The 71,886-nt window shown below is 45.8% G+C and overlaps 2 protein-coding genes, 1 long non-coding RNA gene and 1 other non-coding gene across 8 annotated transcripts in view; 3 read left to right on the top strand and 1 right to left on the bottom strand.

Annotated features, from left to right (window-relative positions):
* Nucleotides 1-27,154: 27,154 nt before the first annotated feature.
* Rnaset2 (ribonuclease T2) lies at nt 27,155-49,772 on the bottom strand. 4 transcript variants are annotated; one of them, XM_008835104.3, is made up of 9 exons: nt 49,487-49,769; nt 47,614-47,671; nt 44,549-44,601; nt 43,124-43,181; nt 40,183-40,253; nt 35,538-35,651; nt 31,585-31,630; nt 28,711-28,785; nt 27,155-27,834 (listed from the first exon to the last, which is right to left on the bottom strand). In XM_008835104.3, exons 1-9 carry the CDS (start codon nt 49,585-49,587, stop codon nt 27,634-27,636), a joined length of 777 nt encoding a protein of 258 aa, XP_008833326.1. In that variant the 5' UTR covers nt 49,588-49,769; the 3' UTR covers nt 27,155-27,633. The 4 variants fall into 4 exon arrangements, with proteins under 4 accessions (XP_008833326.1, XP_008833325.1, XP_029420379.1 ...); XM_008835103.3 differs by having other exon boundaries at nt 47,614-47,674; nt 49,487-49,766; XM_029564519.1 differs by lacking the exons at nt 40,183-40,253; nt 43,124-43,181 and having other exon boundaries at nt 49,487-49,772.
* LOC115070682 lies at nt 41,785-41,924 on the top strand. The gene has a single exon (XR_003849835.1). It is a non-coding gene; the product is annotated as a U4 spliceosomal RNA (small nuclear RNA).
* A 304-nt stretch (nt 49,773-50,076) lies between the features above and the next one.
* LOC108490961 lies at nt 50,077-55,769 on the top strand. The gene is made up of 3 exons (XR_001872482.2): nt 50,077-50,202; nt 51,113-51,240; nt 55,727-55,769. It is a non-coding gene; the product is annotated as an uncharacterized LOC108490961 (long non-coding RNA).
* A 15,996-nt stretch (nt 55,770-71,765) lies between these two features.
* The window catches only part of Fgfr1op (FGFR1 oncogene partner), a 36,050-nt gene continuing 35,929 nt past the window's right edge, over nt 71,766-71,886 (top strand). For both annotated transcript variants that reach the window (XM_008835102.3, XM_008835100.3), the window contains exon 1: nt 71,766-71,886. This exon is cut by the window's right edge and continues 238 nt beyond it. The gene's annotated coding sequence lies outside the window, so the exon portion shown is untranslated.

Below are 71,886 nucleotides of genomic sequence, written 5' to 3'. Positions count from 1 at the left end.
CTAACAAAAAGCAACTTTAGCCAGGCATGGTGGGGCACACCTTTAATCCCAGCACTTGGGAAGCAGAGGCAGGCAGAGCTCTGTGAGTTTGAAGTCAGCCTGGTCTACATAACAAGTTCCAGGTCAGCTTGGACTTCAGGGAGACCCTGTCTCGGCAAAAAAAAAAAACAAAAAAAACAAAAAACCTCTAAGGGAGAAAGGGCTCACCTGACTTAGAGTTCCAGGTTAAAGTCCATCACTATGAGAAGTCAAAGCAAAAACTTGAAGAACTAGTCACATCATATCCATAGCCAATAGCAGAAAAAAAATGCATGCACACTCAGCCCCTCTCTACACTTATACAGTCCAGGACCCAGCACAAGAAATGGTGCTCTCATATTCAGGGTGGGCCTTCCCATCTCAACTCACCCAACAACCCCTCACAGGCATGGCCATAGGCCTACTCAATCCAAATAACTCCTCACTGAGACTCTTTTCCCAAGTCACTCTAGGTTGTGTCAAACTAGCTGATTAGTTTTTCTTGCCAACTTGACACAACCTAGAGTCACTTCAGAAGAGGGAACCTCAGTTGAGGAATTTTCCAGATCAGATTGGCCCATGGCCAAATCTAGAAATACTGTTTTCATTGATGATTGATGTGGGAGGCTCTATATCTAGGTAGGTGGATCTGGACTGTATAAGAAAGCTAGCTAGAGGCTGCAGAGATGGCTCAGCAATTAAGAGCACTGGCTGCTCTTGCAGAGGACCCGGGTTCGATTCCCAGTGCCCACATGGCAGCTAACAACCATCCCTAATTCTAGTTCCAGGTGATCCCACACTCTTTTCTCATCTCTGTGGGCATTGCACGACACAGGTGCACTTACATACAATCATACACACAAAAATAAAAAGTCAATAAAATATTATTTAAAAAAACAAAAGAAAGTTAGTTAAGCAAATCAGAGAGCAAGCCTGTGCACAGTGTTCCTTCATGGTTTCTGCCTGAGTTTGCCTCAGGGATGGACTGTGACTTGGATGTGTGAGCTGAAATACATACTCACCCCAGGTTGCTTTTGTTCATGTTTCTCAGAGCAACAGTGAGCAAATTAGAACAATTTACAAAGTAACCATCGCAGTGGCCAAGTCAAGGAAGCCATCAATTTTTACATCCATTCATGACTAATGATCTTATGGGACTGAGCCTTTAACCAGTAGAGTCTGTGCTAGTTCCCAGAGGTTAGTGTCAGATTAAGTTGTTGAATACCCAATGGTATCTAGAGAATCAAAAAATTAGTTGGTGTGAGAAAAAAAATTACACGTTTAGTGTCAGAACGTTATAAGTAAAAACACCTCAGTGGGATTCCAATGTTCCCACACACCAAGTATTAATAAAGTTTGTGTCATTTCCCTATTTTTTAGTAAAACCCAGTGGAAAGTTATTATATGCTTCCCTTCAGATCAAGAGAAAGGATGCTCTGCATCCCGTGCCTGCTTGAAGATGTGAGAGCTTAGCTTCCGCTCCTCCTCCAGACACCTCTGCCTCCACACCTCCCCGCCATGATGGACTCTTGCCCCTTTGGAACCATAAGCTAAACTCTTCCTTCTATAAGTTCCCTTGGTTATGGAGTTTCAATCACAGCAACAGAATGGTAACCAGAACACAAGGTTAATAGTATTAGAACATTTTTTATGAATATATTGTTTTATACCCTAAAACTCTGATAGAAATGATTTCATTTGCTCACTACAACAGCCAGCTCTGAAAAAGAACCCTGGACTCTAGGCCTCTTTGTCAGCCCTCCATCTTGCTATTACTTGGTACTCAGTAGGTGCTTCATGAACCTACTTCATGAACCCATGGAATGCAGGTGTTGATTAGGCATGCTTGAGACCCAGCCTAGGAGCCCTGACCTAGGAGCTCTTGGAGTTTCCTGGGGACTGGCTGCTCTGACACATGAAAGCCACTGCAGATGGGCTCTGAATTGGTCCTGTCCCCTCAGGTTCACATCTTTGTAATCCTCTGCCTCTGAGTGTGAGGGAGACCTGTGAGCTGCTTCTACCAATAGAAATGCAAATAGATATGTAAATAAAAATATGCAAAGGTGACAGGAAAAAAAGGATGTTTTATTTCATTATAGGTGAGTTTTTATTTATTCCTGCTTTTTTTCATTATTTGTTGTTTGTATTAATATTCTTTAATGAAGAACCAGAATGCTCTGACTCCATTTTGGCTAGCTTCTTCAGACAAGCCCAGACAAGCTCAGGCATATTGTAAATTTTTCCAGTTGCTACCCTCCCCCCAGAAGCTATATATTAAGGAAGCCCTGGACATGTAAATGCCTTATAAGGCATGAACAAAAACTCCTGGCTCTAAAAGATATCATTCAGCACATTCCAATGCCCTGAAGACTGCCCCTACCAATCAAGACTTCCTCCATTGCGTGATAAAAGCCCCTGCCTGCTCTTGTTCAGTGCCAGACTCCATCTTTGGCTCATGTAGTCTGTGCCCGGCTAGCCGCCATTTGTTTGTTTTTACTTTAAATTCCTGAATAAACTTTTTGTATAATCTTTTTGGTATCTGTGGGAATTATTCTCGATTCTCAAACCCTCACATTTGGGGGCTCATCTGGGATTCGAGAATAGAGACTCCAGACACACAGGAGCATGCCACCGGAGCTGGCCTTGGTAAATTCTGCCTGCTTTTGTCTCTGTCTCTGTCTCTCTCTTGCTTTTCAGTAGTCTGGACATCCTGGGGCTCAACGGAGATCAGGTGGATGCACTATCGATCTCAGAGCTGGAGGAGAATGGGGACACCCCAACTCCTCCTCTGATAAGGGGTCGTGCTCCAGCCTGACGTGGAATCCAGGTGGGACCAACCCAGAGTCTTGGCCAGCCTGACGTGGAATCCAGGCTGGCCAAATCTTTTTGGGAAAGGGTCAGGGGTGGCCTACTCGGCTGATTCCATGTGCTGTGAGACTTTCATTTCTCACAGCAGTTCTAGGGAACCGCCATCTCATACTGTCCTCACCCTCTGCTCAGAGCTCCGCCTTGTCTATCGACTTTCCATCCTACTTCTTCTCATTCTCATTCCTCTCCTTATATTCTTTTTTCTTGAAGCTTATCCCACGATGGACCAGCAAGTCTCATCATCTTCAGCTCCCCTTGATCTAGTTCTTAGTCATTTTCAGGATTACAAAAGAGCGGCTTCGAACATGTCCGGACTCTGTGTCAAGCCGACACACCTCCAGACCCTCTGCACCATCAAATGGCCTTCCTTTGAAGTCAAATGGCTGCCTGAAGGGTCCTTCAAGCTGTCCCTCATCTACAGGGTTCAAGGAGTTACCTTTGGGGAACTGGGGCACCCTGACCAGATCCCCTACATCCTAGGTTGGCAATATCTGGTCGCCGCCCTCCCCCCACTGGCTGCATCCCTTACTGCTGCCCCCACCATCACAGCCTAAGGGGTCAGCCACTTTGCTTCCCCTGAAGAAAGTCCAGACCAAAAACCCATCGGGTCCTGAAGTCCTCCCCTTGGCACCAGTGGAGGATTTACTCCCGCCACCTTACGGGGGGGGAGCCCAGTGAGTGCTCAGGATAGACCTAGGGAACGCAGGTCACAAGCATCTTTCTCTTCTTCCAGGCCTTCCCAGTCTCCTTCCCTAGTTCCCATGGCTAAGCCCCTCGTGTGGCTGAGCCCAGCCCATTGCACACTCACTCGTGGGGGGAGGGGAGAATTGTGTGAGCTTTTCCCCCAAGGGAGATTGGAATTGCACCCATAGTCTACTTCCCCTTTTCTACTAGTGACTTGTATAATTGGAAGTTACAGACTCCCTCCTTCATGGAGAAGCCTCAGGCCCTAGTTTCCCTCCTGGATACCGTTCTTTTTACCCACCAACCCACTTGGGATGATTGCCAACAGTTATTGAATATCCTGTTCACCACCAAGGAATGGAACCACATCCTTCGGAAATGCAGACACGCAGTCCCCGGAAATGATGGGCAACCGACAGAGAATGAGGATTTGATTGCGGCTGCTTTTCCTCTCACACACCCAACAGAGGGGTGGGACCATAACACTCCCGAAGATAGGGAACACCTAAAGGTCTATAGCCAGATTCTTATGAGGGGTCTCTGGGCAGCTGCTAAGCGCCCCACCAATTTGTCTAAGGTCAGTCAGGTGATGCAGGGAAGGGATGAGTCTCCTGGAGCATACCTGCCTCCTAGAGGCTTTCATAACTTATACACCTATTAATCCAGAGGCCCCAGAGAATCAGATGGCCAACAATATGGCTTTTGTGAATCAGGCAGCTCCAGACATAAAACAAAAACTTCAAAAGCTTGATGGTTTTGAGGGCAAAAACCTTTCTGAGCTGATGGCGGTGGTGAACAAGGTATTTAACAATAGAGAAACCCCTGAAGAAAGACAAACTAAAGGTCTGGATAGGATATTGTTGGCTGAAAGAGTGACAAATCCCAAATGGGGGAAACAACCCCCTATGAAAAAGGGAGCCTGAGCCCTGCCATCCCCACAGGAAGGTCAGCCCCACCAAAAAGAGACTAGTGTGCATATTGTAAACAGGTGGGCCACTGGGCTAGGGAATGTCCTCAAAGGACGGAATCCCAGCCTCCCTCCAAGCCCAAGATCCTTGAGTTGGTGAACGAAAACTGAAGGGGCCCGGGCTTGGCAAGCCTCCACTATGAGCCCTGGGTGACCCTACAAATGGAGGGATGAGACATCAACTTCCTAGTCGACACCGGAGCACAATATCCAGTTTTGAAAGAGTCTATGGGAAAATTGACCAGTAAATGCACCTGGGCGCAAGAGGCCACAGGAATCGCTCAACACACTTGGACCACCAAAAGGGAAGAAGACAGTTTCACACTCCTTTATGGTGGTGCCAGAGTGCCTGTATCCCTTATTGGGTAGGGACTTGCTAAATAAAATGAAGGCTCAGATCCATTTCTCTGGGAGAGGACCTCCTGATGTGACTGTACCAGACGCAGCCTATGTCCTATGTTTACAATTAGAAGAAGAATGGAGAGCGTATGCCCCACCCCCTCAAAAGAGACCAACCACTATCCTCAGGGACCTCCAGGCAATGATCACTGGAGTTTGGGTGGAAACTAATCCCCCAGAGAGGGCCATCCAACAGCCACCAATAAGGGTGACTTCAGAAACTAATGCTCAGCCTGTAAGAGTAAAACAGTACCCGATGACTCTTGAAGCCAGGGCAGGAATTACAAAAACACATAAACTCCCTTGGGGAGTTCTGTATTCTGGTTCCATGTGAATCTCCATGGAACACCCCTGTCCTGCCCATCAAGAAACCGGGGACTAATGATTTCTGCCCAGTGCAGGATTTGAGAGAAATTAAGAAGAGAGTAGAGGATATCCACCCTACAGTCCCCAACCCGTATACCCTGCTGAGCTCACTCTCTCTGGAGAGAAGAGTCTATACCATTTTAGATCTCAAGGACGCCTTCTTTAGCCTGACCTTGGCAAAAGAAAGCCAACCCATCTTTGCCTTTGAGTGACAAGACCCGAACCAGGGGTTTAATGGACAACTCACTTGGATGCAACTGCCACAGGGGTTCAAGAACTCCCCCACGATCTTTGACAAGGCTCTACATCAGGACTTGCAGGAGTACCAGGCCTTGCACCCAGAGGTAAGCCTCCTACAGTAGGTAGATGACTTGTTGATTGCCACTAAGGATGAGGGCACTTGTCTTCAGGCCACCAGAGATTTGGTCCTGACCTTGGATCGATTGGGGTATAAAGTGTCTGCCAAGAAGGCTCAGCTCTGTGTCACAGAGGTAATGTACTTGGGGTACATATTAAGGGATGGACAGAGGTGGCTGTCACCAGCCAGAAAACAAGCCATTATGGGAATTCCAAGTCCAATATCCCACAGGCAGTTGAAAGAGTCCTGGGATAGGCAGGCTTCTGCCAGCTCTGGATACCTGGATTCGCTGAGCTGGCAAAACCCCTGTATGAAGCCACTCGAGGGAATGAGTCATCCTTCCTATGGACTGAGACTCAGGAGAGGGCCTTTCAAGAAATTAAAAAGGCTTTGTTGCAGGCTCTGGCCTTGGCTCTGCTGGATATCCATAAGCCCTATCAGCTCTTTGTTGACGAATGACCCAGAATAGTGAAGAGAGTCCTGACCCAAATGCTTGGGCCTTGGAAGAGACCTGTGGCTTACTTGTCAAAAAAGCTTGATCCCGTGGCCTCGGGATGGCCAGGCTGCCTCAGAATTATCACAGCCATGGCCTTATTGGTTAAGGATGCAGACAAGCTCACCCTGGGACAGCCCCTTATGGTCACCACCCCTCATTCGATTGAGGGGGTCCTTAAAAATCCCCTCCGATTCATGGATGAAAAATGCTCAGTTGACACATTATCAGGCCTTGGTCCTTAACCCCCCTCGCATCCAGTTCCTCTCCAGCACCGATCTCAATCCTGCCACTTTGCTGCCAGAATCAGATCTTGAGGTCCTGCACGACTGCCTGGAGGTACTCTGCAGCTTACATGGGACTCGGGACGATCTGATGGACGTTCCATGGCCCCACACGGACTTAATTCTGTTCACAGATGGAAGTAGCTTCATTAAGGAAGGGGGTGGTTGTCAGTCCATCACGGACAGTGTGGGCCTCCTCTCTACCAGTCGGGACCTCTGCCCAGAGGCTGAAATAATTGCCCTGACTCAGGCCCTAAAGCTGAGTAAAGACCAGACTGTTAACATTTTCATTGATAGCCATTATGCTTTCGGTATGGCTCATGTCCACGGGGCTATATACAAGGAAAGGAGGCTCCTGACAGCAGAAGGAAAGACTATCAAAAATAAACAAGAGATCTTAAAACTCCTGGAGGCTATATGGTTACCAAAGAGACTGGCCATCATCCATTGTCTGGGGCACCAGAAAGGGGATTCACTGGAGGCACAGGGAAACAGGAGAGCAGACCTAGTGGCCAGAGAAGCAGCCCTAACAGCCTCAAACCTAGTGGTTATCCTGCCTGAACCCCTCTTGCCAGAAGAGCCTTCCTACTCAGCTCAGGACGATCAAGATTTATCTTCCCTGAAAAATACCAAGATCAAGAATGGATGGAGATATACCTCTGATGGGAGGCTCATTCTGCTGCATAAGCTGGCAGAGGCCTTAATATATAAACTTCACAAAGGGACTCACCTAGGAAAGAGAAAGTTATGGGAACTCCTGACTCCGTACCACATTTTTGATCTAACCAAAATGATTGAGAGCTCTTTCCAGATGTCACTCCTGCCAGGTAACTAATCCAAGAGGAAAAGTCATGCCCCCAGCCAGAAGGAAGAGGGGCACTGCACCTGGTGTCCATTGGGAGGTGGACTTCGCTGAGGTAAAACCTGGCAGGTATGGTTATAAATATCTCCTAGTTTTTGTAGATACATTTTTAGGATGGGTTGAAGCATTTCCCACAAAGGGAGAAACCACCTCAACAGCAGTTAAGAAGACCATTGATGAACTAATACCAAGGTATGGACTTCCTTTTGCCCTGTACAGGGTCAGAAATACCTCATATACTCAAGGCCTAACACCTTATGAAATCATGTATGGCCGACCGCCCCCTTTGCTTCCCAAGCTGCCTTCAGATGTGCTAATTGACTTGTCTGAATCCCAACTTCTTAAGTCCCTACAGGCCTTACAGATTGCACAAGACAACGTTTTCCCCTTGCTGAGGCACATCTACGAACTGCACGGATTCAAGTCAGGAGACCTTGTTTGGGTGAGATGGCAACACAAGAAGCCCCTTGGACCTCATTGGAAGGGTTGCTTCCCAAGCTGCCTTCAGATGTGCTAATTGACTTGTCTGAATCCCAACTTCTTAAGTCCCTACAGGCCTTACAGATTGCACAAGACAACGTTTTCCCCTTGCTGAGGCACATCTACGAACTGCACGGATTCAAGTCAGGAGACCTTGTTTGGGTGAGATGGCAACACAAGAAGCCCCTTGGACCTCATTGGAAGGGGCCACACATCGTGATCCTCACCACCCCCACTGAGGTTAAGGTGGCTGGTGGCCAGACCTGGATACATCACTTGCATCTAAAGCCTGCATCAGAGGATTGGTCAGACCAAGTTGACAAGAGATGGAAGGTCACATGGGTAAAAGACAATCCTCTCAAGCTAAAAATCTCTACCACACCATAACCCTCATTGCTTTTTTATGTTTTTTTTATAGAGCCTGCCTTAGCTAACTCCCCCCATGGACTCCAAAACCTCACCTGGGTAGTTAGTCGCACATCTACTGGGAAGATAGTGAATATCTCCTCCCACCTGGGACCTCCAGGTGCCTGGTTCCCCAGGATTACATTCGACCTCTGCAACCTGCTTGAAGGAGCTTGGGAATCATACACCCCATCACTGTAAATTATGCTTGCCAATCTGCCCTCGGCCGAAAGAGGATGAAGGAACACCACTTCTATGTTTGCCCAGGCGACAATGGTAACCAAAGAAGTAACTGTGGGGGGCCAGGGAACTATTTCTGTGCTTCATGGAGCTGTGTGTCTACTGGATATATTAATTGGGCTGTCCCAGTCACTACTGACTTGATCCAGGTAACTGCGGTCCCAGGCCTAACCCTTTGGTAAAACCCCAGATCAAGGCAATTTGAGGGACCCTGTTCCTCCTCTAGATGCAACCCTATCTCCTTGAGCTTCACCCCGAAAGGGAAGGAACTTAAAAACCTACAAAAATGGATTGATGGGCGAACTTGGGGCCTCAGGTTGTACACCACAGGGACTGATCCAGGAATACTTTTTTCAGTCCGTCTTCAGGTGGGTTCAGTCTTGGGGACCCAGATGGGGCCAGCTTGGACAGTGCAATATGGCAAGGAAAAGGGTAAAAGTATGACATTAAAAAAATAGAAAAAATTCTAATTACATTAATATTTTAGTTTTCTATATAGAAAACTCTAAAGTATATATATATAATATATATAAATATATATGATTACTATAACTAATGAGTTAATTTTTAAGTGTCAGGTTATGAAGTTAATTTGTAAATCAGTTCCTGATTTGCATGATAAACAAGTCATTAAAAATTAAATATAAAATAATTCCATCTATATTATTATCAAAACACTTAGAATATTTTAGAATATGGGGCTGGAGAAATGGATCAGGGTTAAGGCACTTGCTACTCTTGCAGAGGACCAGATCTGGTTCCCACCTCTGGTGAATGACAACCAACTGTAACTCCAGTTCCATCCAGGGAATCTGACACCCTCCTCTGGCCTCTGCAGGCTCCAGGCTCTAATGTAATGCACTTACACACATGTAAGTAAAAGACTCATACACATAAAATAAAAATAAATAAATCAAAAAAATACTTTAGAACAAGTTTAATAAGCAATGCCCCAAACCCTGTTACACTGAAAACTATAAAATGCTTGAGAAAAATTATAGCAAATCTACTTGAACAGAGATTGTGTACTGACTAGAAGACTCAGTATTGTCAGGATATCAATTCTGCTCAAATAGATTGAAAGATTTATTTTTCTAACTTTTTATTTGTTAAGAATATTTTAATATATACACAAATAAATATATATCCCATGGTTTATTTTTAAATTTTTATTGATTTTTGATAATTTCATAAAATATACTTCAATCATACTGGGCCCTCTCCCCTAGCTGCACCCCCTTGGTGTCCCCCACCCGATTTCCTGTACTCTATTACTTTTTTAAATTTTTTAACTGTGTGTATGTCTGTGTGTGTATGTCTGTGTGTGCATGTGGAGTCTGGAGCAGGACATCAGGTGTCTTTATTCCCTCCATCTTCTTGCCTTGACACAGGGTCTCTCCTGAACTAGAACTATGCGCACTGAGAGCAGGTGCTGGCTAGGGCCAGAGGTATTGGATCCCTGGAACTGGAGTTGCAGACAGTTGTGAGTCACCTGACAAGGGTATTAAGAACCAAACTCTGATCCTCTGCAAGAGCAGCAGGTGCTCTTAACTGCTGAGTCATTTTTCCAGCCCCTCAAACAGATCTGCATTTGCAACTCAGTAACTCAATCCCAGTCAAAAATCTCCGTGGTTTTAAAAACTGAAATTGATAGACATGTTCTAAAATTTATAAGGAAATTCAGAGACCTAGACTATCCAAAGGAATTCCTTAAGAGAAAAACCAAGTTGGCAAACTTAGACCACTTACCTTTAAATTCTGCCATAAGACTGTGATAGCAAAGTTAGTGTGGCACAGACATAGGGAATGACAAGCAGAAATACACACACACACACACACACACACACACACACACACACACACACACACACTCTGAATCCCTATTTGGTAAGAAAAGACACTTAACTCCATCCTTAAGTCAAATGCACAAGTAATTTGCAATAAATCACAATTAGCCCCATAAATGGTCAGAAGATATAAAAATAGATAGTCTTTGCACCAAAGACCTGTCAAATGTTCCCTATGTAGGTCATATAAAAATTAGAATTTATCAAAATAACATATGCTCATCAATTCCACTGATAAGAAAAAAACTAGGTAATTACAATTGAAAAAGAAATCGCAAAATAGATAGCTGACTAAAAATCCACAGAGAGTTATATAGAGAATTCCCACAACTTGAGAATAAAAGACATACAGCCCTGGATAGGCTGACAAAGTAACCTGGGGACTTCACAAAAAGAGGGAAATTGCGATGTAAAGACGAAAATGCTGTCTGGTTTGCATTGTTTAATTTTTTACAAAGTTTTAGAACAGGCTAATTTAATCCATGATGGGGAAAAAATCAGAAGTGTGGTTACTTCTGGTAACCACGGGGAGGTTCTCTGTGATGGGCACGCCAAAATACTGTGTTGGTACCATTCCACACATTGTCAAGGTCAAGCTATTCAATAAGGGCATGAGTCTAAGTGAAGGTACTACATTTTCAAATTTTTAAATCATGTTTTAAATTTTACTTTGTGCGCACTGTGTATGTGTATGTGTGTAGCTGCACATGTTCCGTGGAAGTCAGGGGAGAGTTTGTAGAAGTCAGCTCTCTCCTTTCACTGTATCATACGTAGGAATCAAACTTGGGTTGTCAGCCTTGGACAGTAAGCTCTTTATATCCACTGAGCCATCTCGCCAGCCCTCATTGAATGTAAGTTTGACTTTAAAATATAAAAAAAACTAGCCGGGCATGGTGGCGCATGCCTTTAATCCCAGCACTCGGGAGGCAGAGGCAGGAGGATCTCTGTGAGTTCAAGGCCAACCTGGTCTACATAGTGAGTTCCAGGACAGCTGGGGCTACAGGGAGACCCTGTCTCAAAAAGGCCAAAATAAAATAAAATAAAATTAAATTAATAAATAAACTAAACAAAGATTAAAATCCAGCCAATGATGTAGATAATAAACTATGGGATGTGTACAGATATATGCAGCTTATTTTGGAATTGTCAAAAATACGATGGTGGCTGCAGAGAAGGCTCAGCAGACAGGAGCACTGGCTGCTCTTGTAGAGGACCCAGGTTCGGTCCCCAGTACTCGCATGGCTACTAACAACCATTGTAACTCTAGTTCCAAAGGATCTTATGCCTTCTTCTGGCCTCTGTCAGCATTACATACATGGTGTCCTTACATACATCTAGGCAAAACACTCACACACATATATAAATTAATTAATTAATTAATTAATGGAAGGATACTGGATGGAGGGATGGGTAAGTGGAGAGATGGGTAATATAACAGTGCTGTAAACTGCTAATGATGGGATGGAGGTGATGAACATGAATTATCTTCTGAGCTATTTTTCCAACCCTGCTGTTTGGGTTTATTGGTTAGTTGATTGGTTTTATTTATTTTGTTGCTGTTGTTTTGTGTGTTACAATGTTTTTTGGATTTTTGTTTGTTTCTTTCTTTGAGTCACAGTCTCACTCTGGACCCTAGGCCAGCCTTAAACTCATAGCAATTCTCTTGCTTTGGCCTACCAAGTGCTGGGATTACAGGTGTGAGCTACCATGACTGGGGCTCTGCCATTTACTGAGAAAAGGAAAACTTTAAAGTAACAGATTTAATCCAGATAAAGAATGTTGATAAAACATGGACTCAAAAGACTTAATGCTTTAGACAATGGTTAGATCTCAAGAGTCTTAAAACTGCCTTGCCTGAGGCTTCTAAGAACTTGGTACAATTGGTCTGGAGTAGACCCCTAACAGGGATGACTTTTGAAACAATCCAGGTAATTCTGATGTGCAGTTGGGACTGGAAATCACCAGGAGGGTTGGGAGGGCAGGATTGGGGTGAGGCATTCCTTGCACCATGGGATCATGGACAATTTTTTTGGCCTCATACTTATTTGCATTTTCCAAGTTTCCCTCAGTAACTATGTTGTTCTATAATAATGATAGCTATTTTTAAGTGTTCAAGGCCAATGATTGGTGGATCCAGTGCAGGCAGCATGAGGACGACACTTAAAGGCAAGGCCAGACAGCCAAGAATTAAAAACAAGGAAACAGTTCCCAATAGGTTTTCATCCATCACAAATGCAGGTCACTGTAGACACAAAAGCCAAAAATAAAAGCTAATTTCCCACTTTAACAGTCCAGCTACAATGACTTGAAGCCTAACCCCTGACTTAATGACCCATGCCACCTTATACAAACAGCTAGTGTCAAGAAACACAACTTGTGCTGCAAAATCTAAGTAACAAAATACCAAGCACTTGCCCTTTTCGCTTAGATATAGGCCCCCCCACAAGAGTTCCATGCTGATAAAACCAAGTAACCCTACTTAACTGCTATAAAAGCACATTACCCCTTCTCAGTGGTGCAGTCCCCTCTCTGGGAAACTGTCTGATGCTTTCTTGAAGTACATTTCAATGAACTCTCTTTGTCTTTCATGCTCTTGGCAAATTCTGTGATGGCTTGCATTAGTCGCTGGTCTTCCATATGCTGGTTGGCATGGCAGCCATGTGATGCTGGGATTTAAAGGCTTTGCACCTGAGACTGCATGGAGGCATCAATGAGGGGAGAAACCGCTCTTGACAGTGTCCATTAGAACTCCACAGTAAGAAGTCTGGAAAAGAGTGGGAAGAAGGCAGGTGTGGCAGGGTACACCTGTAATCCCAGCACAAGGGAGGCTGAGGCAGAAGGATGGCAAGTTTGAGGCTAACCTGGGCTACATAGTGAGATCCTAACTCAAATATAAATACCCCTTGAAAAAAACAGCAAGAATGAAAAAAGATGACTGGGGGTACCTGGCTCCATGTTTATTATACCACAGACCCTGTGGTGGACAAAACCTTTCAGATTCAGCACTGAGTCTCTCAGTACTCATGACCTAGCCCACAAGTTACGGTTGTGTCCTGACACGGACTGAATGTGAACATGCATCTTCCCCAATTCCTATGCTGAACTACCAACCCTGAGGAGATGGCATGGGAAAAGAAGGCCTTTGGGAGGTGACTGAACCATGAGAGCAGAGCCTCATGGGTGGAACCAACATCCTCAGAGAACAGAGCGCTTGCTGCTGCTCTCTTTTCTCTTTTGAGGTCTCTTTCCTCCTCACTTTGTAACAAATACCTGAGATAATCAACTTGTAAGTAGGAAAAGGGTTTCTTTTGGATCGGAGTTTTGAAGTTTCCAGTCCGTGCTCAGTTGACCATGTGGCTTTGGGCCTGTGGCAAGACAACCCATCATGGTGGGTCATTTGGAGCCAAATCCTTAGGAGATGAATGGACAGAGTAGGCGTACTTACCTCATGAGGGTGCAAGGAGAAAAAACAAAGTAAGGGGCCCTGTCCCATAATCCCTTTCAAGGACACATCGCTAATGATATAACTTCCTCCCACAGTGCCCCATCTCCTAAGGTTTCTACTTCTCAGTAGGGCAAAGGGGACATGGTCTTCAATATATGGGCCTTGGGAAGACATTCCAGATTGAACTACAGCACTAGTATGGCCAGTGTATAAGCCTCCATCCCATTCTACCATTATAGGGCAATCCCAGGTGGTTGGTGGGCTCTAGACCATCGGTCTGAGTCAGGCTAAGGCTATTCCTCCAGCCTTTCTGTGCTCATCTAACCCTGATCTCAGTGGACCGTCTTTCTACCACCATCCTGATCTAGGTCCTATAAGAATTGTAGAACAACATCCACTCAAGCAAAGGGATCCAGAGATGCTCAACATCCCTTTTCCTGCCGCAGCTGATAGCTGCTGAGTCTAATCCAGAATGCAGCCAGTTTCCAGGAAGATGGACTCCAATGGAGATCCAGGCAAAAGAGCATGACAGAGAGGGCTGCTGGAGCTTTGCTACTTTCGAGACCCCAGTGAATTCTTGCCTTCTCTGAATCCTCAGGAAGGATTAGCTGCTAATTCTTCAGAAACACATCCCCAAGCTCCTTCTGTACACAGACTCACTCACTGTCCCTGACCCTGGATCCATCATATACCAGGGGAAGTGAGGTTCTAAGCCAAAAGAGCAGTGCCTATAGTTTGGAGTGGAACTGGCTCTTAGGCCATGGAGCCTGCATACATCATGGGTCCTGTGCACTCTGCTGTCCTGGCTGTCGACCCTCTTGCTCCTCTAGTCTACCCTGCTGTTTCAAGCTGCTCTTTCAGCTGCTATTTAGAGACTGAGAAGGTATCTGGCTCCATGTCCTAGATGTAGATAAGACTATCTCCCAGGGTACAGTGCACAGCCACAGACAACTAGACACCCTGTCAGAGAACCTGGAGGCTAATATGGGCCCTGGTACAGAATACCTGCTCCTCCATATCTGCTCCACCCACCTCCCTAGGGCTGTGAACAGCAGGTAAACAGGGAGCACTGGCTGACACCTAAGTGATTTGTTCTCTGGAGACCCTTTGAATATGCTGCTGGTTCCCAAGTAATTAAGAGGGAATTCTCCCAGGCACAAGAGGGAGAAGACAGCAAGAGTTCCAAAAGGCAAACAAGCAACCAGACACCTGCTTGGACAGCTCCCATTAGGCTCTTCACACATGGAGGAGACTGGGAACAACCCTGTGGCTGTAGTGTTATGGTGACTACAGTGAGGGGCAAATGGATGCCAGGGAAATCCCAGACATTCAGCCATACTAGGATGTCCCTTGAAGTTACATGAATAGTTGCCAACTTACCCCAGCCCCTTGCCCCAAGAAGGGCGGTCTGAGTCACAAAGGCCTCTGGGCTGCCCTACTGGGCAACTCAGTCATGCAATAGCCACAGTGGCCAGCATAGGAGCAGAAGGGAGGTGTACAAGGACTTCTTGTTGGATAGAAGTCTGAGAAATAACTTGGGATTGCAGCCTGATTCTTGCTAAATGAGGACACTGAGCTTTCTCAATGCCCAGCACCAAGATTAAAAACTGTACCATGATCCACATGCAGTGATGCATGCCTGTAATCCCAGCTTTCGGGAGGCTGAGGTAGGAGGATTGCTGTGAGTTCAAGGTTAGCCAGGGCTACAGGGCAAAACAAAACAAAACATGTAGCACGGGGCTTTTTGCACTTTATGCTGCACAGGATTCTCCTTTGCTGGCCTACAGATGTACTCCTTTGGTTCACAAGCTTCATATGATGGGCAGGGAGAGTAGGAGGAAGCTGTCTCCGGCAGGCTGAGCAAGCTGGGGTCCATGCAGGCACTGAAGGGCTGAGTTCCCTGTCCAGTCACACGTTGTCCTGCTCCTTGACACACACATAATATCCATGGCAGAGGAGTAAAGTGACTCAAGGGCTTTGATCTAAGATTTTTTTGATGGGGGGGGAGGTAAAGAGAGAATCACACTTCTCAGTTCTGAAAACCATAGTCAGTAGCAGAGGTAAGGTGGTCTGTTCTTGGACAGCAGCGGAGAGAGGGTAGACATGGCTTAGAGCCAGGCGGTGGGTTCCACATGCTCTGCTGGCCCCTCTGTGTGCACTGCACAGCACTGTCACTCACCTATCAGTACATTGTGCACACATCTGCCCTGTCCTATAAGCAGAAAGAGACAGGGAAAAATAGAGGAGGCAGAAAGCAGTACAAAGAGTCAGGAAGAGGCATGTGGTGTTCTCATGGGATGGACCCTCAGGCCTAGGCTTGCTGTGGTTCCACATGCTCTGCTGGCCCCTCTGTGTGCACTGCACAGCACTGTCACTCACCTATCAGTACATTGTGCACACATCTGCCCTGTCCTATAAGCAGAAAGAGACAGGGAAAAATAGAGGAGGCAGAAAGCAGTACAAAGAGTCAGGAAGAGGCATGTGGTGTTCTCATGGGATGGACCCTCAGGCCTAGGCTTGCTGTGGTGATGTTCTGATGGGATGGACCCTCAGGCCTAGGCTTGCTGTGGTGATGTTCTGATGGGATGGACCCTCAGGCCTAGGCTTGCTGCCCTTCAGAAATAGCTGCTGAGTAAAGGCATGATGAATGAATGAAGTAATGAAGGAAGGCGATGCTGAGCAAGAACTGTAAACACTGCCTAGAACAACAGGGGAGAAGTCTCTACCGAGGAGACTTCTGTTCTGCTGCCTCTACTTGTCAACTTGACACAGCCTAAAGTCATTGAGGGATTTCCCAGAACAATTTGGCTTGCCAGCATGTTGAGGAGGGATTGACTTGGTTGGTAATTGATGTAGGAGGGCCCAACCCAATGTGGGTGGCACCTTCCCCTAGGAAGGTGGTAAGAAAGCTAGCTAAGTGTGAGTCTGTGAGCAACCCAGCAAGCAGCTTCAAGTTCCTGCTTGAGTTCCTGCTCTGACTTCCCTCAGTGATGGATTGTAACCTATAAGCTGAAATAAACTTATTCTTGCCTGAAGTTGCTTTCAATTAGTATTTTATCACAGCAACAGAGAGGAAACTAGAACAAGCTCTACAGGGGATGTGCCCATACGTATCCCTCCATCCATCACAGGGTAGATATAGTTCCACGCAGGCTGACACACATTTTCCCTGTGAAGTGCGCATTCATTTCTCTAGGGCATATGGGACAATTGTGAAGTGATTTCTACCTGGAATCGGACAGAAATTTCAACATGCCTTCAACTTACAAGGCTCTGATGTCCAGGACTGTCCACCATTCCCAGCAGACTACCCTGAAGCCCTGTCTCCTCCCACACAGTGAGTGCCTGGAACTAGTTCTCAACATCATGCACATCAGCTCAGACTTTCCTGCGTACCCACATGTTCAAGCCTAGTTTCTTTGGATTCTCCTGCCATCACCCCTCCCCTGTCCTCTGTCCCCACCACTAGGATGTTTCTGCAGGTCTGTCCTGTGTCACTCCCTTTCTCTGTGGGAAGCCAGGCTTTGATAATGGTGCTTCCCAATAAGCTTCCAACAGATACACAAGTCCTTGAACCCCACACTGTCTTGTGCCTACCCCAAACTTGCCACTGTTCACATACTCCACTGCAGTCTGGTCTCTGTACTCCCCTCACGTGGGCCTTACTCATTTCCTGCTTCCTGATGGATCAGTTCACCCCGCCTTTCAGTACCCCCTCCAATAACCTCCAAGGCCAGTTCAAGTCCTATCAGGGGCCTCTTTTTTCCTGCATGGTGAGCACTCTGTATTGGTAGTTACAGAATGTATACAAAAGAGAGTAACAGAAAACAATAGCAATAGGGTTGAAAACCAAGTGGGTACATGCACAGAATGATGAGTTTAGAAGAAACAGAAGTAGAGATGGAGGGTAGCTAGCTGGTAGAGTAGAAAGTTCTCAGAAGGCTTCATAATGGCAGAGTGAGGGGACCCATGAGAGAAGGAAGGAGGGGACAGCACAACAGTGTCTTAGAGCCTTGGAATGGAAAAAAGATTAAATTGAGGGGTGTAGTGGCACATGCCTTGAATTCTAGCACTTGGGAGGCAAAGGCTGGCAGCTGGGCTACAAGGAAACCCTGTCTCAAAATGACCTCCCCCCTCCAAAAAAAAAGACTCATCAGTTTGTGGAAATGTCCACTTCTGAAAACAGAGGCCAAAACAAGGCTGCAGTCCTTGCTCTAGGGAAACCATGGAGCCCATAGGTGCATGCAGGGTTGGAAGGGAGCCACACTCACACAGGCTCTGAGCAGTGTTGGTGCCACAAGTCACACACACAGCAGACGCTGTCTTTCTCAGTGCTCACACACACATGGAGTAGGGTCCTATGGATGCTTTGGCTGCCCTCTTAAGCCTTGCCTGTGAGGCAGGAGATGCTCTCTGTAGGTAGTGAGGGAACAGGCCCATGGTGAAAACCATGTTATTCACACATGTTGCAGTGGGAACAGAGGCTGCAGTTGAAAGGAAGATTAAGGGTGAAAAGAGAAGGGTCTGGAGCCTGCAGAAAAGGAGTAAGGAGGTTATAGCTATTCGATAACCAAGCTAGACAGAAAGAGGGACAGAGCTCTGGGCTAGGGACAGCAGGCTGGGCAGTCCCTGACAAGCTTTTGAAGAACACATATAGGGCATTATTTTCCTTTCATACATCCTCGCTTTTAATGCAGCTAATTAGTAACAGACTTATTTGTGAGTAAAGATGACTGCTAACAAGCAGTTTCCACCAAGGAGTCTACCCCAGACTACACGATAGACCAGGAGCTAAATATGTGGTAACCAAGAAACACTGTCGCCACATCTTAGTGGCTGGGATACCTAACTCTGCCATAGAAAAGTTACAAGCTATTCCTGCAGACAGAAGAAAACTTAGTATAATTAACATTTGAGACACTGGCAAGGTCAGAGGACAGTCATGCTGGCCAAGTAACTAACAGCTAGCACAGTGAAAGCCAAAGCCAGAGTCAAGAGATGGGCAGAGAAGAGCTTCAACTACCTAAGTGGGTGGGCAGCATAGGGTCAGTTTATAATCCCTGGTTGGGCTAGGGGGCTGTGCAGAGTGTGGGCCCCATTGGCTAGGCCCATGACAGCCCAGAAAATTAGCTACTACCCAGTTTTCACCCGGTTTCTGCCACTGCCCTACAAAGCCCCTACATAAAGGAAATGTAGCCCTGGCTGGCCTGGAACTCACAGAAATTCATGTGCCTCTGCCTCCTTCGTGCTAGAATTAAAGGTGTGTACCACCACATCTGGCTCTGTAGGGATTCTCAGTAAATACAGCTCGCACTTTGCATACAACCATAACAATCCAAGTCTTGACTCTTCTTTCCTGTCAAACAAGGAACCTGGAGCCACTGTCCAAGGCTGATCTTTGATGACTGTGTGTCTGGCATCTTAGTTCCTTGGGTCATGCACAAATGGGCCACAAAAGGTCCTGTCGCTCTCAAAACCCTGCATCTCATGGATGGGTTTTCCTAATGCTGTTCTTTGGCACTGAGGAGGCAAGGAACAGTGCCCTGGTTTTCTGAGCATATCTTAATCAGCCCACCTTTATCAGTATTTTTCAGTTTCTCACAGTTACCTCAGCATCAAGTGTCTTCAGGCCAGAATCACAGACATCTTTTTTAAGCTAAGAAGTTAGTCATGGGCCAACAAGACTGTTCAGCAGTTAAGGCACTTGCCACCAAGCTTGACCATCTGAGTCCAATCCCTAGGACCTATAATGTAGAAGAGAACTGACTCCTGCAAGCTGTCCTCTGATTTCCATGTGAATACTGTGTCACATGTGTGCCCACACACATACACAGACAAAAACATGCTTAAAAAATTTAGCTACTCTTAGGGGCTGGAGAGATGGTTCAGTGGTTAAGAACAGTGGTTGTTCTTGCAGAAGACCTGGGTTTGAATACCAGCACCCACATAGCAGCTAACAACTGTCTGTAACTCCAGTCCCAAGGGATCCAACAGCCTGTTCTGACCTCCGCGGGCATTGGACGACACAGGTGCACTTACCTACATGCAGGCAATACATTCAGACACATAAGAAATAAAATTAAATTTTTTTTTAATTTAGTTACTCCTAAACACAGGAGTTTTTAGGAGACTACTATGTACTAATTCCCCGAATGTCCCTCTCCCCTGAGGCCTATATGCTGCCTAGGCCACATTCTCAGCTTCCTAAGACTCATGAACAGGACACTTAGTATTACTCATCATGTTAAAGCAGCAACAAAAGCCTTACTGGATTTTCCATGAAACAATTGTTTTGTCTTTCCTCAGATTTCATGTTTGGTCCACTGTTTAAGTCCCCATAAAAAGCATATGAGAATCTAAGAATGATAAAGTTGCATCTCAGACTCAGAGGATGGGGACAAGGGCTGTGGCTGGAAACTGCCTTTTGTTTCTGCACCTTACAGAAAACAGGGCACAGGCAGAGAACAAAGTGCTGGCAGGCTGAGAGGCTGAGGTTGGCTTGGGGGTGGCTTGGTAGGAGCTTGGTGAAATCCTGCAGGGCTCCAGCACATGGCACAGCCATGTCATGGACCCACACAGGAATCAATGTGACATGGCACACACAGCCAAACTGGTAGGTACTAGCTATGTAGTAACAGTGCATCATATTCCAGTTCTGGTTCTTCCATCTGTTACAGCAGGTCAGAGGAGAAAGAATCTTAAAGGTGAACACCCCATGAACTCCAAAGGAAGGTGCACTGTAATGCCACATTGGAACTAGCATGTTGAATGGAAGATTTAGTCCTCACCCACATGTGAGGAGGTCCCAGAACCTGGGCAGAGAAGTACTGTGTTTCTGTTGTGCCATGAGAGATTCACAATACAGATGTCACCGCAGCAGCGTCATCTTTCCTGGTAGCTCAAGGGCATTTCTTTTGCCAGCTCTTGAAAAGGGAACACTGCCTGCTTGCTCAGCTTTTCCTTAAACCTTCACTGTTCTGCTGACAAGCTCTGCTCTGCTCTGTTTGGAAAGCTGTTTCCATCTTGCTGCAAGGTTGGTGAGGGTCACATGGTCCAGAGGGTCAGGAAGCTTTAGGAATGGCATTCAGGAGGTGGGAAGAGCTATTTGTAAATGATGGTATTGCAACATGGCAAAAACACAGGATAAAGAACAAGAAATGCCACTCCAACTCTTCAGGGGAGCTGATGGCCCCAGTCCTCAGCATCTAGAGCTGCACCCTAGAGGCCACCTATTTGGGGGCAGGAAAACTGCCAAGACAATCTCCCTGCACTTATCCTTCTGCAGGGGTTCCATTGCTTGAATTTTACATCTCCTGCAAGTTTTAGCATGTAGACATGTGCACATGGACTTCACAGATTGCGAAGATGAAAGCATTAAAGGTGGCAACATTTTCCTTTCTGTCCTCCCTCTTTCCTTCTGGGAACCCTGAGGGTGGAGGAGGAAGGAGATTCAATGGAGAGTGAACTTTCAGAGTGTCCTCATCCATATTTAGGGTGGTAGGCAAGAGCTCAGCTCCATGCAATGGATCCATGAAGTAAGCAAAGGCATTGTAGGCAATTAGTGGCCAGGTTTACTAGTATCAGAGGACCAGTTGCTGAAATAGAGAAGGAGGTGACAGCAATAATCTCTGTGGTGTTAAAACTGACATGAACTCATGTGTGCGCAGGCCAGTGCAGACATAAATGTGTGTGAAGAACAGTGCTAGTCTCCCTAGGGGGAGGAGGACTGAGAGCACAGTATGAGAAGCGGTATAGACAGGGGCCCACTGGGGGCTCCCACTGCAGCAATCATCAAAATAATGGATCTTAACTCATAATAAAATAGGATTCTTGAGTCCACAGGCTGAGAAATGGAAACATGGACTATGAGGGATGGATGTTTACCTAACCTCAAAGCCTTGTTAATCACCAAGAGAAAGCCAACAGTGCAGAAGGTTACTGACCCAGACCTAGACAGATTTGTGGAGACCCCAAGTACTTGATATGAGGCCCCGAGCAAAGCACAGACTCCTGCTCCCAGGGAACAGTAGCACTACGCTGGATCAGGAAGAGCAGAAGTCTAGAAGCTGGCTCCAGGCTGAGGAAGGTTATAGGTGCAGCAACTGGGCAGTGGGATCCCATTCAAAGGCCCTGATATCGAGGCCTTCCTGGAGTAGTTACAGACAATGGAGTGAGGTCACAGATTGGGTGGAAGAGGTGTGCCAGGCTGTGCTGTAAGAGAATGTTCCACTGTGTAGGAAACATGCTCAAATATTTGGGATTACATGCATGTCAACAATGCATTCTGACATGCTTTGGGGAGAAAAGTTTTGTACCATTCTGTAACTTTCCTGTAAATTAATACCCTTTAAGGAGAAATGAAAAACGCAGGATCCTATAGCTGAGTATCTGGGAACCTACAAAGAGGCCTGTGTGGTTAAGGCACTGACTGGTTGTGCATCTTGTCACCACCCACCTTAGTTCAGTGACTATTCCTACCTCTTCTTCATGCTGCAAGTGATGCCAGCACCTGAGTGTGCTCACAGCTTCCAGAAGGTGGCTGCCACCAGAGGCTGCAGAGGCCCTTGCTAACTCAGCACTTACTCCAGCAAGAACCCTGAAACAGTGAGCAAGGAACAGCTAAGGACCTCACGAGGACAGACCGTACCACCTCGTCAGAGATGGATCAGAGTTCCCAAGAGAAACAAAATGTGAATATGCAGAGATCTGTTTAAGGAATTGACTGCTCACATATCCCAGACCCAAGTTGTAGTTCATGTCCAAAGGCCACCTGCTGGAGAATTCTCTCTCATCAAGAGCCAGTCTTTGACTCTATACATGTCTTCATTGACTGGATGGGTCCCAGGGCTACCTGCTGGTTGTGTGACACTATTCCTGGGTGTGAACAAACATCTACTTACTCTAGATAGGGAACCAACAACAGACCAAAGGATAATGCCAAAGTCCAACTTGGTAAACCCACTGAGTTTTATTGGGATAATCTACAGAAGTGACTCAAAGACAGCTGCATGCTTTACCAAAGCCCAGCCCAGCATGGGTGACAGCTCATGAACGTTAGAAACCTGGAACACTACACAGCCTGCAGGCAGCAACAGACTGGACAGTATCTTCCAAGTAGCTCAGTTGGTCTGAGCCTCTTCCAAGCAGTTCAGCTGGTCTGAGTGTGTCTCTCAGTAGTCCTTGGGACTCATAGATGCTTGAGGAGGGAGGGGCCTAGTGAATCTGGTCAGTCCCAGAGACTTCTTGAAGCCTTTGAGTTGTTTACTTCTTAATCTTTTTCGTTGTTTTGTTTTTTTCTGTTTGCTTTGTGTTTTTTAGCCCCAGCTGGCTCAGAACTCACTATGTAGACCATGATCTAGGCGATAGCCTGCTTCTGCCCCAGAGTGCTGGGATTAAAGGTTTGTGCCACCAGGCCAGGCTTTACTTCCCAATCTTAATGAATGTCCCTGTGGGATGGAATGTTATACCTCCCCTTAGAACATCTTATATCTTAATGAGCTGCCTTCTAAAACCAAATGTTTGAGGAAATGGCCACACAACATTGTTCTACTTTGGAGTCCAGGATTCCATTGTTAATTCGGCCAAAGAAACCCTCTTAGGAATCTAGACTGTTTGCTCAAATATCTGGACACCTATGGCCAAACCAAGTTGACCAGATTAACTAGCAGGGTAGATGAAGATGTTGCTTAACAGGATGTTGCTACATTGAGGTCAAACAGTAAGCAGGGGCCAATCCTCAGGCCAGTTTCACTGTTCTAATGAAAACGAGGTAAATTTCCTGAACTTCAGACCATCAAATATGGATGTAATGAAGCATCCCCAAGATCCAAAGCTCAGTTCTGCCCATACACCAAGCAGTAGAGGGCCCTGAAGCAGCATTAAAGATCTCACAAAAGCAGAAACCCATCCACGTTGGCTCTCACCTTGGTGACTGGCAGAACTTTCCAGTTTTCCTCTGTGGCACTTGATTAACGTTGTCACCTTTGACCCTTTGCTGCCTGTCTTCTTTCCCTCATTCAGATTACACATATCGTAAGCACCTAATGCTGACAGCTATGCCAAGTTTGGTGGTGTCATTCAGTGTGTAAACACAGTGAAGCGGGTGGTGGGGTGCTGGCCTTTGGCTACCTGGGCCGGGCTCATTGTCCATGCTGGTGAAAACAGGCCCGAGCCACTCTGCATATCTTAGTCAACATAAAGAACACATGTGGGCTAGCGTGCTGGTAAATCTGGCAACCTGAGTTTGATCTGGGACCCACATGGTAGAGAGAACTAACTCTCCCAAGTTTTCTTCTGGCCTCCACATACGTGCTGTGGCAAATGTGTGCCCACACACATAAGCATAGGCACACACAAACATAAGTTTTTTAAATAAATACAAATTATTTCATATCTTGCTCCCTAAAATACAGGAATAATGAGTGCTAAATCTGCACAGGTCTGGAATACGAAAAGTCAGTCAGCATAGTGTCATCTTGGCATTTGACAGCTCTCATCTTCATCCATCTTGAACCTTTTAGAATTATCTGAGGTTGAAATACTAAATCTGTGCTTTTTGCTTAAAGTAAATGGAAGACTCATTAGTCACTCAAAAAACTTCCAATTTCTAGCACAAAAATTACATAAAGTTGCAGTATGTCAGATTCTGTTCCGCCCTCTTTCCTCTCCTCTCATTCATCTGCTTGTTAATCAGGGACTGGTTTAGGGCTTGGCCCCTGACCCTGTAGTAGGCTCCAGGAGCAAGATCAGCTGGGCAGATCCCAGTTCCAGGAGACCTGAGCCCTTTAGGCCCCTCCTGTAGGCTGCCTCCACCCTGGTCCTGCTGACAAAACATTCTCCTCAAAGCCTTCTCTGCCATCTCCTGTCTCCCTCTCCTAACTTACTTCCTCCATCTTTCTGTTAGCTCTACTACACATCTTCATTTTATTTTACCACTTATTATTGCCTGTCATCTTCACTACTGAATGTGAGCTTCAAGATGAAAATTCTTTCCATCTGATGGACTCCATCCCCAGACTCTGAGGAAGTCTGGCTCATAGACAAAGGGTCTGGTATTAAAGCCACCTAAGTAGAGTAGACATGTCCCAGAGCATCCATGGCAAGGGAAGGTGCATTCAGGCCTGGGTGAGTGTGGGCCCAGTGGAGAGCAGCAAACGGCAGGCTGAAGATCCATCCTCTAGGGGACAGCAGCGGACCAGAATGCCACTCAGTGTAGACACAGTTAGGCCACAGATACTGCTTAAGTATCAATGCCTGGGCCAGGTAAGAAACTCTGAGGTTCTGAACCAAGTTGGTAATGTAAAGGCAATGCTTTTCATGGTTAAGGTGAAACCGTAAGTTCACTTTGAGGTTCCTCTTCGAAAACAGGATGTGATGTCCAACTGAAAGTTTCAATGCCCAGCTGAGAACGTGAAGGGCTTGTAATGGTCACTCATTCCATACCATGCATTGCTACTTTAATGGGAGACACTGTTCCTGGGCGGGGCAAAGCACCCTGGACAGGAGCTATGTACCTCAAGACAAGAGATGCTGGCAGCACAGCTGTGGGTAAAGCTGGTCTTGGAGGTAGGCTGTTCTCAGTGTCTTTCCACTCCCTCACCTTTAACTCAGGGCATCCCCCCAGGTCTAGCTTCAGAATGTTTCTTCCCAGAATACTCCAGGGCTAACTGCTCTCCACCAAGGCTCTCTATTCCACAGCTTATTGGATAGGGTGGTCCCCAGTTCAGATACTACCAGCCAACCCTTGTTTGCTTCTCTTTATGTAAAATACTAAACCAACACTAACCTCCCCATTCTCCCTGTAAACCTGGCAGGGATGTTTAAGACAGGCCTGCTATGTGGGTAGAAATCTGGGCTAGAGATAAGGTTTGTGCATGCTCACAGAGGAGCAAACAAGGAGCTGGAGAGATGGCTCAGTGGTTTAGAGCACTGGCTGCTCTTGCAGGGGACCCAGGTTCAGTTCTCAGCACCAACATGGTGGCTAACAACCATCCACAATACCCTCTTTTGGCCTCCACAGGCATTGGACATGCATGGTACACTTACATACATGTAGACAAAACACTCATACACGTAAAATAGAAATAAATGTTTGACAAAGAGGCAACACGGACTCCTCTGTAAAAGTTGAAACCCTAGCTTTGAGGTGTGTTTATAAAGGAACTTGAAATAAACAACAGCCACCTTCTAAACTATCCTGATACAGAGACACATACTTCTTGCTAAGGACACTGAAGGAACCAATTCTAGTCTAGACAGGAAATAAGCACCTTACCTACTACCCATCTTTCCACTGGGCCTTCCCCACATCTCAACACCAACCACAGGTGCTAGAAAGAAGCACACACTCTGAACCACAAGCCAGGGGGGCAATGAAAACAGAGGGAGGGGCAGAGGGACAATGCTAGGAGGATCAAGGTGATTTGAGGACACTGACCCCAGGGCCACAGTCCTTATCCCAGCACCTGAGGCAGGGCCAGCTCCTCCCTCTAAAACAGAAAAAATAAAGGACTGCTTCTGATGAAATTCTTGCTAATACTTGTCAAAGGGACAACTGTGTCAGCTCACATCCTGTGGTGAGAAAAGCTGGGTGCAGTGGTGGAGGTGCACCTGATAAATCTGAGTTTTCAAACCACTGCAGTTCAGCTGCGTCTCTTATAGACATCACCAAGTCAGGCTCTGCTTTTTGAGCCAATCTGAAAGTCTGTTTTCAATCAACATAGCATGTGGATACATTCATATCAGTCAACATAGCAGCTTTTAAAGATACTGTTCTGGAAATGCAGTTGTTCTGAAGACCAAGCATTTCAAATTGCTTTAACATTACACCTGCACATATTGTTCTAACTGCTAGATAAAGCAAAGAAGACAGGGCTGGTGAGACGGCTCAGTGAGGAAAAGCACCGTGGCACAGCCTGATGGCTTAATTTGATTCCCAGAAGCTAGAGTGGGAGAAATGACTCCCAAAAGTTGTCCTCTGACCTCTATATAGGTGCCAAGGCATGTATACATCCACACTCACACATATATTATCCACACACAGATTTTTTTTTAATAAAAAAAAATAAGTAAACAGAAGCGAGGTATGGTAGTACACACCTATAACCTCAGCACTTGGGAGAGGCAGGTGGAGACCAGCCTGGTTTATACAGTGAGTTCCAGGCCAGCTGGAGCTACAGGGGGACCCTGTCTCAAAAATAAACAAAATAAACAGGATATATAAACTTGACTAAAATAGTTAAAAAAAATAAAGCTGAAAATCAGGCATGGTGGCACACACCTTTAATCCTAGCAGTTGGGAGGCAGAGGCAGATGGACCTTTGTTGAGTTTGAGGCCAGTCTGGTCTACATAGCAGGTCCAGGCCAGCCAGAGCTAATGAGACTTTGTCTCAAAAAAATCACAAAATAAAAGTAAATAATAGAGTAGAGGTAGAACATGTAGTTTCTAGAAGCAGAAGGCAGTTTTAATGAAGGCACACCTCAGAAGGATACCCTCCAGAGACCACCACCATCCTCACTTCACAGGTGAGACTGTCACTGCAGGTCATGAGCCTGATGCAGTAGTCCACACAACACAAAAGCTACACTAAAGCCCTCTAGAAGGTTCAAAAATGTGCTCTGTAGCGATGGATCACTGTCTTGGGCTATACTCACAATTACAAGTTCTTATTAGCAATACAATATCTGGCCATTTTCTAGTAAGAAATAAGGCCTGACACTAACTGCCTGTGGCAGTGAGCTGTCAGGGAAAGCAGCCTAAAGCAGTACCTACTGATTGGAGGGGACAAAAACCAACTCATGAACACACAAGAAAAAAAGCCAAACACATTTTAAGAAACATTTGTCATCAGTTTTTAGAAACATGATTTGTGAATTTTGCTTGCTTGTGAAACACAAAATATTTCCAAAACGTGGCCATCAACGTTGGGTCTTTGTAGGTGGAGGGTAGAAGAGTGGGCCATCTTCACAGACCATCAACCCCTCTGTGGACGCCCCCTCGGCAAGCCATGCTTCCTGCTTGTAGGGAAGCTGCTCACCTGGCTCAGTGCAATTTCTCAAATGGAAGCCCTCTTTGGTGAAGCACAGCTCTATCTGACCGATGGTTTGCACGTCCTCTCCCTAAAAATAAAAGTGGCAGACACGTCAGAACTCAGACTTTGGATTATTATCAGTTTGGGGATCACAACATTTTAGCACTGACTTGAAAGTAACAAAAGTAGTGGCTCCAGATCTGAGACTCCAGACTATGGGGGTCTACAAACAGGAGAAAGTTGAGGGCTGGAGGAGACTGACACAACTTGGTCTGGGGTGAGGAGGTATGCTTTTTCAGCTTGGAAACACAGGTGACTACAAAAATACACGCAGACTCAAATGTGCCCACAGCACACATCAGGACCCTGGGAGAGGAAATCTCAAGATAATAGTTCTCAACTGCTAAAGGAATCACAATGCTTTGTTTATCAGCTAAAAAAAAGAGCCATAATGTTGGCTGAACATTGAAGGGTTAGCTACAACTAAAATGATGAAGAGTGGCAACATAAAAAACTTAGATGTTTATGTGCCTCCTCCTCTTCCCTCTCCACCTTCCAACAGGATATTCTCTTTAGGGTTAAGTGGTACAAAAAACAATGCCCATTCCAGCATGTGTCAAAGAACCATGGGTGATTTCAAAATATCTATGTGCACATACAGCACAGACCCATAGGTCCAAACACCAACAAACACTCATATGCCTATACATATAGCACATGCCCACATATGCACATACATGTGCATGTACAGGCTCAGACATCCATAGCCCACATGCCAATGTGGACACACATCTGTGTCCACACAGACACACATGCATGCACCCATTTGCCCGAACACGTACACATACAGACACTGTGCCCAAATGTAACTCTGTCCCAGAAACTCCAGTGAAGACAAAGCTGTCTGGAAAATAAACTTATCTGTTCAGTAGGAAGAAACAACATGACAAAACACACATCTGACCTGTTCTGGCAGAAGACACTGGATTTTAGGCACCACGCCATAGATTCTGGTGAGGGCATCTTTGAAATCTGCAAGCTGATATTAAATAAAAATATTATGAACAAACTTCAACAGGAAACTTCTAAACAGCTCTGCTTTCTACAGGGCAGGACAAATGCAGCAGTGTCAGCACCCTGCCCACTTAAGAGTTCCCCATATGGGAATTCAGAAGGCTCAGTGCGGAAAGGCATTTGCCACCAAGCCTGATAACCTGTGTTCAATCTCTGCAACCCAGAGGATGAAAGGAGGAAGTGACTCCTGTAAGCTGTCCTCTGACCTCCACACATAACACTGTGGCATATGCACACACACACACACACACGTTTTTTTTTTTTAAAGAGCCCCCCCCTTTGCCTATAGAACTGGAATGATGCTTGAGAATGTCCTGCCTCCATCACAAAGGATAGGATGCTGTCAGCTTGAACTTTACCCATGAGACCCAAGTTATCCCCAACACGTTATACCCTTTCTGCTCCCACCTTCCTCTCTACCAAGCAGCCTAATTCCCTTCTCTCTGACTCCATCCCAGTCTAGCCTCTCCACTTCAGATTATCTTACCTAAAGTCAACCTTGCCAGCTGACCCATACTCCAGCTCTTGGGGCCCCTAAAGCCTCCCAGGCCTGCTTAGGCCTCAAACCTCTGCCACTGTACCTCCCCTTCCCCACAATGGGTACTGCCTCCATCACAGAAGACCTTCAATGCACCAACCACCCATACTGTAAACTGCAAATTTAGACCCCTATGAGCTTCAAACTCCTCCATTAAAGGGTGAACAGCACACCATGCTCCACTCTGGGTCCCTTTACTTCCTCTCCTCTCCTGAGCTCTTTTGCTTCCTCCCAGGAAGGTATCTGCACTCCCCAGCCTTTGTGCCATGGTTTCTGCAACAGACACTTCTCCAGCTATGCCTGCCCATCCTGACCCCATGCCCACCCTCTCTGTAACTCTGCTGTGGGTTCTGGCAGCACTTGCTTCCCCGCCCACACCCATCCCTCTGCTGCCTCATGCTGGAAGCCTTCGTTCCTTCCCATGTGTGTCTCTTCCAGGGTTCTCCTTGCAGAACCTCAGATTCATGTCCAGCTGAATCACAATACACCTGTCTGAGTCCTACAGAGGCCAGGCCTGGTCCCACAGAGCCAAGTCCGGTAGCTACCACATGGTTCAGCCTTTGACCTCCCTAGAGGTCAGCTATCCCCCTCTCCCCACCAGGCAATTAGAACACTACCTAGGACACAGTACACTAGGAACTCTTCAGCTTGGCAATGAGATGAAATCCTCATGCCACAATGTGATTCAGCTCCCCTACCCCAGCTCCCACTTCATACCCTTCCACTCCTGGGTCCCTGAAAAGCTGTCTGCTCTCACTTCCCAGCTCTGTCCATGCTCCCAATCACCTAGTATCCTCCCTAGAGCCCTTACAAGCTACACTTCAACCATCAATTTCTAGATGTCTAGTCCCCAGCTCTTCCCAGGTGTCCAGCAGCACCAATGTCCCACAGAACACATGGGTGGACACGGCCTGGACTCTGCATGCAAAGCAGAAAGTCTGCCCATATGTCAGACCTTATGGATCAGGAGCTCTGCCAAGGCACTGCCTGATATTCCTGCCACCTCACTAAGTGCATGGACAGCTCAGCAATGTGCTGTCCTTGTCATTCCTGTCACCACTGAGATCACCCCTGAAAATTAAGTTGGGTGAAACTGTAAACCTGTTCCCTTTATCAACTTGAATGGGAAGGTCCTGCAAATCCTCATCCCATGGTTACCCAGAAGGGTCTGACTCAATCGGCATCCAAAGCCTTTCCTCAAGCCCTCTGGCTCCAACTCCCTCCTCTCTACTCAAAGAGAAATACACATCAACCTGGAAAATGAGCACACAGCACAGCAGACACCCCTCACAGACAAAGCTACCAGGTTATTTTACACACTGCCCACAGGACAAAGTAACTGTTCAGCATCCAGCCCTGGCCCAGAACAAGTCCTCTCAACCAGCTTTTAAAGCCATGCCTATGATAAGCACAAAAACCACCTCAAGGAATCGCTCTAAAGCAAGAGTCTGCAAACTTTATCTGTAAAGCCCAGATAGTATTTTAAGCTTTGCAAGTGACACATCTCTCTGTGGCAATCAAAACCCAAATAACCCAGAACTGAAAGCATTAACATTGCACATATCCTTTCTAGTCAGTAAGGATCCTATGTTCACAGTATGTTCATGAAAAACAAAGTCAGTTTTGTTTCTCTCTCAAACATTACAACACTGAATGTGCTTTCCTTCAAACTCATCTACACTTGGACCTGGAGGGCACACTACTCTGCAGAACCCACCAACCTGTGCTTCCAAGTCACTGACCTAAACAGCCTTTCGTTTATGTTCATATGCAAATGCAAACAATTCAAGCATCAAAGTTAGTATATGAGAGTTTGTATGGGGACACTTTAAAACTTTTGAGTGCAGGTCTGGAGAGCTGGCGCTGTAAAGGCTCAAGCTCACAACTAAAACTTGAGTGCAAATAAAGCTGAGTGTGGTGATGTGTGCCGTTAATTGAAGCACTCAAGAAGAACCTGCAGCCACATCTCTGCGAGATTAAGCCCTGCCTAGACTACATAGCAAGTTCCAGGCCAATTGGGGCTACAGGGAGACCCTGTCTCACACAAAAAAAGTTTCTTCTGCCAGCAGTGGTGGTGCATGTCTCTAGTCCCAGCAGAGACAGGAGTTTCAGGGCAGCTGGGGCTACTGGGAAAAACCCAGAGTGTAGCTCACAAGATGAATGGATTCTGCTAGATGGCCCCATTGTCACACTAGAGTTAGATGAGAAGCTAAAGGTAAGACCTACCTGGTAGTAATTGATAGATGGCTTGATCCCAAATTTTAGGAGTACACTAAAATAAAAATTGTAAATTAGCTGCATTATGAAAGAATATTACAGTTTCTCGTTCTTTTCAAACATTGTATTTCACAGTGAAAATTAAGGTACTCTTAAAGGAGGGTTTTGGTTTTTTTTTTACTTTCAGCAATAAATATGTGAACAAATACAACAAACAAGCAGTTTCCAGTCCCTCCTTTTCTGGCCTTTTGCACATGCTATCCAAGTGGGCACTTTCCAGAACCTGAGGCTGCATTACAGTACTCCACACCACCGACCTGCAGGAGGACATCCTGATGGAGAGTCTCTAAACATAGTCAATTTGTCTATGTTAGTCTCTAGGCTCATCCTCAAGAATTGTGCTGGTCAAAGCTTTAAAGAATTTAAATGCCCATAGCATTTAAATCGGAACTTCTTGTCTGTTCATTCTCAAAACAAACAGGAAATACTGGAAGTACAAAGTAAAATCCCAGATCACCAACTCCAGACGATTTCTCTGTGGTTCCACCAAGACTTTCTGGATGATTTTGGACTGAACCCAGAGGGTGGAAGTGAAGCCTCCTCTCCGGGTGTTGATTTGCATCAGTCTGCAGCAGCACTTCTTGCCACAAGACACGAGCAAGGAAGAGGAAGCAAGAAAAGTCCCTAAAGCCCAGTGAATGGCCAAAACCCATGCAAGTGTGCCACTGCCTGCCCTGTGCCATTAGTGCATGATCAACACAGGTTCCAAAGACTTTGTGCCAAGAAAGTATAAAATATTCCAATTAAAAAAATATTTACTGGGGCTGAAGAGATGGCCCCACAGTTAAGCACTGGCTGTTCTTGCAGAGAACCCAGGTTCAGTTCCCAGCACCTACATGGTATCTAATAACCAGCCAAAACTCCAGTTTTAAGGGATCTAACGCCTTCTTCTGGCCTCTGCAGGCACTGCACAACATGGGTGTGTCCACTTATAGGAAAAATACTCATGAACAAAATAAAAATAAATCCAAATTTAAAAAAAAATATTAAGTTGTAACTACAAAACTTTCTATAATCTGGGCTAAATATATGATTACAATTTATGTTACCAGGCTTTTATTGCTACTTTTACTGAAATTACTGAAATATGTTGCTTAACACCTATGGTCATGTTCTGTCCTATTTGGCATGTTCTCCTGATGCAGGTGGCCCAGAAAATAAGGCACTTAGGAAAAGATGGGTGAAGTTGTATCATGTGAGGATAGTTGGGTGTTGCCCCATGTCTACACCTGCAAGTGCTCTGAGAACTGCCCTGCAGGACCCTCTGCACCTTCTCAGGCTGGCTGCCTTCATATCAGGAAGTGAGTAAGCATGAGTTATAGTTTCATCAGTTTTACATCTGATGAACAGACAGGAAGTTCCGATTTTGCTAGGAGAAATCATGAAGGGTAATAATTTTTCTGTAACTCTTTGTCATTCTGAGCAAGCACTACATGCCTGAGAATGCTCTCCACATAGCGGGTCTATGTGATCACTTGCTGAGCAACGAGGCAGATAGGTGGCTCTGGCCTCACAGCTGATGATTTACTGACAGTTCTACATGTGTCTATAACAAAAACTACTAAGTTTCAGAAGCTGCAAAGTAGCTACTTGGATGATTTAAAACTTAGCAAAATTCTTCTTACCCTATTTGGTTAAATGAAGCCTTGGTTGCAGGGTTAGCCTGCTACCAGTATGGCTACAAGGCTAGGCCCATTCTCAGCAGCAGCAACTTTATGTGTGCCTGTGCTGCAGGAGCACAGGATGGACCTTCTTGCGGTGACTCCTCGAGATGTCTCTGAAGTGCCCTGCACCTACACTCTGGGGGAGGACTGCCAACAGTCTTGTTCCTACTGCAGGAGAATATTGTTTGCTCTAAGAAAACCCCACAGGTTAGACCACATACACAAGTCAAGATGCTTAGGATCTGCTGCATGTCACTGATGTGTGACATGTAACTAGTGTATGTACTTAATAATGCAGAGTTAAGATAGGAGAAACTTCAGAATCTGGGGGCCAGCCATCCACTTTTTTCATATCAGAGAGAGAAGACCTAAAGAGGTTTTATAACAAACTGCAGAACTGATGTCAGAACAACATCACAGGGATGCACTTGAAACCCTGGGCTCTGCCAGCTGGTGGTTTTTAAAGGCATTCACAGGGCATTCTCTGAGGAAGCTCATCTCCCCAAAGGCACCAGCCCCTCCTGTTCTGCTGCTGGATCCATCAATTCAAACCCCAGCTGTTCTTGAACAAAACAACACAGAAGACCATCTGTGTGAAATGGTGGCACATCATCATGGACGCTCCCTGTGCCAAGGAGGCAGAGCATGTGTTTAGAGTGCCAATGGAGCTTTATTCATCTTTTAAGATTTGATTCATGTACCTTAAGTGTGGTTGATGAGCAAAGGATCTTGGGATTATTCTCATCTGAAGAACTGCCCTGATGAGAGCGAGCTGTACATATTACAAGCAGCAATGCAGACACTGTAAAACCTTTCTTTAAAATAATCAGCAGACATTTCTTTCTCATATATCTAGGGGCTAGAAAGTCTAGAATCAAAGTTCTAGCAGATTTGGTGTCTGGTGAAACCTCATTTCTCATAGTCTACGCTCCTGTGTCCTCAGATGGGGAAGGGGCAACCAGCTCTCTAGCTCTCCAGTCTGCTATAAGGAACTACTCTCACTCATGACAGCTCCACCTTCATGGTCTATCACCCCCCAAAGGCCTCACCTCCTCAAACTGCTCCTAGGGTATGAAGATTTCAGCCTACAAATTTCAGAGGCTATCTACACTCAGCCCATAGCAGGCAGGCCTCCAGTGCTGATGCCTTCCCTCCCCACTCTATCCTAGTTTGTTGGCTTATTATAGTCACTTACAATGAAGGACAATAAGAAACACTTAGGGGCAACAAGATGGGTCAGTGAGTAAAAGTGCTTGCCATGCAAGCCTAAAGACCTGAGGTCAATCCCCAGAACCCACAATAAATGTGAGATAGAACCAACTCTACCAAGTTGTCCTCTGACCTCCATGAATGTGCCATGGCAATTCTCCTTCAGATGAGAATAATCCCAAGATCCTTTGCTCATCAACCATATTTAAGGTACATGAACCAAATCTTAAAAGATGAATAAACCTCCATTGGTTCTCTAAACACATGCTCTGCCTCACACATGCATCATGTATATCACAAGCACACATACAATAATAAAAAATAAAATTGGACGTGGTGGCATCTATCTTTAATCCCAGCATTCAGGAGGCAAAGGCAGGCAGAGCTCTGTGAGTTCAAAGCTAGCTGGGGCTACAGGGAGACCCTGCCTCCAAAGACAAAAATAATTAAAACAATAAATAAGAAACAGTAAGTTGGCACCACAGAGGTTTCTAGATGGCAGGAGCCAGGGAGGCCAGAGCCTTTGTCAGCATGTTGCTCTACGTTCACAGGCTCTTGGACAATCAATTCTCCAGCTCCAGAACTGAGGCCAGGAAGGCAGTAAAAGTCCAAATGGGCTTGGCTCATTTCTAGGGCTTCAAAGACCCTTGCCTGTCACTTCCCATTTGTTCAAGGGGCATTACAACCAGATGCAAAGGCTTATTGGTGCTCAAGTGTGTCTAGGGAAACGAGAAGGCAGCCCCTTTATCAGTTAATGGCATGCCTGTTAGTCTTCATTTTCAGACTGATGACAAGTCAGCACCATCAGGCAGCCTAAGTCTGCATTCTGATTATGACACTCTGTGGTCATAATCTAGAAGAAGCACAAAGACTCAGCATGGGTTCAAGAACCTCCCAGGATGGAACACCATACCTCTTTCAGGCATCAGAACACATGAGTCTGATCATGGGCAGGGGTCTATACTCATTCCCAGTGATCTGGGGCACCAAGGCCAATGGCAGAAGACCCACAATGAGATGTGCACCTACCTGTTGAGGTCAAGCTGCTTGTAGAGATCCAGGCTCTTCCCGAAGTACTTCTTCTCAGAATTGAGAGCGTCTACCTGGGCAGCACAGGTGCCATGCTTCTCCCACTCATGCTTCCTGTGATGTAAGAACAATCAGATATGTCCACTGAGCACATCACTGCCTTCACAAAGCAGGAAGGTCAAAATTCCCTATTTGTAACACAGGCAACAACTCAGACCCCCGTGCTTAGATCAAAGCCCCAGTAATGTGCTGACCTCCAAAGAGCCTTCTCACGTTTTTCATGTTTCCCACCACAAATCACTTCCCGTTGTCTCTACAATCACTACTGCTCAACAGCAAATTAACAGAGGAAGAAAAAAAATGCCATTGTTCAGATACCTCAAATCACACAGGGATGCCTGGTCCCCTGTAGAGCCAGTGCCTAAACCAGGAAATTCAGAATTAACCCACGGAGGCAGAGTGACTAGTCACCATGAGCACCTTAGCCCATTCATGGTCAGCCTCAAATAATAACCACCATGCATACAGCCCTCTTCTGAAGCCTATAGTAATCAACAAGGGAGCTTGGCCAAGCACCTGCAATGAATAGCAATCATTGTATTCCAAAAAAAGAACACTATTGATGAGGATGAGAATTCCTTACAGTCAATGCAAATTAAAGTTTTTAAATTCTGGGAGGATTGGTTGGTTGGTTAGCTGAATGAGTTGCTTTTTTGAGGCAGGGTCTTACTGTATTACTCAGACTGGCCGACTCCCATCTTCCTACCTCAGCCTCCTGAATGCTAGGATTAAAGTTTTACAAAATGTTTGCGTTCTTCGCTGTTTTTCATAACTACTCTGCAAGAGAAAATATCACTGCTAGCTTATGAATGAGGAGTTTGAAGCTCTGAGAGACTAGGTGATTTGGTGATGGTTACACACCCAGGCTGCCCTAGAGTCTGCATTTGAACTTATTCCAAAGTCAGGACCCTTTTCATCCTAGGGTGCTGCCATCCAATCAGTTGCTAATTAGAATGTCCGCCCACCTTCATAATGTCTACAACTGTCAATTCAGTTACTACTGTTAAACAAGGTACCAGGTTTCTTTGGCTTTTGTTAGGGACTGATTAAATCTTAATACATATAACATCCATGCAACCATTTATAAAGCACATGTAGCCCTTAAAAAATATTGCCCAAATGCACACAATTCATTGGGGGAACTTTACTCATCATACCCATTCTAAGTAACTTGGATGTATAGAAGTTACAAGTTTCTCAGCCCTAACCAAGGGAATTTGAGCACAAGAAGGATCAAAGTAGATGGTGACTTGGTTTCTTCATCTAGTTTCCAGACTGAATTCCTTTTGAACTTTCTACATTTCATAAACAGAATTTTTTAAGCTGACTGCAGTGAATTCAGATAACTTAGTTTCCATAAAGCAGGAATAATTGGAACCTACCATATAGGGGTGGTGAGGGAATTGAATCAAGACACACAAAGCACTTCACATTTGCAAAAACAGTTCTTTTATAATAAATATGAACTACTAATGCCAGTAAATGTCAGCTATTTTTTTTGAGCAAATTTAGCCCAATGGATGCTACAGAAACATCAAAATGTTTTTGCTTTTTTTAAAACAAGATCTCATGCAGCCTAGGCCTGCTGGCCTGAACTCCAGATCCTTCTTCCTAAACCTCTCAAGTATTGGGATTACAGGAATATGCCATCATACGCAGCTAAAATACTTCAAGGTACCTAATCACAGATCACTAACTGGACATTTTCACTATTCCAAGTGTCAGTACCCTATCCACAGTGTCTCAGCATGCCACCCTCAATATTCAGCAATCCCTGACAGGCCTAGGCACTGAGAACAGAACAAGCATGCAGGTGCATGTCCTGGCATTACTCTCCCACCAATCTGTCCCCTCAGTGATGAGAGGCACCTACCTTTCTGGGGCTACTCAGGCCCAAAGACACAATCCATAAGAGGTTGCATGATCAAACTTGACATAACCCAAATCTGATTCTTCTTAAAAGAATCAGAAAGCAAGCCAAAGAATAATCCCTGTTTTGCAGGGGACAATGTACACAGAGTTTTCAAAATGACTCATCTTAGGAATTACCCTGAACACCAAGTAGTATCACTCTAAGGGATCAGTAGTTAGGAGCACTTATTCCTCTTGCAAAAGACCTGAGTTTAGTTCCCAGTACCCACATCAGGCAGCTCACAACTTCTTGTAACTCCAGTTTCAGGGGATCCAACCCCCTCTTCTGGCCTCCATAGGCTCCTGAACATAGGTGGCATATACACACACAAAATCAAAACAAAATCTTTATTTTAAAAAATCCACTGTATATTTGATTATTTGGGATTCGAGAAGTTGCCTAACACCCTCTCTCACCCTGGGAACTGTCAAGTCCCAAGAACTCTGAGGTAGCTAAAGGACACTCAGGTTGTAGACAAGAGAATGTGGCATCAAGCAGGTTCCAGGGCTACACAGTATAACAGGATTTCCAAAGTACAAACACTGATAAGTCATTCTTTCCTTTTCAAAAAAAAAGAGCTGAAGTCTGTGATTTTAATATCCATCTTTAAAATGAAGTCAAATGTTTCCCCTTACTAAAGCATAAAAATAAATGCATATTTTTAAATATGCTGTTTGGTTTAATGGTTCAAGGGCTCTATGTACAGAAGAAGGCATGCTTTATGCTGACATCAAGCCATTTGGCTAAAATCTGACTGCCTCTGCCACGAAACAATGCGCAACTGGAAAACTCTTTTTTCAAATAATTACTGCTTTGGCTCGAAGCTGGAGTGCCATGGCCCATGTGTTCATGACTTGGTCCTCCATCTATGTGTTACTGGGAAGGGATGTAATTTTTTTGTTGTTATCTTTTGGGTTTTTTTTTGGTTTTTTTTGTTTTTTGTCTTTTTGAGACAGGGTCGCCCTGTAGCCTGAGCTGTCCTGGAACTCTCTATATAGACCAGGCTGGCCTTGAACTCACAGAGCTCCACCTGCATCTGCCTCCCCAGTGCTGGGATTAAAGGCGTGCGCCACCACACCCAGCTAGGGATGGAATTTTAAAGGGTGCCTAAGCACACACAGAGACCCTCTCTCCACCTGTTTTCCTTTTTGCTCCCTTCCTGCTGTGAGCTGGGAAGCCTCCTCTGCAATGTTCGCCCACAATGTACTGTGCTACCAAAGGTCTAGACCAAATAGGATGAAGAAATCAGGGACAGAAACTTCTAAAATCATGAGCCAAATAAATCTTCCTCTGCTTTAGTTTGTTTTTTCCTGGGCCGTTTGTTACAGAAAGCTGACACGGACACCACAGACTCATCACTGCATGTACACTGTGAAGTACCATATAAAGGATTTTTCATTTTCCCTCATTCCAACTCATTATAGCAACTACCTAATTTGAAGCACTTTCCAGAATTTAGGCTATGGAAAACAAGTTCAAGGCTTGCATGGGCTACCCAGTGAGTTCAAGGCTAGCCTGAGCAACTTAGTGAGATGCTTTCTCAAAATCAAAAGGAAAGAACAGCTTAGTAGTAAACATCTAGCATGTGTGACAACCAGGGTTCAATGCCTTACGCCATTTATTACTCAAGTTTCCACTGAGTGGTTCTGTTTATCTAAGGGTGATTTCAACCTACAGATAAGTCTGTGAACCCTAAAACCACAAACTCTCAAGTGAGATGCTAAACTGAACACTATGATCCAGAAAGGGGACATCTCTAACAGTCCTTTGTTTTAAATAGCATTTTACTAAACTTAAGTTCTTATTTCCCTAAAAATTCTATACAAAGATATTTCTGGGTAAAATTAAGCTTTCTAGGAAAGTATTATTAGCTGTAATCTGAATTATAAGTTGTCATATTGAAAGCAAATATAGAAAAAAAACTACCTTCAGTTGAGCCAATCTTGTCTTTTTCCTTCAATTTTTTTTTTTTTTTTTAATGGGGCGTTTGGCTACTCTAACATTCCCCCTTCTGAAGAGGTAACCCTAAAATCCTTTAAGGATTAGATAAAAGCTCCCAAATATTTTCAACAGTTTTGGCCTTTGGAATGGAGTAGGTCGCTAAAGAGGCCCAAGGACATTGTCTTAGCCAAGAAACCGAGCCAATCTTATCTTCTTAAAAACAATGCTTTTCAAAACAATCTTGAGTTAATGCAGCTCTTCTGCCCCAGACTCAGCTTCCGCTGACCTCGAAGAAGACTGGCTTCACTGAGAATCTCACCTTTTCTCTACCCCAAGTCACTCTGAAATCACTATCTTTAGGCATGTTATTCTCTCTGACTCCCATTCTCTCTCTCCCATTCTCTCTCTGTTCTGGACTGAATTTTAAGCATGAAATCATTTGATTTAAACTTCAGTAGATAACTTTTTTAATGAAGTAATGAATGCAATAGTACATAGATTAGAAAACAAATTCATAAATTCCACCTGACCTCATTTTTAGCCCACTGGAGAGAGGCACTAAAAACAGCATTACAGAATCATAATCATTTCTAGACAAAGGGCAGCTCTCAGCCTCAGGAGATAGGACCTCCTGTCTGCTTTCTGTGCCTCACACAAGCTGCAGTTCAGAACACTTAGAAGCGCTCCACACATATTTAAAATGCACTATAGATGACAGAAACTCAGACTTACCAGAATTGGCTGCGATTAGAAGATGGGTGAATTACATCAGGCCAGTATATCTTCATATCCCGCAAAAGGTCCTATACATAATTTTTAAAAAGTTTAACCAGAACCTAACAAGCTCAAACCTACAGAGCAAATCTAACAAGCTAATATATTAAAAATAAAACCTGAGCTGACAATATTTAAGTAAGCAAAATGGTTCTGTGCTTATTCAGCAGGAAGTATTTCCCAAGACATGTAAAAGTTAAGTAGTCACACAGTGGCATGTGAAAATATAAGCACTTAGAAGGGAATGATAAAACCGTAGTAAGAAATGAACTTTCAGGAGCTGGAGAGATGGCTTAGAGGTTAAGAGCACTGGCAACTCTTCCTGGAGACCCAGTTTTGATTCCTAGCACAAACATGGCAGGTAACAACCATCTGTAACTCGAGTTCCAGGAGACCTGATGCCCTCTTCTGGCCTCCCTGGGCATTGCATGACACAGGTACACTTACATACATGCAGGCAAAACACTCATACACATAAAATAAAAATAAATTCCAAACAAAAAGAGAAAGAAATGAGCTCTCTTGCCCAGCTTGGTGGTGTACAACTTTAGTCCCAACACCTGGGAGGCAGCAGCAGGAGGATCTCTGTGAGTTCCAGGCCAACCTGGTTCACATACTAAGTTCCAGGCCAGCTGGGGCTAGAGGGAGACCCTTTCTCAAAAAAACAAATAACAACAAAAAAGGAAAAAAATTAAAAAAAATAAAAGACATATAAAACTACAACATAAGCTATAAATCCTAATGCAAACTATATACCGTAGTTACTGTGGTATCAGTATTGGCTCTTCAATTGTGAGAAATATGACATGCAGATAGACAATGTTAATGGTGGTACTCAGTGTGCACTTTGTATTCAATTTTTCTGTAAACCTAATACTCTAAAATCAATGGCTGTGAAACAGATACAAGTGCTTGTTTTCCAGAGCTTTCTGAGCAAGGCAGCCTGTACCCCCTTGCTCTGAAAGTTTGGGACACTGGATCCAACGGGGCTCAAGCTCATTTTTTAATTTCTATACATCCATCACACAAAAATGGAACTTCAATGAAAAGGAACATAGGTAAAGGTACGTATAAAGGGAAATTTGCTTTCTCCTTTTCCCCACTGTACCATAATCCTCCCCTTCAACTCGCCAGTAACCAGCTTCCCTGTCCTAAGTAAACAGTCCTGCCACCTCCTTCCAGAGCTGTCTGCCCTACTTGTCACTTCCATACGCCTTCCTCACCTGCCAGCCCAAGTCTGGCTTCAGCCCCACCAGCCCTCTGGGGACGACCTAGGATGATGATGTAACATGCTGTCAAACTAGGCCATGTTCCTTTCAGACAGAGGTTAAGTTGAGCATTAATGCTACACAAGTAAATCAGGCCTTTCTGAAAGAGCAGCAGTTATGACATCACTACTAAGGACCCAAAAGTCCCTCTAAGCAAAAGGCACTGCAGCCTTCCTTTTCTGGACCCTCCCTCCCCAGGATATCTAACCTACTGAACTTTCTTCAACCTCCCCTTCTCCTGGCACCATTTTTACAGGTCCTTTTCCTATCTTGCCTTTAAATGCTGGGCTCAAGCTTTGTACAGTGATAGTATCATGGCCAATGAGGATTAGCTGAGGTGCAGTTCTTGCTAACTGAAAATCCCTCCCAATATTCAGCATGACAACATGCAATGCAGTCAGCAGCAGCAATGTTTGACAGTCTCTAAGGAGACTGAATAATCTTGGTTTTAAGAAAATCTCCTTTTGGGGGACAGGGAGGTTTGAGGGTGTCCCTGTAGACCCAGCTGTCCTGGAACTCACTATGTAGACCAGGCTGGCCTTGATCTCATAGAAATCTGCCTGCCTCTACCTCCCAAGTGCTGGGATTAAAGGCCTATACCACCATGCCTAGCTAAGAAAAAGGTACTTTTAATAAGTTTAGTCAGTTACTATTGAGTTTGGTTTCACTGTCCATTTTTATCTCAACATCTGCTTCCTGGACAACCTGGCCTGATACAGAGTGACTTGGCATCTGGCCTGAGAAACAAGCGAAGCTTGACCTTGTCTGTGCAGAGATTTTTGTATACAACTAGCAAACTGTCATCACCTCAACATGTGGGATACACTGGTGATAGAACAATAAATACTGCAATGATAATTTAGATAACAGCTATAGTATGTATATATTCAGACACTCAGTAAACAAATTATTTTTATTACTCAACAACAAAATATTGGGTTCTTCAACACTCACCTGTCAGGCCTGCCACGTCCTCTACCCTACTCCAGTTACCCTGACATAAGATTATACACAGGAATTGTTGGTAGGAATGATGCGTGGGAGTACGTTTAGTATTCCATGTGAATCAGGAAAATCTCAAGAGTACTTCTGCTAAAATCTCTTGTAAGCTTATGACTTTCCTGACATAGGAGCCCATCATTTACTCTGTAACAGCTTTTGTACTAGAAAGACCCACCATTTTCTCCTTGGTCAGAGTTCCCACTTGGAAACTCACCACCTATGGCCAGAATGGCCATCTTTGGGTATTATGTGCCACAGCTGTCTAGAGATGTTCCACCCTCTATCACATAGACCAGATGCCCACTTTCATTCACTGACCCAGAAGCCCCTGGAAATGGAGACTAGCTGGGGCTGGCATAGCCAGCACAGGCCCTGCTCCCACTTGAGCTTGCTTCTGACAGCTCACTTACGCAGTGCTTGGGCTCAGGGTAAAAGAAGAGAAAGGTCAATTTTTATTAAATTTATTGGGTAGTTTTCAATAGTGGTAATTACTAAAACAGACTCAGGCTCAGCCCTAGTGAATTCATTCTTGACCCTGTAATTTTAAGCATGGCTTTGAAGGTACATTTGAAGAAGAGAGTTCATAAAGTTCAACAATCAATTGCAGAAGTATAATTAAAAGTTAATACCTTAATCTCGTCTAAATTAAAGTGCCACGATCGGTTACATTCTTCTGCTCTATCAGGCCTTGAAATCCAAATTTAGAAAATATTAGTCTTGGTTCAGATGACTTTTCTAGGATATTAGAAAGTACTTTCATTAAAGTCTTCACAGAAATAAAAAAAAAAAAGCTCAAATCAAGAATCCCTTGTCCTAAGAGAGGGAGAATCATTACCTATCCCAAGTGGGCAGCCCTAAACACAGGTGCCCATGAATTGAGCAGCACTAAATGGACCCAGTGCACTTAAATGCATACACGCATGTACGTGTAACAATAACAAAAGAAGAGGACAAGAAGCTGAGAGGGAGTAGGGGACATGGGATGAGTTGGTGGTGGTGGACTGGAAGGGATGGAAATAATGCAGACTGTACTCATGCGTGAAATTCTCAAAAGTAAAAAAAATTAAAAAAGAATTCCCTATCCCACGCAAGCCTTTCAACAAGGAATGCGGCAATGCAAGTGGTCAGTCTGGTTTTCTTTTGAAGGAGAAACAAATGGAGCTAAACCAGTCCAGGAATCATATAGGCTAGCTTCTCAGCAGAGGAAGCACGGCAGAGCTCTGGAGGGGTCCAACCTCAGCTCTTTCCTAGCAGGGGATCCTAAGGTGTCTGGCTTGGGTTATGTCCACTCTAAAGGCACCAAATTAATGTCCACGTATGCAGAAGGAATCAACTAAAGGGGTGCAGACAAACCTGGGGCTTGGGGAGGAGGGTGCTTACAAGCAGTAGGAAATGGAGTCCTTGTCTATTTGTCTACCTTTTTACTTTTATCTATTTATTTATAGTGGGCCCCAAGGATAAAACAAGAAGCTAGTCAAGTTCCTTATATATTCAAACTAGATTGTTATTAGTCTATCACAAGAGAAGTAAACAGGGCCAGGTGTGGTGGAGCACACCATATCAGGCATGGTGGCAATTTCAGCACTCAGGAGGCAAAGGAAGACAGATCTCTGTGAGATGGAGCCCAGCATGGTCGACATAGTGAGTTCCAGGCCAGCTGGGGCTACAGGGAGACCCTGTAATAACAGAATTATGGTGATATTATAAAAACTAAAAATATCTTTAAAAGAATCTGTCTACTGAATAAACTCATAACAAGTCTGGGGGCTGGAGAGATGGCTCAATGGTCAAGAGCACTGATGGTTCTTGCAGAGGACCCGGGTTCAATTCCCAGCACCCACATGGTGTCTAACAACTGTCCCTAGCTCCAGTTCAGGGATCCAACACTTTCTTCTGACCTCCATGGGCATTGCATGACATGGGTATACGTACACATATGAGACAACATGCTCATAAACATAAATTTTTAAAAAAGAGTAACACGTCCAATTATAGTGACTGGATTCAAGCTAGCTTTTCCTGTTTCATTAGGTTTTACTACGTTAGATGCTTACCATAGTCCATGTATTGTCCAGTAATCAAGAGTGTCTCGACAGCTATCAACCTCCTAGAGAGAAAAGACATAAGAAAGATAGTCAACTGTTTAAACATTTAGCAATTCCATTTTCTTTCAATATGCATCAAAGCAGAAAGCAGACAGATGTGATCACTAATGCAAGGTAAATTCAATGTTGACAAGTAGTAAGTTTATTCTCATAACATGATCATGAGGCAGCATCAGGGCTGGGTGCTAGGTCAGTCCTCAGCACACAACTGAGCTGACAGAAAGCATCAAGTTTGCTCTTTTCATGTGCTCACAAACATGGAGACTCACATTCACCCATGATTATCTGCTTACCATATAATCAGAATGACATGTGAAAGTCCCAATACCCTGCTGCACTGAAGCCACTCTAGATCCAGAACACCTAAGTGAAGTGGGAAGTACTAAACCTGAAGCCAACAAGTGTAAGAGTGAAAATCTGATTATAACCTTGACTTTTATTGAGAAGATAAAATCAGAGATGAAAATCTCAGTAAAATAAAAACTTTTTAGGGCTCTCCAAATGATTTAGTTTCCACAATAAACAAGAGATATACTTGGGTCCGTTACTACTGACAGGCATCATGTTCCATCCTGCCCAGACGCCTCCAGCCTACAGCTGATCTAAAGAGACTGCCCAGTTCTAGTGCCTGAAACATCTGGTGAGAACTGCCTGCCACTGGAAGACTGGTGTGACAGGCCATAAACACCTCAAGCCATCCCAAGTCCTTCCTTAAAGAAACCTCATTCTCCATGGGTACAAGGCTCATGAAGTGCCAAGCCAGAGCTGAGGTCTTTGCTGAGCTCCACATCCAGGCCTCTGCACCTGCTTTCAGGAAGGTGACCTGGGCAGGAGGTAGCCTTCTTCCTCAGACAGCAAACACTCAGGTCTCTTGGTGTCTCTGAAGGTGATACCCTGGAGACATGACAGACGTGTCCCAGCACAGTTCTTATTTCTATGTCAGGAGAAGGTGGCCAGAGACAGCCCTGCTGCCAGGGATGGGCACAATGGATCAAGAGTTTCCTCATCATGGGCACCACCCTGTTTGAAATAAATTGCCCAACAATGACATTTTGATAGTAACTGATTTTTTAAAAATTGAATTTCTAAAGCCTTAAGGCAGGAAAGCACTTTTCATGCCTAGTCACTTTGCCAAAGGACACACCCAGATTTGTCAGACAGGCCAGACCAGGTTGAGTCTGGGTCTTGAAGGCAGTTCCTGTAGAGCTGGCATCAACCACTGCTTTCCCACCATGTGGATCCTGCAACAGGACTCAAGGCCTTCAGCAATCCCCGTACTGAGAAGAGCTGAGGTCCCTGCCACCTAAATTTCATGTCCTGTCACTCCATCTCACATCTTCTCACTCCCCCATCAGAGCCAGAAAACAGCTCCAGGAGAAAACCCTCTGAATGTTTGGGAAAGAAGACCGGAGCAGTGCAATATAGTAAGGAGACTGTCACACTGAGCTTCCAGGTCAAGAGAGTGATTCAGTAACTGTAACAAATGAAATGTCATGTCAACAGAAATTAAACAAGTGAGGAGGTGGAAAAGAATGTCCCACCACTCAGTACTCAATGGGACAGACAAAAGGCAGGAGTGGCCCAGCCTGGTAGGAAACTACCAAACTACACTGCAGCTGCTGGCTACTTCTATCTTGCATAGTAAGAGGCCTGAAATTTTAGAGTTTTTTTCCATTTATTTTTATTTTAATTGTGTGGATATGTACGGGGGGTTATGTGTACATTGAGTGCAGGTGCCTACAGAAGTCAGAGGTGTTGGATCCCCCAGGAGCTGAATTTACAGGCAGTACTGAGCTCCCCTCTCCATCCTTGTGTGGTTGCTGGGAATTGAACTTGGGTCCTCTGGAAGAGCAACAAGTACTCTTTAACCACTGAGCCATCTCTCCAGCCTGTGGGCCTCAAATTTTAAACTCAAGACATATTTTCAGAAGCACATAAATAAAACTAGTACCCATTTAGCAGTATAAAATACTTTAGGTTTCATACAACAAATCCCAGGATTGGCTTTGTAAACCACCCATGAGGATGAGCCAGAGCAGGGCCCCCCAGCTGGCAGCACTCCAACCAAAGAGCCTCAGCACTGACACCCTAAAGGGACACAAGGAATAAAGCAAGACATTAGCATGGACCGAGGTATCAGCCTCGAAGGAGAAGGGTGTCATGGGTATCAAGCGGAACAGATGTGATGGAGGCAACTCTTCCACTCAGGAGAACATTTGAACAAGACCTTCAATAACATGGAGGGAGGAGCCTTCAAGCCTGCTGTGGGTGAACTATATCCCCTAAAACATATACCGCTGTCCCTAACTGCCTACCTGTGAACATAAGCTCATTTAGAAATAGGGTCTTCATAGACTACAAGGTAAAATTATGCCCTACTAGATCAGAGATGGCCCTAATTCCAATCAGTGATGTCCAGTGAGATAGAGATACCATGTGTAGAAAGCAAGCATTGGGGTGGTACATCCATAAGCCTAGGACACCAAGGACTATCCCCTCTAGTAGGAGCAGAACAAGAGGTTGGAACAACACTCTGTCAGAGCCCTCCTGGGGGAACCATTCCTACTGACACCTTGGCTTCAGGCTTCCAGTTCCAGGACTGAGAGAACACATTCCCAATGTTCTAAGCCCACCTTATGACTCTTACAGTGGTCCTCGGAAACTAACACACCTGGCCCTCCTCAGCAACAGTCACCTGCAAGGAGGTCCAGCTAGTCCAGATTCCACCACAGGGTAGGATGAGGCAGCTGGAGGCTCTTAGTACACAGTGGGACACAAGGTGGGCACTCATGCATTCAAACCAGTTCATAGAGGTTCACTGGATAAGAAGGACCAGCAGAGCTGGGTGTGGTGGCGCACGCCTTTGATCCAAAGCAAAGGCAGGTGGATCTCTGTGAGTTCAAGGCCAGCCTGGTCTACATAGTGAGTTCCAGGACAGCTACAGCTACAGGAGGACCCCGTCTCAAAAAAGACCAAAAAATAAAATAAAAAGGACCAGCAGAAGCAGAACTCACCTTGCACACTGTTGGAGGCCAGTGCTGGGTCAAAATCAGTTTTCTCCACTCATGGCTGCTGCTGTTAAAAGACAAATGTTTTAAAATGACAGAAAACATCCCTCCATTCGGTCTCTCAACATGGAGTCTCTATGGAACCAGGGATACTGTTGGGAAAAGACAAAGTCCCCACCTCCTAAAGTCACACTTCAGAGAATGATGAACACTATAGGAACATGTATACCATGGCACACAACTGGCAGCAGTGAAGGCTAGAAACACAAACCTAAGAGGACAGGGTGCATCCAAGAAGGGCCTACTGACGGAGCTTGACAGCACGTCACCTTCCTCCACCCTTCAAGTTGTTTAAGAATATAGGTTCATGATCCCTAAGTTGCCTTTGTGAACCCCTAAGTCCCTGAAAACTGGCCATTTTTTCCCCCTAACTCACATGGCAAAGGCAGGTTCTTAGAAGGCCTCTGATGTACAAAGGGCTCAAATTACAAAGTATGGCTGAAAAATGTGCTCCATGGCTGGAAGCAGAACTAATTCAGAAGAAACCAGAAGGATTCTATGTGGAATTATCCTGAGCACTGCTGACTACATGCAGAATCCACAACTAAGATGACAGGAAAACTCAGCTTTAAGTTTGAACTAATGATACAAGCTTTCTCTACAAAAGGGAAGAAATGCATTGTGAGAACTGAACTGAAGTGTTAGAAGTCTGACCACTGTGGAGCAGCTTTATTGACAAAGGTGCAGCATCTGGGAGGTTAACCCGTCCAGGAAGATAAGGACAGCACGTTTACAATAAAACTCAACACTACTGTCAAGACAGAACACCTGCAACTCAGACAAAAGAGATGTGCCTATGCCTGCAAGAAACCAGAGCCCCAGTACTCAGCCCCAGTGCTCAGGGAGGAAGCCCTGGAAAGCTAGCCTCTCTGAGACAGGGGTCCACCAGGCCCAGACAGTGCAGGAAATGCCCCGGGACCTAACCACCCCCAAGCCTAACCCTAACCCCAGCTTCACATAAAGGAAAACCACAGTGCAGCCTGAGACCCTAGTCACTGGTCACTACCTCCCAGCAGGCTCTGGTCTGAGCACTGGAGTAGCCCTCAGCTGCCCAAACCAGGTCACACTAGTTCAATGAGCACTACACCACTCCCATATAGGGAGCAGCTCAGCACTCACCCCGCACACCGCGCACACCGCACACACCCCACACACAGACACCACATACACACACCACACACACACCCCACACACCGACGCCACACACACACCCCACACACAGACGCCACACACACACCCCACACACAGACACCACACACACACCCCACACACAGACGCCACATACACACCCCACACACAGACGCCACATACACACCCCACATACAGACACCACATACACATACCACACACAGACGCCACATACACACCCCACATACACACGCCACATACACACCCCACACACAGACGCCACACACCACACAGACACCACACCACACATACAACACATACACAGCATATACACCACTCTACACCTAATGTACACACAACACACCACATACCCGCATTCACACACTACACCACACGCGCGCGCACACAGCCCTCGAACTACACAACACACGCGCACGCACACAGCCCTCGAACCTCCGCGCACAGGAAGCGGACGCCCGTGACGTCGGGACCCAGGAGCGCCGCGTCCCTAGCCAACGGCGGGGTGAGCTCCGGGTCTGCGGACCCGCCGTCCCGCACAACACCCACGCCCGCCACCAGAGCGTCCCGGGGCCGCCGGAAGGAGCCGAGGGGAGCCAGGGCCGACAGGACGCGGGCCCGAAGAGCCGTCGAGGAAGACCCGTGCCCTCCCCGCGGGCTCCGCCACGCTCACCTCCACAGCGGGCCCGCGCCGCCCAGGCAGCACAGCGTCAGGCCGCAGCCCAGCACCGCCACCCAGGCCGGGAGCGCGCCTTCCGCCACCGGGGGCGCCATGGCTCGGACCAGGCCCAGGCTCCCGGCGGCCTCCTCCTCTACACCGCACCTACGACTCCTCAGCCGTCTGCGAAGCGCGTGTCCGCAGCCCGCAGAGCTTCCCGAGTGCACAGCGCGGGGCCAGTAACCCCCGAAGCCACGCCCAGTACCCGGGACCGCCCGGCCTCAGGGCCTCAGGCTCCTGACGGACACGCCCCCACAGCCCTAATTCCGGCCTCTTGACGGACACGCCCCCACGGTCCAGGTTCCGGCCTCCTGACGGACACGCCCCCACAGCCCTAATTCCGGCCTCCTGACGGACACGCCCCCACGCCCGGCTCCTGACAGACACGCCCCCACGCCCGGCTCCTGACGGACACGCCCCCACGCCCGGCTCCTGACGGACACGCCCCCCACGCCAGGCTCCTGACGGACACGCCCCCACGCCCGACTCCTGACGGACACGCCCCCACACCCAGAGCCCCGCCCCTCCGCTAGGCCCTCCGTCCCGCCTCGGCTCCGTCCCCGTCTCGGCTCAGTCCACCTGTCGCACTTGGGAGCCCGGCGCACCCGAGCTAGTCGCGAGGAGCAGGCAGCTGAGACCTTCCCAGGCCTGTGGGACCGACTTAACACTACGTGAGACGCCACCTATCGGTGCTTGACCCTCCGCTGCCCGGGTCGCAGCGTCAGTCGGCTGGACGCACTTTCCAGCCCTGACCGTGCAGATCACACCCCGCCGCTCTGCCCTCTGCCTTCTCTACCCTGAATAAAAACGCCCGGGGGCTTGGGAGGTGGCTCGGCGGTTAGGAGCACTGGCTGCTCTTGGAGAGCACCCGGGTTCGATTCCCAGCACCCACGCGGCTAACAGCAGTCCATTACTCCAGTTCCAGGGGATCCTAGGTCCTCCTCTGACCTCCATGGGCATTGCATGACATGGGTGCACTTAACATACATGTAGGCAATACGCTCATGCTCATAAAATAATAAAAATAACTGTTTTTTTTAATGCCGCCCAGAACCTCACTTCTTCAACCACAGTCCTGTCTGTTTAGCGGTCTCAGAGGTCTGCTTCGACCCGGACCAAACAAAACCCAAATCTGAACTTCCTCAGGAGGGGTGTGATGGGAGGGGTACAGGGGGATTGGTCACGGTCTGAACGGCACGTGGGAGCTCCTAGCTCAGCAGAGCCCTTCTGCAGAGGCACAGGCAGAGCACGCGGGACCGGAGTGCGGCCCCGCCGGGCAACAGACCCGAGAAACTCCGCCGGGGACCAGCCTCCTCCCAGAGAAGGCGAGCTGCCGCTCTTCAGCTGGGTGGGGACAGCTGCGTGTCCGGGTACCAAGTGTGTCGTGTCCTGGGTCAGGGTGTGCGGGTAGTTTACCTCTTGGTGGGCCAGTCCTGGAGCAGGAATTCGAAGGCCAGGCCGGGGTCTGGCCTGGTCCTGCCTCTTATCTGCGTGGTGTGGGGAAGGGGTAACTTGGAGTAAGCCATTTTCCAGAACCCAAAGAGTAAGGGGGTTTGTTTTTTAACCTTTGCCGGCGTCTAGGATCTGAAGAGCAGATAAAATTCAGCATCGTCACCAGTCTGATGGAGCCACCCAGTGACTTCCTGTTCCATGACCTTTATTCTTCTGACCGTGAAGAGGATGGGGACCCTCCACCCTTGCTTGCACCGGTGTGTTCAATACCCTATACGCCATCCTGTATTCATTTTACATGCTTTATTATTTTCATTTTAGTGTATGAGTGTATTACCTGCATGTGTGTTAGTGCACCTGTGTCCTCCAGTGCAGGAGGAGATTAGAAGTGGTCAGATCCCCTGGAACTGGAGCTACAGACAGTTGTTAGCTGCCGTGTGGGTGCCGGGAATCAAACCCGGGTGCTCTGCAAGAGTAGCCAGTGCTTTTAACTACTGAGCTGTCTCTCCATCCCTTAGTTTTACATTTGTATTGTCATTGTTTTTATTCGTTGTTTGTTTGTTTGAGACGGGCTCTCACTATGTAACCCTGGCTGGCCTGGAACTCACTATGTCGACCAGAGATCCGCCCACCTCTACTAAAATTCAAGGGATTAAAGGTATGTACCTGCACCACCATGCCTGGCTCATGCCTGTTTCTAAAGAGGAGCTTCCAAATTATACAAGCTCTCAACTTCTGAAAACCTGGATGTGAACCTGGGACACTTATCTAGTAAGATCCTTAACAGCAGTGTGGAGAAGCATTTATGTGATCAAAAAGAGAGAGAGGGACACAGCCACCTCACCAGGAGCCAGGATCAGGGAGATGAGCAAGCACTAGGGGGTGATTATTTGGCTCCCACAACACAGTATAAGGGGACAAATGATGAGGTTTAGGAGATGGAGTCCAGTGTGTAGCAGCGGGTCTTGGGAGGGGGTGAGTGGCAGCATCTCTATGACCTCAGTGTTTAGATCTGTTTAGACCCCAGAGCTCAAGATGCGTTCCTGGCATGACCTCCTGGTGCCCTCTTGGATTTAATGCCCTTATTCTGATTTTAAACAGCCCCAGCTCTGTGGCTTATATCAATATAGCACCTTATCTTTGTGGGTGCAGCTGTGGCTTTTTATGCTGGACCAGGCTGAAAAACAGCCCCTTTGATGGCAGCGCCACTCAATGGCCCCAGCACGTCAGCTCTCTTTAATGGAGCCATCATAGTCAGAACAAGTAAGATGTCCAGGCCTGACGTCAGTGGAATGGGGTAGGTACCCATCCTGCGTGGGGGGCACTGTCTTCACCTGATAATGTAGTCTGTAGCTACGGAGGAAGAAATAGGAACTTTAAAACAAACAATGCTAAGCCAAGGATAGGAAGTAGATATGAGCTACCATATGTTATACAGGAAAGCTCTGTCCTGTGTGGCCCCAGCCCTAGAAGTGCCACCATGCAGTCCCCTCCAGGACAGTCAGGATTGAGTGACTGGAGGTATCGGACTAGCACAGACCTGTCTTGAGAGTCACCATGATGGGCAGGAATGTGTCAGATGCCAACAAACAATTAGCTGAGCACTGTAGAGCAGTCAAAGGCACTGAGTGTCAGAAAACAAAGTTTTAGAACAGTGAATTCCTGGATGTCTGGGTGCTCTCAAGAAAGCAGGTCCTGGGAATGTGAGGACTGCGGCCAGCCAGAACCCGGAAGGGAGCCTGCCCAGCCTCAATAGAATGTCTTGGTGACTAAAAGGGAAAGTGTTCAGAAAGGTTTCAGAGTTGTTCTCAGTGCCCAGACAAGCCCATGGTTGCTTTTATCTCCTGGGACAGAGGCTGAGGGCCTAAAGCTGGAAAGGGAAATCTGCCCTGGACTTGACAGTAGCTTTATCACACTCTGGGCACGCTCACCATGGAAACTCCTTTTCAGTCTGCTCGTTCCCTGACAAAGGCCCCTCCTGGTGGTACCAAGGTTTCTGGCCTTGCCATGTCAGCTAGCTTCTATGGGACACATTTTATAGCGTTTTTAAATTCTGAGCTATATCTGTGACAAAACAGGGATGGGAAAAAAGGAAAAACCATGTCAGGTGTTTCTTGCTGTATAATTTTTCTTGAAGATGTCTCTTAGATAACTGGAAGCATGGGGAAGAAATAGGGTAAATCAAACCAAACAGCACAATATTCTGAAATGTGAAACAAAGCAATGTAGTTTCTTTATTCGATGTCGTTTTGTTTCCCAAGACCAAAAAGTCACCTACAAAATTTTACCCTTAAAGTCTATTATATATATATATATTTCTGACTCTTATTACAAAAGGATATTTACTCTGGGAAAAAACAAGAAATGAGCTTACTCATACATATCCACGTGTATAGACACCCACATAACTTATAAATACTCCTTCATGGGTATTAGGAAAGCTGTTTACTTGCACTTTTTAAACATCTTGAAAAAACTAGGCTCTCCACTGCAGACTCACCATGAATGGGGGCAGGAGCTCTGCAGAGCTTCTACTTGCCGCCTTCTCTGTTTGGGGACCCTCCCTGAAAAAACTGGCCAACAGGCTATAAGGAAGTGCAAATGACCTGAACCAAGATCCCACAGAAAGAGCCTGGAAGGGACCTGATTCCCGCACCCAGCCTTTGACACTTCAGCTGTGCTGCAGTTTAAATGTTTGCCCTGTCAGAAACTCAGTGAAAGTTAATCCTCCCTGTCAAGTGTTCAGAAGATGGGTACTGAATCCAACCTTGGATTGTCGAGGTGGGCCTGTGGGAGGTAATTAAGACTGAATAAGGTCATAGGCAGACTGCTCGTGATTGACTATCTGGGGCGGGGGGGATTAAGAGAGATTAGATGATGTGTACACAGGATGGTCCCTGTCTCTACCATGTTAACTGTGTCACCTTGGGATGCTGTCAGCAAGAAAGCCATCTATCACCAGAGCCAGCAGCACTGTGTAGACTTTCAGCCTCCAAGATTGGGAGCTAAGGAAACCCCCTTCTTAGCTTGCCTTCCTTGTAGTATTGTGTTTTTAACAACAGAAACAAGATAAGCTGAGACCTGGACTTTACAAGCCATGAAGTCACCCCTGATAGTAGCTTTCTGTCACTGTGACAAAATACCTGAAGGGAATTATTAAAAGGAGGAAAGGTATTTTGATTCAGGGTTTCAAATGTCGCAGTCCAGGGTCATGTGGCTCTGCTGTTTCTGTGGTGAGGCAGAGCATCTTGGTGGAAGGGCACAGTGGATCAGAGCTCTCCTCAAGTAAGCTTTACCAACTAGATTGTCATCACCGCGTCAATTAGAAAGCCCTCAGTGGATAATCCACTGATGAGATCAGATCCCTCAGGATCCGATCACTTCCCCAAAGCCAATTAACTGGCAACCACGCCTTTCACACAAGCCTTTCACACTGGGGGGAACATTTTAGGACCAAACTATAACCTCCCTGACATAGTATCATTGGTGGTTGGGCTCTGGTCTGGGTATTTTCAGGCTCTTGGCCTGAAATTCTAAGAATTGAAACGAAGGCTCATACAGATTGTATGTAAGGAGATTGTATTCGTGGCAAACGGAAGGTACTCAAGAGCCCCAGTTACTGTTTGGGGTTCAAGAGAAATAGGAGTGAGTTTACTAAGAAGCTTATTGCAGGTGGTTCTCTGTTTTGATTGACAGGCTTTTAAATTTGTAACTTTTCCTCTACTGTACATGTCCCTTCCCATAATGCATCTGATTTTGATTATATGCATATCCAATTACGCATAAGCAAAAGATGGTAAATAGGGGATTTTCCCTAAAAGTTCACTTTAAAGACACAGTTTGCCTCATTGTGTTGTGCATGCACCCCAAACTAGCCTAGACTGGATCAGCCCTCCCACCTTCATACCTGACATAACTGAAATATAGTTGAATAGAATCTAAGTTTGATGGTTGTCAATGCCTTGTCTAAATTGGTGCCCCACAGAATGTGTGAGCTTGATCAGTGCTTGTTCTGCTGCTAAGCTTGGAGGGCAACTTGTTAGGGCAACTTGTTTGGTAACTGGAACAAGTGGTTGTCAATGGACAGGCAGAGGGACAGACAAAAGGGAGGGAACGGAAGCCAGATTTCTTTTGCCTGTGATTATTTTGTAGATCTGATTTTGGCACAGTGTATATGTTCCTTATAATTATGAGACGAAGTTTGATTCTTAAAATGGGAACCCCTAATAACAAAAAAACAAAGTAGAAGGAATCTATGGAATTCAGGAATGAATGTGTTGCTTAACCACAGAAAGGATTATTTCAAGTAACTTTAAAGCACAGTCTTTGGCTGCATTTCCTAGCAAAGAAATCATAAACTGTTTTCAGTTTCCATCTTGTTAATAATCACATAGTACTGTTATTGTGAAGCTGAATAAATAAGCAAATAAGTAATGGTATTAATGGGGGAGAGGTTTTCAATATGAAAGAATGGCAGTAAAAGAACAAAGTAGGGCCAGTGAGATGCTCATCAGGAAAGGCACCTGCTGGCAAGCCTGGTGACCTGAGTTTGATCTGCAAAACACACATGGTAGAAGAGGAAAGCTGACTCCCTGACGTTCTTCTCTGACCTCTACCCGAGGCCAAGGCACCCACACGCATCTGCACACACACATACAAAGTGAACAAAAGTAAAAACTTTAAAAATATTTTATTTATTACTTTTATTTTATGTGTATGAATGTAACGCCTGCCGGTATGTAGATGTACCCGTGTCGTGCAATGCCTGTGAAGTCAGAAGACGGCGTTGGATCCCCTGGAACTGGAGTTATGGATGGACCCGCCATGAGGGTGCTGAGAATTGAATCCAGCTACTCTGTAAGAGCCACCAGTGCTCTTTAACCACTGAGCCATCTCTCCACCCCCACGTAAAAACTTTTTAATTAAAAATTTTAATTAAAATTAAGTAATAAAGGAACCAAAATTAAGTAAAGGCTGGGTAACAATGAGAACCCAAGACTGTGAGTGTCCCTGGGACATCTGACTACACAGCTTCACTAAAACTTCCAGGTGCAGAGGAGGGAACACGGCACAGGTGTGGGACCGACCAGCTGTGATCTGAGGGTTACAGCCCAGAACACTGCAGGCCAAGGCGGAACCTGGAAGCCAACTTCAAGTGGCTCCTAAAGGCAGAATGCGGTGATTTCTGAGCATAAAAAGAATAATGAGCCGGGCTTGGTGGCACAGGCCTTTAATTGCAGCACTCAGGAGGAACAAGCAGACAGATCTCTGTGAGTCTGAGACCAGCCTCTTCTACATAGTGTGTTCCAGCTGGGACTACAGGGAGACACTGCTTCAAAACAAAACAAACATAGCAGCAACAAAAAGAATAATGCCTGCGGTGGGTAGAAAGATTCCCATGTTAAAATACAGCATGCAGAATAATCCAAAAAGAAACGTCTTCATTGGTCGCCCTTGGGGCACACAGGAATGGCTCTGAATTCTGAAAAATGTGTGGGCTGAGCAAAAATGTATTAACCACACCTCAGATTAGTCAAGTAACCTTCAGCCACCCATGAGGGTCACAGGAAAAGAAGCACCTGGGAGAGGAGGGGGTCCCCTCCCCATGGGACACAGCAGGAGACACTGCAACAGTGCCCCACCCCCCTTGAGACATTGCACAATGCCCCACTCCCTTGGAACACAGCACAGTGCCCCCGCCCCCATAGGACACAGCAGATACCACAACTCTTTTAGCCTCAAGTTCCACAGCTGTTGCTACTCCAAGTTCGTTCTGGTGCAAGAAACTCTGGTTCTTGGGCATTTGGTATTTAGGGACCACAGCCTGGACCAAGGAGGGCTTCTTGCCATGAGGCTCGTCAGTTTCTAACTGCTCAGGACACAGACCAAGGAGATAGGTTATGTTGGGTTTTGTTTTAAAGAAAATGCTTCATGAATTCACAGTGACATTTGGAAATGAAGCTTAGGATGAAAGACTTTCTGATTTTGGGTCTTTGTTTTTATATGCCTTTTCATTTCCCTTTAATCTCTTACAAGCTTTGGCCACAGATTAACAAGGGGATTTTATTTTGTCTAAATGGTACCCTGCTCCTTCTTCAAAACATAACTAGTCATTAAAGCAATTTTCCATGGTCCCTGGGGCAGACTCTGTTTAGGAAAACTGGTTAAACCATAGAATAGTCTCCCTGGACCAGATTGAGGTGGTGACTCACAGCTGGTCTTCACTAATTTAAAGCCAACATGAATCCATCATAATTTGCTTTCATCAGTGCCTTAGAAGCCTGGCAGGGGTGGGGGCCACTTGGTGCATCATTAATATAATACTAACCTTCTTACATGGCTGTTAAGACAGACATCAAAAAGAGGCATCATGGGGGAAGGGGTGAAAGTGGTTGCTGGGGAGAAGGAAGGCTACGCCACACCACCAGCATCAGTTACAGAATACAGTGTAGAAACACGCCAAGAAGCAGTCAGTCATACACACAGGCTTGGGACACTGGAAACCTGCTTTCCTGAGGACTGTTGAGTGTCCCCACTGTAGTGCCAACCTCTTCCCAGGCCCTGTCCCTCTTACCACACTTGCCACAGCACTGTATGGTTCCTGTTCAAACATGGCCCCTTTGTCTGACCCCTTCAGTGCCCACCAACACCAGCATTTCTCTGGAAGTTTCAAGCTGTAAAACACATGCTCTCAGTTACTGATTTAATACTCCGTTGAACAAAATACACACTCTTCAGGACAGAGCCCTGTCATGACCTTGCATGCCACCACTGTCCCGTAACTCAGAGAGGCATGTGATACATATGGACTGGCTAACTTATTGTTTTATTTTCCCACTGTTCACTCAGCCCAAGACCCTCCATCCACAGATAGCTAACTATAAATGCTAAGGGGAAAAATATATAGCAGTTTGTGGGGCAGCACACATTGTACTTATCTTGTCTAGTTTTCTAAGGTCTCTTGTCCAGAAAAGCAGGTGCGTGTCCACTTCACAAAGGCAGAAAGTGAAACACTGTGGTCATTGGTATACGTGGAAAGAGGCATAGCTAACCCTATGTGCCAGCAACACAGGCCCGATCCCGAACACTGGCTGATGTTTCCTCCTTCGGAGCACTGTAGTTCTAGCAAACATTTCTTAAGAGCTGTTTCTAAAACCTGAAGTAGCCAGAGGGGAGGGGCCATGCATGGCCTACCACTGTCATTCTAGAACATCAGCTAGCAAGAGTTAGTTTATTCTCTGTGACAGTGGTCCTTAAATGACTTGGTCCCAGGATCCCTTACAGTCTTAAAATTTTTTGAGAACCCTAAAGAACTTCATGCATTTTACTTAATGACATCTATGTTAATGGTGGTCAGGGTCAGGGACATGTGTTTCCAGGTTCTTAGTATCTTGTTAGAGACTGAAATAAAGGCCATACATATTGCAAAATAGCAAGAGCACTTTATTCAAAGTAAGCCAATGGTACAAAATGAAGAAATACACTGTTGAGTGATAGTAGACCACAAGTGAGGGTACTCAGGACCCTAATACTGTCTGGGGATTCTTTTATGGGGTCCAAGAGAAGGAAGAGCTTGGTTGTTGAGGGGCATGGGGTGGATGGTTCTCTGGTTTGATTTGTAGGCTTGTGTTATGTAAACCTTGGTTCACTGCACATGTCCTTTCCATAAAGCATCTGATTCTAATCATATGCATGTCCAGGTATGCATAGGCATAAGATGGTAAATAAGAGATTGTCCCTAAAAGTTCACTTACAGGACACAGTTTGCCTTACTGTATATGCACTGAAACCAGTTTAGACTAGACCAGCACCCCCACCTTATACCCAACATAACTATAATATGCTTGTATAGAATCTGTCTATATTTGATGACTGTTAAAGGGAGAAGAGACTTACTCCATTGTTCAGTGTGGGGTGTGTGTGCAGGTTGATGCAGGTGGGGGTCCTAGGTTGCTAACAGGTTGCTAGATATATGATTAGGAAAGGGGTGTGCACATAGCCCAAGTCTCAGGTTCTTAAGCTCTTCCCTGTTTGCCTGCCTCATTGGCATTATTGAAATTAAAACAAAGAACATTAAAAATACTAATTAATTTAAAATAACTTCAAAAACCCATTACATTACTTGTGGGAATCAATTCACTCTTTCCACCATGTGGGTTTGGGGGACTGAACTCAGGTTGTCAGGCTTGGTGGCAAGCACCTTTGCCAGACAAACCATCTCACCAGCCCTCTGACACACTTTCAGATACTACATTAGTTACTTCTGCATTGCTGTGACAGCAAACCTGTGACAGAAGCAACTTGAAGGAAAGGTTCATTTTGGCTTACGATTTTCGAGAGTTTCAAGCCCATCATGATGGGGAAGGCGCGGAGGAGTAAGAGCCCACAGTGGCAGGGGTACAGTGTGACAGAGGCTACTCACACCATGGCAGACCAGGAAACAGAGAAAGTCAGTCGCAGGTGCTGGGGCTGAGAATAACCTTCAAAGTCCTTCCCCTAGTGCTTGCTTCTACCAGCCAAGCTCAGGAAGGTTCCTCAGCCTCCCAAGCAAGTGCCACCAGCTGGGAAACTAGCATTCAAAACACCAGTCTATGGGGGCAGTTCAGACTTAAATCTTAACAGTGTGGGTTCACTCAAAGGAAATAAGATTGTTTATTCTGGAACCAAAAATGAGCGATCACAGCTTAGGAACAGGGATTCAGGTTACCCCCAAATACCAGGTCCCCGTGTGGTAACAGTTTCATGAAGTTTTTACAGTACCAGAACAAAAGAAAATGATAGATCTAAGTACTTTTCAAATACATTGGTAGGAACATCTGGCGGGTGAGTTAGAGCAAAGCAAGGAAGTATCTATTATGAGACTTTGATGTTGTCTTATGACATTTTTGTAGCCTTTGGGTTGGTGAAAGATAATGGCTTATTAGTACATTCCAAAAGGATCGGCCTGATAGTCACAGAGTGGATCTCAGGTTAACCAGAGGTGAGCAATGACTGGGTATTAAGGGGTTAAAGATAATTAGTCACAGAGTGGATCTCAGGTTAACCAGAGATGAGCAATGACTGGGTATTAAGGGGTTAAAGATAATGAGATCATTTGTCTCTAGACTGCAAACATTCCAACTCTCCTCAATCACAGAAGTTCCAGTGAGTCAATCAATCAGCCTTGTAGAATTCCTGAGAAATGTCCCTTTCCCTTCTCTGTAAATCCCTAGCACCCCCTTCACAACACTGTAGAACCTTTACTTTAGCACAGTGTGGCTTTTCTTTTTTCTGGGGACTTCACTTCACGAGAGATTCTTTGTCATAGATGTATGGAAGTTGTGGGAGTGGTTACATTTGAAACTCATTGCTGGGTACTTGGGTGCCTTTTCAGTATGTAAGCACATTTCAGTTCTGGGAGACTTTCTGTTTCTTGATAATGTTCCTATTCAAAATGGTGTCTACCTCTGTTTTCTCTTTCTAGAAAACCCTACTTATGAGATTTGGCGCTTCCTCATCTCTAAATTTTTTAAAAATATTTTATTATTTTTATTTTATGTGTACGAGTGTATTGCCTGCGTGTATGTGAGTGCACCCAAGCCATGCAATGCCGCAGAGGTCAGAAGAGAACTGGAGTTAAGGACGGTTCATAGCCTCCATGTGGGTGCTGGGAATCGAACCCGGGTCCTCTGCAAGAGCAGTCAGTGCTCTTAACTGCTGAACCATCTCTAAATTTTAAATGTGCATTGATGCCTCTTTTCATTTTTTGAAACTTTTCAATTTATACTACTTTGTAATAACCCATGATCTACTGAAACATTGCCTTGGTCCAGTTCTACAGATGTGTGTGTGTGTATGTGTGTGTGTGTATAAAGATGAGGGGCTGGAGAGATAGCGCAGTGGTTAAGAACACCGACTGTTCTTGCAGAGGACCCGGGTTCGAATCCCAGCACCCACATGGCAGCTAACAACTGTCTGTAATTCCAGTTCCAGAGGATCTGACAGCCTCTTCTGTCTTCCGTGGGCATTGCATGACAGGGGTGCACTTACCTATGTGCAGGCAATACACTCATACACATAAAATAAAAATAATAAATAAAATATTTTAAAAAGAAAGATGTATATACATCTATATTTATATGTAGTATCTTATAATGTTTTCTGTGTATAGCACAGACATTTCACTGGGTAATAAATTTCAGTGAGATGTGCTGATCATACCTCACAGTTTTTAAAAATATTATTTGTTGTTAGGTATGGTGGCACATACCTTTAATCCCAGCACTTGGGAGGCAGACGCAGTTGTATCTCTCCGAGTTCAAAATGAACCTGTTCTACATAGCAAGTTCCAGGCTAGCCACAGTTACATAGTGAGACCCTGTCTCAAAAAAATTTTTTGTCATTATTGTGTGTGTAAGAGGGAGAGATGTAGATGTGTGGACATGTATGTGGAGGTCAGTTCTCTCCTTCCACACTTACCTGGGTTCTAGGGATTGAACACTGGTCCCCAGGCTTACACAACAAGCATCTTTACCTGCTGGGCCATCTCAAAAGAATGTAGTTTGATATTTTGCCAAATGTTTACATCCAGGAAATTCTGTCCCTCTCAAGGTATAGAGCATCTCTGTCCGACCTGGCGATACCCCACCCCTCCTCAGTCAGTCCCTCATCCACGCCATGGGGCATAGATGCTTTGACTTCCAACAGACCCATTTTGCCTGTTCATGAAATCCGCAGAGATGAAACCCAAAGAGTGTGATCCGTGTCCAGCTTCTTCTGTTCCACATGCCGTTTGTGAAATTCACGTGTGTCCATGCTGATCGCTCTTCCCTTTTCATTAATGACTAGTATTCTACTGCAAAAACACCAAAATGGTTTATTCCTTCTCCGATGGTGACATTTGGAGAATTTCCAGGCCCAGCTGTTAAATAAAGAGGCTGTGCACGTCCACATAGGGTTCTTTTTCACATTTCTGTTTCTATGTTTAGGAGTGGAATTGCTGAGTTGTGCAAACACTTGTTCGTGTTTTCGATGAGGACACTGAGAACAGTCACCCAGTGTGACTGCCACAGCGTAGCCGACACGGCAATGAAGGATCCAGTTGCCCCCCAGCTGGGGTGGTTAGTTTATCACTTAAGTAAGTGGAATTTAGGGGGTTTTTATTGCTGCTGTTTGTTTTGTTTTTTGAGACAGGGTTTCACTATGTAGCCCCAGCTGGCCTAGAACTCTCTATGTAGACTAGGCTGACCTCAAACTCCACAGAGGTCAGCCTGCCTCCTGTGTGCCTTTTGAATGCTGGGATTAAAGGCATGTGCCTCCACATGGCAGGGGGCAGGGGTGTGTGTGTGTGTGTGTGTGTGTGTGTGTGTGTGTGTGTACATGGCTGCTCTAGGTTTTTTCTTTTTAAAGCCTCTAGCTTCGTGTGGTGGCACTCACCTTTAAGCCTAGCACTTAAGAAGCAGAGGTGGCTGGATGTCTCTGTGAGTTCAAGGCCAACCTCATTTATATAGTGAGTTTCAAGTCAGCCAGAAATACACAAAACAACAAAATGAAAAACTTTCTTCAAGAAACTTTGGCTTTCTACTGACTCTTTCCCCCTATTGTGGTTTACATTTTCTGCTTTTTTACATATTTTTTCTTTTTTCAGATAATCTTTTATTTTTAATTATGTGTATCCATGGGGGGTTGTGGGGTCTGTGCACATGAGTACAGGGGCCCACCAAAGCAGAAGGATACAGAATTCCCTGGAGCTGGAATTATAGGTGTTTGTGAGCTGCCTGGTGTGGGTGCCGGGAACCGAATCTGGGGCCTCTGCAAGAGCAGTCAGTACATGTTCCAGCCTCTGGCTCCCTTTCTGCTTCTTTTATATTTAGTAACTTTATCTTTAATGGTGCATTGTTGAGAGTGAATGGATTCTGCTTTTTTAAATCTCAGAGTATAGGGTCTGGAGAGATGGCTCAGTGGTTAAGAATACTGACAGTTCTTGTAGAAGAGCTGGGTTTGAATCCCAGCACCCATATGGCAGCTAACAACTGTTCATAACTCCAGTTCCAGGGGATCGACAGCCTCTCCTGTCTTCCTCGGGCATTGCACAAGATGGGTGCATTTACCTACATGCAGGCAATACACACATACACGTAAAATAAAAAAATAATAAAACGTAATAAATAAATAATAAATAAATAAAAAATAAATAAATCTAAGAGTATTGAAGGCAAGTGAGATGGGTCAACTGCTAAAGGTACTTTCTCCCAAACCTGACAGGCTGTTCAATCCCTGGAACCCACACGGTGGAAGGAACAAACCAACTCCTTCAGGTTGTCCTCAGACTTTCACGTGTACCACATAAGTGTACATGCGTGAACACACGCACACACACACACACACACACACACACTTTTTAAAAAAAATTTAGAAAAGAGGAGCTTTTTGTGGTCAGCTTTTCTTTCTTTCTTTTCCCTCCCTAGCAAGCAGGTAATATCCCGGCAGCTCAGTCTGCTTCTGCTGTGGCTTGGTTTCGGGCTTGATGGGGTCAGAGGAAAGAAGTCCTTTCTCTTGGGCTAAAGTAACACCCCAGCGAGAGTGGACCTTGGTTTCAGTCACAGTCCACATTTCTGGCTCAGGCTGGCTCTCACACCGTTACTGAATTCCAGAGTCTCCCAGCACTGCACCACCTCAGCTCTCCACCCAGCTCAGAGCCTGTCTCCTTCCCGCACTGGTCCAGGCAGACATCTGCAGCTCTGTCCTCTCTCAAGCCCTATCTCTCATCCGCTGTGGGGGCTCACTTCTCACTTATTTTTTGGTTTCACTTCCTGTAGCTTTGTCTGGAAAGTGTCTCTGCATTCTGTCCAGTCCTCAGCCCTGCAATGCATCTAATGCTGAATCTAGTTGCTTTCTGTGCTTGGCCCCATTTTACGGTTGTTCTTTTGTTAACCACCTTCAGTGTCAGGAGCTAGACCTTTGCCAGCGACCTCAGACAATGCTCACAGGCCTGTTCCTTGTGTACTCCTCCCACACCTCCAGTTATTACCAGTACAGAAAACTATACCAACTTGTAAGGAAGTCATTTATTTCTTTGTAGTTTTATTATCCAAATTGGCATCCCCAAACACTGTAACTGTTTTTAAGTGTCTTTTTAAAGTCTGCTCTAAACTGTAGTTTCCAGCATCTCTTGTCCTAACCTCAAGACTTCCTAGAGTTCTTACAGCCTGGACATTGTCCATGGCACATCCCCGGTGAAGATTAGAATATTCTTTTCCTTCTGTTTCCTAGAAATTTGTAGCTGGATAAAGAAGCTGGTTAAGATTCAGGTTTGGTTTTTGTGACTCAATCACTTCATGAGTGGGATTCTATCCATCTCCAAGAGGAACACATGTCTTCTGTCTTTATAGATGTGTGTTGTTGTAGTCTTTAGTTTTTAATGACTAGTCCCCGGGAGACTGAAAAATTACTATGAATTTTATAATAGAATGATTTTAAAAATAATAGTTCTGTGGCTTTGTCTTGTTTTGAGAATGAGTTCTACTACTAGCTCAGGATGCCCTGGCCTGGAGCTTGCTAGGTAACCCAGGCTGGCCTCAAACTCAAAATCCTCCTGCCTCAGCCCCCTGAGTGGTAGGATAACAGGCCTGCATTGCCACTTACCTTGTCATTTTTATTTGTCAAAAAAATTTCTATGAAGTAAAATTTCCCCTCATGTTCCATTTGGGGACTAAGCGCTCACTCATGTCATACTGGGGTCTGAATCTAGAACCTGTGCACGCTTGGCAAGCACTCTGCCACTGAGTTACACACAGGGCTCTTTTCCCCTTTTTTTTTTTTTTTGGTCTTTTTGAGACAGTGTCTCCCTGTAGCCCCAGTTGTCTTGGAACTCACTATGTAGACCAGGCTGGCCTTGAACTCACAGAGATCCACCTGCCCCTGCCTCCCGAGTGCTGGGATTAAAGGCATGCGCCACCACGCCCGGCATTCTTTTCACCTTTTAAGGCAGAGCCTTACTAAGTTGCCCAGATAGGCCTTGAACACTCTGTAGTCCAGCTAGGCCCTGATCTTGCAATCCTCCTGCCTCAGTCTTCCAAATAGCTGCAATTTCAGACTTGTGCCACCAGGCCTGGTATCAATTCTTTCTCTTTAATTTTTGAAATAGCTGATTCCTAATACCTTTTAAAAAAATTTAATTCATAGCATCTTTTGATGGTATTTGGATGTGTGTATATATGGCATGCACGAATGTGTTCATGTGCATGTGGAAGTCAGAGAACTTTTATTTAAAATTTTATTTACTTGAATTTTTATGTATATAAGTGTTTTGCCTGCATGCCTACATTTGCATGTAAGTGCGTACATGTGCCTTGCCCAAGGAGGCCAGACTAGAGCATCAAATCCTCTAGAACTGGAGTTGCAAAGGGTTGTGAGCTGCCATGTGGGTGCTGGGAACTGAACCCAGGTCCTCTGCAAGAGCAGCCAGTGTGCTTAACCGCTGAGCATCTCTCCAGCCCCAGAGGCCCTTTGTCTTTTGAGACAGCGTCTCTCACTGAACGTGGAGTTCACCAATTGACTAGGCTGGCTGACCATGAACTACAGGAATCCTGTCTGCAACCACTGCCCCCCCACCCCCCGGGGCTGGGGTTACAGATCCTCACCACCTGTCCTCCACCTTCCATGGCAGACTCCTTACCATCTGACCCCTCTCCCTGCTCCTTACACACATTTTTTCAAGTGAATTTACATTGATTATTGAATTTAAATACTAGTGGCAGGTGGGCTTTGGAGAGTATTTCAGTATTACAGCATGTGCTTAGCATGTGGGTGTCAAGGTCCTGAGTTCTATCCCCAGCATGAAAAAAATTAAAGTAGTATCGGCATCCACTATTTTTAATTAGTTCAGCTTAGCCCTGAATCTTAGTATCTAGCCAGATTCCAAGCATAGATGTCCACGTCCATAGATGTGGACGATATTTGAGGAATGGGTTAAATTGGTTGATTAGCCACAATCTGGGAGTAATTTTAAAAACTGTGACTCCTCGGGTAGTAGCCTAGCACATAGCCATCGGCTCTGAGAATGTGCCTTTGCAGGGCTTGAATGTGCCAGAGGCTGCAGTGTTGCCATGGCAACAACTTTTGAACCAATCAATTCTGCATAGACGTGCACTTAGCAACAGGGTAATTAAATTTATAAAAAGGGCTAGGCAGTATGAAGTAAAACGCAGAAATAAATAACAAAACCCTCAAAACCTATCTTATGTTGTTTTTAAAAGCATGGACGGGCTGGAAGTGTAGCTCTGTGATACAGTGCTTGCCTAGTGTGTGGGAGGCCCTCATTCTATGTCAAGTGCTGCAAACAAAGCAAAACAAAACAGAAAACCCAAAATGGCATCTCCTCAAAGGGCATGAACTAAATTATCAGTCAGCACATTAGCTGGTGGTGTCGCTACCCACGTGCTGCCGCGTTGTAGGAAAGCAGGTGTTTCCCCTCTCCCCGTTTCGTTTCCAGCCAAGGCTTGGTTAGGCTGGCAAAGGAGGTTACCTCATGGTGCCCAGGAGGCACTTGGAGGAGAGTGACTAGAGAAGAGGTTGAGACTTGGGCCTGGACATTTTAGAAGTAACTGCACAATGGGCAGGAAAGGTGGGCAGGCAAGCACATAGGACCCAGTCCCTGAAGAGGGCTGTGCACAAGCTTTGAGGCCTCAGTGCCTCCCAGGCTGAGTAGGTCTAGCAGATTACTGACTTTCCTTTTCCCTGGCAGAGAGGAAGTGGATGCCCTTGTAAACATGTCCTGCATATAGACAGATGACAGATGAATATTCTAATGGGAAGAATGGAGTCACCTCCTTTCCCAGTAAGTATGTCCAGAGCCTTTTAAAATACACACCTGCTTCTAGTCAGTTGCTGTCAGCTTAAAACAGTCCTTATGCCAAAGTGGGGTTTGGGGGGGCTTAGGGGAGGGAAGGAGTGGCATGCTCTGGCTATCACATCTTCCAGGAGGGTATGAAAATTCCCTCTCCAGTACGGTCCTGCTGTGAGTGAGCAGCGCACACTCACTGCCCCCTGGTGGCTACAGCTATGAGCTTGTCTTGGGAAGGTGACCTGTATTTGTCTCTTGTATCCCACATTTCCTTCATTCAACATTCTTTTTCTTTTCTAATTCTACTTTATTTATTCAAATTGCTGATATGGTCATAAACTTGTGTCAAAACCTGAAGCCTCAATTTCCTTTAGGAGGTAGCTAGGATCAGATGAAGAAGTGAGGTGGGCCCTGTGGCAGGACCAGTGGCCTTGAGAAGAAGCCTGGACAGTACACTTACTGTCAGAACCATGTTAGGGCACAGCTGGAGGCCCTCGCCAGGAGCCCCAACTTGGTACTGGTCTTGCTAGCTTCCAGAACCATGAGATAAATAATTCCTATTCTTTTATTAAAATGTATTCTTAAAAATTGATTTTATGTGTATGTTTTGTCTACATGTATGCATGTGCATCATGTGCATGCCTGGAGCCCAGAGAGGCCGAACAGTTGTTAGCCACCATGTGGGTGCTGGGTACTGAACCGGGTTCTCTGCCAGAGCAGCAAGTGCTCTTAACTTCTGAGTCATCTCTCCAGCTTTATAAATCCTATTCTTTATAAATTGTCCAGGTGGCAGTACTCAGTTACAGCCACAGAAAACCAACTAAGATGATTCCATTCTATAAATATTGGGAGAAAGTAAAATATCGAGGGAAGAGCAAGAACAAGAATCCAAATAGACATGTGGCTGCTCTCAGCTGCACCAATGGTGGACATGCCCCTTAACTTTTCTAGGCTCCAGGTCTCCTATGGGACATGAAATTAGTAAGGAAACAAAAAACAAAAGCAGTTTGCTTACGACATCAAAGAAATTTTCAAAGAAAATGAAACTAGGCTGCATGCACTGAATAACCGTTACTAGTTTGCTGTGTGTGTTCCAGGCAGTAAATACCAGCACACAGCACACATTCCTGTAGATTCACACGCACATGCTGAGCTTCGTTACCATTTACAAGTGAAAACCGAGGCACAGAGGCTGAGTAACTTGCTATGGTCGACGTAACTAGCCAGTGGATTGAAACACGCAGTGCGACCTGAAGTCCATGCTTTTAACCACTATTCACAACATGGTGGCAAATCCATACGAAAATAGCAAATTAAACAATGTCAGTAGGCTCTGATGAATATTCTAATGGGAAGAATGGAGTCACCTCCTTTCCCAGTAAGTATGTCCAACCTATCAACATTTATGGAGCCCAAGAGAACCGCATTTTACCTGCCGAACCCTCACCAGAACAATATGGCAGCTCTTACTGAGAAAGCACTAATATTCCCATGTCCAAACTGAAAGACCATCTTCATGATTTCAGACACATTTTTACAGGAAAGAAACAATAATGCTCTAGCTCAGGAAAATGCAAATGGACTCAGAAGACATTTTCCCTGTTTGATCCTTGTGAGTTTATTCTTATAGGAATCTATTTACTTAATGACTCTAATAATTTATGATTTTTTTTTAGAGACAGGTCTCATGTACCCCAGGCTGGCTTCAAATCTACTACGTAACCAAGGATGGGCTTGAGCTTCTGATCTTCCTACCCTCCACTGGATTACAGGAATGCAGTACCAAGCCCAGCTTTGTGATAGTTTTATATATGTTTGACTGGGCCATGGTTGCCCAGTCTGTGAAATTTGTTTAAATTTTGGTAGCCTAAGTACAAAGCAGGTAGGACTTAATTCTTTAAAGGCCCAATTTAAAAATAAAATTGAGACAGGGTCTCCCTGTAGCCCCACATGGCCAGGAACTATATAGACCCGGCTGGCTTTAATCTCACAGAAATCTGCCTGCCTCTCCCTCCTGAATGCTGGGATTAAAGGCATGCACCTGGCCAAATCTTTTCATTTTTAATTACGTGTGTGTGTGTGTGTGTGTGTGTGTGTGTATGTGTGTGTGTCTGTATCTGTGTATGGGGTAGGAACTGAACTCGGGTTCTCTACAAGAATAGTACAGGCTCTTAAGCTAAGCCATATCTTTCTTACCCCCCCCCCATTTTTTGTGTGGTTGTTTTTATCTTGGTATGGGGTAGGAACTTAACTCGGGTTCTCTGCAAGAATAGTACAGGCTCTTAACTGCTAAGCCATCTTTCTTACCCCCCCCCCCATTTTTAAAATAACTTACTCTAATGAGAGTCTTTCCTGCTTCTTCCCTTTACATTATGACATCAGTCCCCCCCCCAAAGACTCAGATTCAAACACTCTCTCCTTAGGTGTCAAGCCTGCTGGCCTAGCACAGTTTTCCTAGGCCTCTAGCTTCCAACTTACCCTCCAGACCTGCGAACTTGTCAGTTTCCATGGCCCTGTGAACCAATTCTTTGTAGTAAGTGCTCTTATGTGAGTGTGTATGTGTAGTGTGTGTTCATGGGTATCAATACACATTGGATTGGTGCTGTTTCTTGGACAGCCCTCATACAATATCAATTTCCTCAAATCTGTCTTCCCAGGCTCACCCTGTAACCTGAAGTCCTTTATTTTTTTTATTTTTGGAAACATGGTCTCACTTTCTAGTCCTGGCTGGCCTGGAACTATGTGGCCTTGAACTCACAGAGATCTGCCTGCCTCTGTCTCCCAGTTTCTGGGGTTAAAGGCATGCACCACCATATCCCACCTGGAGGCCCTTAACCTTTCTGAGCCACTGGAATAAAGTCCTTTCTTCTGCATGAATACCCCTAGTGCACTCGCCCTTGGTTCTGGGGTGCCCTTTCTAAATCTGAATGGTTGGTGCTTCACGTCTTCAGGATGAAAGTTAAGTCTGCGGTGTTCAAAACCTTCAGTGTAGTCACGTCCCCATCCCCAGAAGATCACACACCCCTTGTTTCTCCCCAGTACAGAGGAACCCGCCTTTGCCCTGATTCTGCCCTCTCTCCGTCAAGTTCTTTTTCTTCCCCACCCAGGCGAGCCTCCCAGCACAAGAGCTGCTCAGCATCTTTAGCAAGCTTCAGGGGCCACAACAAAGTACCATAGACCAAGTGTCTTCAACAACAGAAACTGGTCTGACACCTCTGGGGGAAGTTCAAGATGATGTGTCAATGTTTTCAATTCCTGCTGAGAGCCCCTTGGGTGGATTACAGTGTGGGGAGAGTTCAGGACACTGGCACATTGATTATGACCTCACGCACCTTTATCATCCCATGCAAGGTCTATCTTCAAATGGAGTTACATTGGAGGTTACAGCTTCAGAACCAGGCGCCCCCTAGCCCCTTCCTGATTCTCTAGTGCTCCCCTCCCAAGCTCACCCTGAGAATTCAGACTGCTGTAAGGGTTCTTATCAGTCCCTGAACCGTCAGCTGCCTGGCTATGGGAAACAGATTTTGATTGTCTCCTCACCACCTACTTTAGGGTGATGACAGTAGGTACTCTGTTTGAAAGTTGGTTAAATGGAATTCAAGCTGCCTTCTGGATATCCAAATCTGGGTATCAGCTGATACCTCAAGCCCTCTGTTACCCACAGTAATGTGTCATCTACACTGTGCCAGCTCCTCCCAAGTCCTGCTTCCTTCTGCCAACCACACCAACCCCAAGCTCCCTACCCAGTAGTGAGTGGGCTGAGCTAAGTGCAGAGAGGTCTCTCCTTTTTCTTCCTGTGGTCTGAAGTCTTCACATCCACGGACTCCTCTTTGTGTGTTCAGAGTTACGGACTCCGTTTCATGTACCTGGATTCTAAACAGACTGCCAGAGGCAGCACTCTCTGCCCCTCTTACCCATGTCCTCTGTGTTGAGTGACCCTTCACACATCTATGTTTAACTGTTCTCCTTAAGGCCAATAGCAAAAAAAACCCAAAAACTTCCCGATGAGTCCTTTCTTTGATGATGCAGAACAGGAAAAAACCCCCCACCAAACTCAAGCCCAGTTTCTCCCATAAACTCAGCAATGCCAGCATGGAAGGTATTCAACTTTACTCATATGGTGCATCTCCATTCATAGTGTGCAGGCCACCTGCACAGGAGACATCAGTCTAAGCCCCACTGCAGACCTGTGGGCAGACTCTCTGGGATGTTCCCAGTCACCACTTTGTGACAGTTTCCTGTGCAAGTGGCAGTGTGGCTCTCCTCTCTTGTTCTTTCAAAAGGACCCACAGGCACAAATAAACAGTACCACAGACAGCACACCTCCCCAGCAAAGCAAACTCGAGGTCCGTGTGCACACAGAGACTTGTACACATGCAGATACAGAGACATGCAGACATATATACAGACACACACATGCACACACTGATAACACAGCCAGACACTGATGTACACACACACACACACACACACACACTTGATACACAGCCAGACACAGACACACACACAGCCAGACACTGATGTACAGACACACACACACACACACACACACACTTGATATACAAAGAAACACATCTAGACACCGATGTACAGACACAACACAGACACAGATATACACAAACACATATGCACACATTGATATACAGACACAGATACACAGGGACACACAGGCACTCAGACCCACAGGTAGAAGCAGCCTCTCCATGCTCCTCTGAACACCAGGGTGCTCTGACCGTCCCAGCACTCTTAGACTGGCCCTCAGCACCACAGTCCGTCCGGCCCACCCCGAACGTCTGGCCCGCCCACTCGGGGACGCACAGCCCACACAAAGCTTCCGCCCCGATGCCCCGCCCCTCAGGCGGGGCGGGTCGGTTCCCGCTGTTACTCCAAGGTCTGGTTGCCCCGCCTTCAATAGGCCCCGCCCCTGCGTCATGACGTCAGAGGCCCCGTCCCCTGTGCCTGAAGCCTAGAGGCGCAACCCCTGAAGCCCGGAGGTCCCGCCCCTGTGTCGCTGGTCTCGGCTTGGGTGGGCGGCCTGGGCGGGCGGGCCGGCCAGCCCCGAGGCACTATGCGCTCGCGG

The sequence above is a fragment of the Nannospalax galili genome, unplaced genomic scaffold (assembly GCF_000622305.1).
Source record: "Nannospalax galili isolate Female #2095 unplaced genomic scaffold, S.galili_v1.0 scaffold1157, whole genome shotgun sequence".
Classification (NCBI taxonomy): domain Eukaryota; kingdom Metazoa; phylum Chordata; class Mammalia; order Rodentia; family Spalacidae; genus Nannospalax; species Nannospalax galili.
This window is presented reverse-complemented; position numbering and strand designations above follow the sequence as displayed.

Excerpts from the sequence above, each read along its gene's own strand:
- Rnaset2 (XM_008835103.3), bottom strand. The coding sequence starts at position 49,587 with ATGGCGCCCCCGGTGGCGGAAGGCGCGCTCCCGGCCTGGGTGGCGGTG. Across the intron at positions 43,182-44,548 it reads TGGACAATACATGGACTATG|GCCTGATAGAGCAGAAGAAT; the intron begins GTAAGCATCTAA and ends TTGGATTTCAAG. Across the intron at positions 27,835-28,710 it reads AGTGTCTTCTGCCAGAACAG|GGAGAGGACGTGCAAACCAT; the intron begins GTCAGATGTGTG and ends TTTTATTTTTAG.